The following is a 72,089-nucleotide window of genomic DNA, read 5'->3' as shown; positions in this document are numbered from 1 at the left end:
CCTTGTCAGCATCTAAGTGCAGCCATGAAACGGTGGGGTCAGACAATATGGACTAAAACACAAACAATCCAGCAACGACATGCAGCACTGCATAGCCTACACTATCTCCACCTTTGCTCAAATCATAGCTGCACATGAGTGATGGTTGAGCCCACGGACCGTATCTCCAAACTGGTAATGGGCCACACATCACCATAAAGTATAAAAGACACTAGTGGTCACACCTTTGCTATTAGTAAGGAAAAAGCAGGGGAGAAGGTGGGGGGAGGAACAAATATACTGTAATCACTACACAAGCCAAAAGCAGCTCATATTTGAAAAATGACTGGACAACCTGGAACTTGAGGGACACACGGGTTATGTGGGAGGCTGTGCAGCATGCTCCAAAAAGTTTGGAGTCACTGTGCGATATCCTTTCTTTGACACTGCATGCCCAAGATATTTAATTTAGGTTTGGATTTCTCATTCACACCAAGCTCCCAAGGAGCCATATCCATCGATAATGCTGTGGTTTATCTCTGATTGGTTAAAAGACTCCATCTTAAGCAAGTCCATCTTAGTTATATGTGCCACCATTAACTCCCATCTGGATTGTAACAGTGCATTTTATTTGAACATGAAGCAATCAGACCTTCAGAGACACCTACTAGCTGATTACAGTGAACAAATCATATTACTTTCTCCACTGACTCCACAAAATATTGAATTAAGCTCAAGATTGCAGCGTTTATATCCAAAGTACTCCCTGGACCTTGGAAAGTTCTGTCACAATGAAGCCTTACAGGATAAGAAAAAAAGTTATTTGTCTAAGAAAGTTGTGATCTAGTCTGTTGCTCTACAGTCCCACAGAGCATCCCACCACCTCCTCCAAGGTGCATTTTATGTCTACGCAAAAATTTAAAATTCTACAAAAACCAAAGCTCATGAGGACTTACCTCTCTTCCCCAGGGGTAATCTGCGCAAACAAAACCAAGGTGATAAATGTTACTCATGGCACTTCATTATTTTGATGGCAGTAAAAGTGCCACTACAGTGGACACATTCTAGGCGTTGCCATCTCTGATAAAAATTGTCATGTTCAGATTGACTAATAACCATAGAAATTATAATAATTTTCCTGCCTTTGCTGCATATTATTCAGCTACTCTTTTCCTGACTATTATTGCAATTCTAGCTATGGCATTGACCAGAGAAAGTATATGCAGAGTAATCCCTTCCTCCCATAATGAAATAAAAAGACAATATATACTGTGACTAACTTGCTTCTATCAGAAATCATAATTCTTCAGGCAGACACATGAAAGGCAGATTTTGCCCAGTTTACCTCTGCTCAGGAAGGACTCACTTCTCCCCTTCCTCTGCCAGACCACTCCTGAGGTTTATTACTAACCGAAAGATTATATCTGTAATAATATTATTTTTCTACAAGGTAGTGCCCACCAGGAATAACAGATTAAATGGTGTCTATCTTAGACAATTGTTAACACGCACCACATGAATTCTTTCCTGCCAGCTTCAATGATCCTGCCTGAGTGTTTACAGACCCTGTTCCACAGAAGCGTTTACTTGCTTTGCAAGCTTTTTGCATATAGGAAACTGGGCGGGGGGGGAGAAAAAAAAATAAAAGAGACAGAGAAAAAATAATTTGCCTCAAACAGAAGGATGAATAAAGACATACAAATTTTAATCTCTCTAAGGGATTGGTACCAGTTGTGAACAGTGACTTTTGACAGATATCAGGGATTTGCAGGATCCCCTCGCTCAAAACAGACTGTACGCTCTCCTCTTGTATTTTGACCACCTCTAGGACAGTGATAGCTCCGAAGGCTGGGTGTCAAATTGTTGAGTGATGAGGGTCAAGGCAGAACTCTCTGAGCATCGCTCTGATGGGGAGGACTGTGAGAGGTGGCCCTGACACTCCTCAGGGCACAGGAGCCATTAACGGCTCTTCACAAGGAGCCAGGGCAGCGGAAGAGCAAACACTGCTCCTGAAACCAAATACATCAATGTCAGTGTCGTCCTTGCTAGCTCAGATGCATAGCTTTCAGCTGGCATATTTATTATTAATTATTATTAAATTTATTTATTTAAGTGTGCTTTGCATAGATAGACACATTGTCAGTCACCAAGGACATAATATCTAAATTAGCTAGGACAAACAAACGTAAGATGAAACAACACTGTAGCAAAGAGCATGTGAGGGGATTACTAATGAAGCGTGAGAGAGAAGTAATTGTTTGAAGTGGTGGGTTATTTAAGTGAGCTTTTAATGAAGAACCCATGGATTTTAAAACCAGCCAATATGATCATTACGATAGTCTAGGCCAACCATTTTATACAATGCAAAAAGCAGGCTGTAATGTCAAAATGGATACTCACTGAAATATTCCAACCTAGGTCTTGAATGCATCTCACCAGTGAGATTCAATTCCAAATCTTACTGCCTGTTTCACTGATCTTTTGCTTCCTAATGAATGGCTAAAAAAAAAATAAATAAAAAATCAGGAAATGATGACAAAGCGGTTTTCCTGATATAGGAGAAGAAGGGATGCAGATAGTGAAGCACAGCAAGAAGAAGGGAGAAGGCAAAGGAACAGAGGAAGAAGAGGATGGTGCAAATGAGCCACTCAGAGGGAATCAGAGTATGCACACTCAGGTGAGAAACACACAGGGTGTTCCTAGGGTGCACAGCCTTACAGGATTCTAGTGAGCTTACTATTAAAAGGGCTAGAGGTAGAAAGCCAGTTGTAGAATTAATAATATATGTTTAGAGCAGCTGAAAAGGATAATAACTGTATCAGCAAAACACCACTAGATAAAGAAAGGAGGAATGAGCAGGGCATGAAGGCCAAATGAGATCTAAAATGTCTTTGGCTTTTTAATAAAGAAAGGCTTTTTATCTGAGGTCTTTTTCATTTCTTTTGTCCAGATAGAACAGACCAGCAATTTATATCATTTATTAGATAAACCAGAATCCATTCTTCAGTGGGTGACTAGAATATGTGTTTGAATTCTTCCAAAAACGATAAAACAGTAAAAGAGGAAAGTACACACTCTCAAGCTTTGAGGGTCAGCTACTTCACCCTGGAGCATCGTGTAGACATACCTTGCAAAAATAACTGACAAAGAAATTACAGAATAAGAGACTTTCCAAAGGTCATTTTCTTGGATCTATTACCTCTTAAGTGCATTCTTAAAAGACTTCTTACCATCTTGATCCTGCTGTCCCCCTTGGTGGCCATCTCAAATTGGGAACACTCAATTTTCTTTCTGTAATACTAAAGCACAGCTTTAGTATAGGTTCCCTAAAGCCCAAAATGGCTCACATAACACCAGAGTTTCTGGTTGCTTTATGTCAGAGCCTGCAGATGTTTGAGAGTGCATGTGAGCTAAGTCTGGCCTGTGAAGGAGTAAGTCCAGCTTAACAGTTTTCTTAGGCTTCAGAGAAGGAGCATTTAGGAACATAAACTAAAGATGGAAGCCACAGGGCAAATATTTTCAGTGTCTGCTACTCTTAGTGTGCTATTCCTCTGCTTTCAGAAGTATGATGTCTTGTATGGCTTCAATTCAATCTCTGCAGTGCATTTTTATAACAAAGAAATACTGTTATCGGGATCCAGTGTCATGGGAAACAAGATTCCCAGTTTATAGGGGATACGCACACCTCCCTTTCCTGCTTGTAGCTACGTAGCTCATTTTTCCCCCTGCAAAGATGACTTGTGGCACAGACAGCAAATTCTGACATGGAAAAATGGTGTCGGAGAAGTGTTTAATCTCTTTCCACCTGTTTTTTATGAACTCTAAGTCCTAGAAACCAGAACCATACCCATGTTACTAAATATCCCTACCAGCAATCCTATGTGTGTACTACTGGCAAACCACTTCGGTGTGATTCCTTTAAGTGAATTTCTCCCATCCTATAGTCTCAAGAGCCTGTCTAGGCCACATGCTTATTCTTCTTTGTTAGATCTCATTCAAACACATTTGAGACAACATCTCCAGGTCCAGAACACCGTCCCAGGGTATTGCATAAATTTTTCTCTCACATAGAATTAATATTCTTAATTATCACAATCAAGAAAAACTGGAAATCTAAACTCACAAAAAATGTGATTTTAAGCATGCACATTTGCAGGAAAGTCCCAGGATTCAGGGGACACCTTTTAATGGGGGAAACCAGTTGGAAAAAAGAAGCCTTTATCAGCAGTAATAGATGGAGATTGTCCAAAAGGGGAGCCAAAAGCTGAAGATGCATGGTTCTGTTCAGTCATTTTCCAGGTAGGGTGTAGAGGCATTTAACAAACTTTATGTTTGAGAAGATACAATCATAGAGAAATTTTCTGCTTGGGATCTGATGCCTAAAGGGTTCCCATTTGTAGAGTGTACAGAATGTCTGAGTAGAAGTATCTCATGTAGCTCTTCCTATCCTGTTCTCATGTTACCTCTGGCACAATAATACAACCACAATATTGACAACAGAACCTACTGATTGGCTTTACAAGCATTACTTGCCAGGGGACTAGTGGCCCTTCAGCTCCTCTTTTAACCCCCATCTGCTGTTCCCATGCTTCTCACTTCCTTGCCTCGGTGTTGGGAAGTCACACGTTCCTAAAGAGTATCTTCTGTCCCGTTTTCAACCCAGCAGGACCAGCTCTGTACTCTGACATAGAGGCCATGAGGCTCTGGACCTTGGCAAACAAGGCTGCTTGTGGACACAAGACATTCACTCTGACTTCGTAAAGTATTTTATGGTGCCACATGGATGCACCCCCTTAACTCGGGACCTGCCTGAAGTCTCTGTCACTTGCCTGAGGCACATTGTAGTCCCTGGCCTGCCAAGAACCTGGAGTGGGATGCTATTTGAAAGGAAGGTTTGAAAGATAATAGCCACGCTCAGCTCTCAAATGTATTTCTTCCACTCATGAAGAATATATAGAAACCCTATAGAAAACTAAATAACTAATTTTTTAAAAAGCTATTAAATATCAGTAAATAAGGCATACATCACTGTTTTCTAATACCAGTTTTTTTAAAAAACCAGTCCCCTGCTTTTAACTATAGATTGTGCCTGATGCTTCATATCTCATACAACCAGCATCCATGGAGTAACTGCTTTTTCAGGGTATCTATGGTGCATCCATGTATGTGAGGTGAATAGAAACAGACCACACACAGGAAGATAACAGATGTAAAAGCTAGATCATAAAAATAGGAGTTCACATTTCAGGAACCGAGCAGCCCCAAACCTACATGAGTACATGCTCAGCTTTGAGCACAAGCATTACTCAGTGGGTCCTAGAGGCTACATTGATAACGGTGAATAAAATGGACCGGGGCCTGTCCTCTGGTCTTGAGACAAATAATCACTGCACAGGACATATCAATATAGCTTAACTCTCTTCCCCATAAAGCACAGGCTACGATTAGACCCAGATAATCTCTGTCTAGGGGAGTACTTGGTGTCCTGGGCCAAAGCCCTGCCAAGGACTACCCTCACCTTTCATCAGCATGCAAAACGCTTGACTAGTGCCCAGGCCTCTACCCTAGCCTCAGTCCACTTTCTGAAATGAGCTATAAACTACAGTAGTGTAGCAGTATAGACAAAACCATGGAAGTTATGCAAGTGCTCAAATGCGAGAGTGGGTGCACAAACACATGGAGCTGGTCACAATAGATCTTACAGAGCTCCACAAGCAACTGGACTAACCCCATGTACTGCCACAGAGGCTGATTTGAGCAATTATGTTTTGTTTCTGTGCTTGACAGTGGTTAGGTCTGGTTTCAGGGGTAAAACTGCATACTCCTGAGTTTTTAATGCTTTTAATTTATTTTCATTTCTGTAATTGATTGTAGGTGCCTCTTTACTTTCATGTAACTAAAGGAAAAAAAATCTAAATAAACTTACAAGAGCTATTGTTTTAGTTCGAAAAACAAAGGAGTCTGAAATAGACTGATTAGATTTTAAAAATGCAATAAAAAGAGAAAAAGTCCAAACAGCAAGAATGGAGTTGTTCTGACAATCACAACTTGCAATGAAATCCATTTCTAATGAGACAAAAAGTTAGGAAAAGAAAGCATACCAAAAATTCTTAAGACCATTCTGCTAAGAAATTTGATTCTAACACTGAAACTGACAAAAATCTGTCTTTAAAACATCTGCAGAAGGGTTACAGAAATAAATCAGCTATAGACAAAAAAGAGTTCTATAGTCAGTACCACAGTACCACCTTGTGGGGAAATAACAATAATCTCAGTATTGACTTCCACTGCACAGTTTCAGGAAATACCATCACATAAACATAAAATTCTAAGACAAATGAAACAGACTCAGGCACCAGCAATTTCTGCGATGCATGATTTCTCCCAGTGTCAAATCACTTTTTTTGAAGAATCCATGTTCCAGTCAAAATCTTTCAGAAGCCTAATGTAAAAACTTCCTGGAAGAAAAATGTCTCCTTTTACATTTGCTTGCATTCCTTTCTTGACTCCTATTTGCTGCAAATTTATTTCTCTAGCTACACTGAATCAAGAGAACAATTGCAGCAGGCATGTCAAATTCCACCCCCACAAAATGCTTCATAAAGTTAAAGGCTATGACATAAACAAACTAATGCCAGGATCTTTGAAATTACTCTTTTTATTGCTCTTCTGTAACTGATGTAGAGATTAGAGACAGTAATATTCCTGAGTACATTTGAAGAAATAAGGTTATCAAATCCCCAGATGCCCAAAGGGAACTATCACCTGCTTTTCTCCATTTCTTTCACATCATGAAAGAAATTTGTATGATTAAGTAATTGCTAGCTGTCAGAAGAAACAGTCGCCCAGTCGTCATATTTTAAGAACCCTATTAAATGTAATTTTCACACTTTCGAATATAACTTCTTAGAAGCATCTCTGAATTTAATGCCCCTAATAAAGCAGAGAAACTAGTTCTTTCTTTCCTAAGTCGTTTGTTGGCCAAACCAAAAGGCAAGCTTCCCTCTGAATTTTACCAATGGGCAGCACTCTTAACATCAGCTCTTCCTGACATTTCATTTTGGGGTATTCTTTGCTGGAGACCAACAATCAGGCCAAATTAGGATAAACTGTGCCAAAGCATGTATAACAATCTTTAATATAATGTTGTCTTGGGGAGAGTGTGAGTATTCTTTTGAGGGATCTCATGGTGGGGTTTTTTAATTATTTTTTTTCCAATATAAAAATAAAGTTTAAACTTGACTGCCTTCACGCTATGGAAAACCTCCCATTAATGGAAACAGTGCAGGATCAAACCCATAAGAACCAGAATAAAACTATATTCAGGTTTACTCTTCACACAAAGGTAGGCTGTGAATTTAGACATCTAGAGTTTGGGGGCTGATCCACCTGCAGCTATTTTCTACTGAGACTGACAGTGGCTTTAGCTGGCCGAAGGTCAGATCCTGATGGTGGGATTCCTCTCACCTCACTTTAAGTAACGAAAAATTAGGCAATCAGTCCAGTTGTGCATACATACCTATCTAGTGCCATCTCAGATTCCCCAAGATACACATCCCAGGCCTTCAGCTGGTGGCCTATGTCATATTTACCAGCCCCAAGAGGAGGTCTCAGAAGTCTTTGGGGGCCTCCAAAGTCACTAGATGGCTAGGAGTGGAAAGCTGAAACAAGCCCTAGGTGTCTAATCAAAGTTTGTCACATAGGCTCCATCTACAGTCAGGAGAGAAAGAGACATCTCCAAACATACATGTCCTAGCATACATGTCTACAACAGATGGTAAGAAATATCTTCTGAAGATGCCTGCCTCTTCTTATTGACCAAAGAAGGCCCTTGAAAAACAGATGTTTAACTTTCGGGTGATCACATTCTGCTGAGATTAATCCAAAACCTGATGTACAACAGATTATAGACTTTCTCCCTATTTTTGCATCCTGATAATACACTCCAAGTTGCACAGTGTACAATTTGGATAATGTGATCTGAACTATAATGTACACATTATGCCACAAGCTTCAGAATAAGGATACCGGTCAGCTCAGGTCCCATCATTAGCAGTGGCACCAGCAGCAGCAACTGCAGCCCGACTGCCAAGGAGTGCTCACACACAAGATCAATGGCTCTGCACTCACCTGCTCTTTTAGGATCCCGCGCTCCGTGGATGCACTTTCCCTCTGTGCTCCTTTTCCAACACAGGACTGCAGCTCTGGCCGCCAGCGCCTCTCTTGTCCAAATATGCATTTCAGCTGGCAGAAAGCCTCCTCTGTGCCTCCCTCACCCTGCGCTCTCCACCTCCCCAAACCAATACCTCAAAGTCATGACCTCCCGCAAATCCTCCAAGTTCAATCTCCACATCCCTAGTCTCCACCAGGGTGGATCTGTCACACAGTACAGGAGTAGATGTTGTTCTAGAAAATGCAGAGCTATGGGTGCTGCCATCATCAGGCACACTTACCTTGGAGTGCCTGCTGTGCCACTAGCTGTATATGCCCCAGAATCTGGGAAGTCAAGTGAATCTCAGAGAAAAAAATATGCAAGCCTTGAAGTTACTGTTTCCAGATGGCTGTGAACCTAGGCACCAGATAGGTTTGGAGTTTTCAGCCACAGTCATGAGATCTACATGTTCATTTTTTTTTGCAAAAGTTTGCATTCCTTCTTCTTCACATGTAGGGGCCAAGTGGCACAGATTCAGATTCCTAAGAGGGTACAGGCCTCCAGGTCTCATCAAGGTAAATGAATTAGACAATTAAATGCCTTTGAGAATCCAATCTACCAGACCCCAGAAGGAAGTGATGTGGGCAGTGGTTATCTCTTTGCATTTCAGTGCAGACTCTCCCTAGATGCACGAGCAGACTGGCTGCAGAGCACCATGCAGCCACAGCAGTGGTGAAGGGGCTTTGCAGCTGCACCTTTACTCCTCTGACACACAACACAGTATGAGCTTCAAAGCTTGGCAAATTAGCCACTGATCTGAAACATTTGCATGCTGTGTTATTTTCTGCTTTTTAATTGCTCCTCTTTAATGTCCTGGTTTCAGGCTTTTGCAAGAAAATCAAACCAAATTCTGTGCTGGATTGAACAACAGGAGACAGAAGAGAAGCAAATATCGCTGTTATGAGTCCTTCTTATCTAATATTATAACAATGCATTCTTTAGGCTCCTTCCCTTGCTCCAGTAAACAGTGGATCCCATGTGGTGGAAGAGCATCAAGGGGAATGACGGCGAGCACCTCCCATGTACAACATTCATTGTCTTTGGAGCTGGATTCTCCACTAGAAGGTGGCATCTGTAGGTTAAAATTATCTCAAATTTTAAAGAAATTGAGCCCTATTGTAGGGAGTACATTTATGAAGTACTAGGCATAAAAAAAGAATAATGATTTTACATTCAGCAGCTTGACCTTCACTGAGAAGAAATTCTCTCAAGTGTTATTAACATCTAACCTACTGGTCTGATACCAAGAGATAGATATATTTGTGCTCATTGAATTATTATATGCTTAGATACTAGAATTTGTTTAGGTTATGCCAAAAAAAAATGCCTTAGGAAGCTAATTGGCTCAGCACTTGTATTACATTGATCTGGCTGCTGAAGGAATGGCTACAGTAATTGCCTGAGGAACCACTCGGTTACTGACAGTGGTTAAGTACCACCTATCTGGAAGTTTCTAGAAACGACAGGAAAATTTCTGATGATTTGCCACACAGAACCAGGCTGGAGCTGCAGGCCTGTGTTTGGCACTGATGCCATCAGCTCTTGCGAACTGCACAGGAATCAGGCTGTCTTCTGCCCATATGTTTCTAGCCTGCTAGCATATTTCCTAGAAATATAGACCAGCCCATGTTGGAAGGGACCTTGAAAGGTCATCTGGTCTAACCTTGTGTGGGAAAGGGAGGCTAAATGAGATTATCTAGCACTCTGTCCAGTCAAGTCTTGAAAACCTCCAGCGATGGGGTCTCTACCACGCCCCTGGGGAGGTTGTTCCAGTCAACTGTTGTTTTCACTGTAAAAAAATTCTTTCTTGTATCAATACGAAACCTCTCCTGGTAAAACTTGTACCCATTGCCCCTTGTCTTCTACATGTGGCTCTTTATGAAGAGAGGGACTCCATCCTCTTTGTAGCTACCCTTTAAATACTGGAATACTGTGATGAGGTCCTCTCCTGAGCACTCACTTCTCCAGGGAGAAAAGACCTAACTGCTTCAGACTTTCCCCATACGGCAGGTCCTCCATTTGACTTACAGCTCTACATGTTCCTTGTTTCTGTCAGTTCTAGCTGATGTGAAACCAGAAAGTAAATACACGGAGTATCAATTCCTGTTTCTCATTTAAAGAGAATAATAGATCTTCTAGAATGAAAAGATTTTGAAGACAAATTCCTTACTCACAGAAGCCTCAGTGTACATGCACTCAGGCTACGTTAGTCTTTAACTTTATTATGGGATGAAAGTCATGAGCAGCCTCCCCTCCTACCTCCGGCGCAGTGCTCCAGTGCTTTGTGGTACTCCACCCACTTGTGTGTCTTGCGTAAAACACACAAGGCCATCATCTCTCTTTTCTAATATTGCTTAAAAATCATACCTGCAAGAATTCCTTCCACTTGCTTCATGCTTCAAGAGTATGAAGCTTTAAAAGATGAAAAAGGGACTGATATTCCTTCTCCAAGAAATAAATAAAAGTTCCCCCTCCCTCCAAACTTCACCTCATACTTCGGAACAAGGCCTTAGAAACTTCTATAATTTCTACTTCATCTTAAGAACGTACCAGTTCATTTCCATGTATACTCAGCTAAAGAAAGACCATGATAAGAATTCATTATATCTTTTACACTTTTAATAGCACTTCTTTGGCCAACATGATTGGAAGAGACCTTCTTAGGCAATGAATACAGCACTCTGCTCTCATACATAGTTACGACACATAAATGACTTCACTCATCAGGCAACATGCAGTGAAGTGACTTTTGCCCTGACAGCAAGAAACCTTTTTCACATTTCCGATCTGCATCCATAACAGGATTCTTCTGCCAAAAGAAGTTTACTTTGGCATGAACATCACTTTTCCATCAGTACTGTTTACTTCCCCAATAGCTTTATCTTCCCAATCTCTTTAAAATGAGGCAACATATATCCTCTCTGTTTTGCAGGATTAAACATGCCAAGTTGTTTTCTTTTCCCTTCTGTGGTAAGCCCCCTCTTATCTTGACCATCTTTGTAGCTTTTCTCTGCAACTAGTTAGGTCTCTACTCATTTTTTCTTGGAAAGCAGATAGCCAACACTGTAGAGTTGTTCAGATGAGGTCTGCATAACCTTGGATGCATCATACAGGATATATAAGCTTGTACTTTTTCTGGGCACATTATCTACAAGATGCATTGTCCTCCTAAAACCAGTTAAAACATGCAAGGTGAATTCTTCTTCATCTCTTCCCAGTAAGCCTACTATAGGACAACAAGATATTATGAGTTCTCAAATTAATTCATGAACTTGCACTCAAATATTTTACATATTAGTCACTTCATTTCTCTTGTCCTTGGAGTCATCTAATTCTTCCCATTTAATATTCTTATCCTCCTCTCCATTAACTATGCTGTCTAAACTTGTGTCACCAGAATGCCTGTCAGTCTCTTATCAACATCATTAAAGAAATTATTAACAAGGTTGCTCTCAAAATTGAATCTTATAAAAAAAAAAATCTATTAGTAACTTCATTCCAATGCTTCCTTTTTGATAGTCCTCACTGTCTTCTGACTACTCCCCTACCCTCCTTACACACTTTTCAGTTCTTTTAATGATTCTTATCATGCCCAGCTTAATTACTAATTTCCCACAAGGCAATATATCAAATACAATCAAGATAGTTCTATCCATTCCCTTTGCCTAAAAATATCACAGAATTTATAAAAAATGATCTTTTGTTAATCTGAGATAATCTACCTTTGATTAAAAAGATGTGACATTTCATTCCATTTACCTCTATGCTCTTTATTATTCTCTCCTTCACATTTTATTTTAAAGCCTACTGAAAGCAGACCAACACATACTTAGATGCCTGGATCCATTTTTGCACCTTTCTAAAATACCTTTGCCACTTTCATCATTACCTGGTAACATTTCTGCCTTTCTGTAACACATCTTCTATCAGAAATTTTATGTACCATGTCTTTCAGACTCCCCAGTCACAGATTAGCCATTCTATTGCCACCTGTCTCTCCTTCTTCTCTGTGTGCTAAATTTTTTAGTATCTTTTTTCCCACTAGCCACTTAGTCAGCCAACCCCAGCTGCTGAGAGCTGCAACAGGGGAAACGCATCAGTTTGGTTTCATGACTGCATCTAGATCATCTCTCACCTTTACTTTGCCCTTACTGGACAGTGGCTGCATTACACCTCTTTCCAAGCTCCCTTGGTGGTTTAGGCTGCTGGAAAACTTTGAGAGATCTAACGTGCCTCAGATTAGGAGGCAAAATAAGTTTCAGAAACAATAGTGACCATGTGAGTTCCTGTAACCTTCACACAAGAGAAGTTCTTTTTCCTTTTACCAAAGTTAATACAGTTCCTTGCATACAGTTGTATTTGGTATTTGGAAAAGCAGCTCACACATTTGTTCGGCAAGGCTTTTTTTCTTTTTAATATATGCATTTTACTACAAATGATAAGGGACACCACAATTGAAGGAATTCATAGCTTTTTAGAAGACTTTATATGATGTGGGGAAGACTTCCCAGAAAGGGAAAAAGTAATAACAAAACGTGAGGCGCATTGGGGTTGCTATCTCAGTGTACTTGACAGAAGACACCCTTGTGCTGCTTTGCAAGAGTTTGCAAACCACTAATGCAAGACAGAATTGGTAAAATCATTGAGACTCATAGTGAAATCTGACACACAAAATGTTGCAAACTGCTCTTGGGAAACCTTAACACTAGAGCCAAAGCAGCTACGTGAGAAGAGTGGATTAGGCAACAACTCTGCAATGCCGACCAACAGAAATCTTTCAGGGTAATCACGGTGATTTGTCCTCAGGAGATCTTTTCCTTGTACCTGTGCTGGAACAAGATGTGGGCTTCTCTGGGGTCCCTCCTGGCCGGGATCTGAATGTGTTTCACGGTGTGCCCCATACTACTGATCACCAGGGACGTGCTCTAGCCTCACACTTGCAAGGCAAAGCACAAGACAGTTCATCCACCAGCTCTTGTCATTCAGTCATCCAGGCCAACTCCTCTCCTTTGAATTCCTTCAGGTTTCCTATGAATACAGTGCATCCAGACACTTTCTGACACAGGTGAGATGAGGCTGATGACTCACAATCAGTTCTACAGCTGGTGTCAAGGTCTTCAACCACACAGGGTTCCTATGAACTGAAATGACATAACTTCATATTTACAAAACAATATTCAACAAAAAAAAATAAAGTCAGTCTGAACCTGCTCTATGACAGGAGCTACAAACAACTCCAGGGCAGTTATCTCAGGTTTCAGCTTTTGTACGCGCTCTGACCATGGTATCCTGAGACTCCTAACAATCTCTACATGGTCACCTTTCCAGCAGCGTAACCTCTTTCCCATGCTAGAGACAGGTGATTGAGATCCAAAGCATGGGCTCTCCAGGTTCTAGGTTTTACTTCTGAACACAAGAGCAGCTTTTCTCCAAGATAAACACAGCCTGTGGTGGATGCAGATTTTCTTTTCCTTCACCCTTCAAATATGTTTGTTGAATAAATATACAAATATTCTATTTTGGGGGTGTTATACCCAGTCTCCAACACAGCTAATTAAGACTGTGTCAGTCAGAAAACAAAAGGAAGTAACATCAAAATTACCACGTCCTTAAAACTCCACCTAATCTTCATAACAGTGACATTTTGATAATGATGATGACTCTGCCTTCATAAAGAGAGAGCTCATTATTTTTGAAATACGTATTTCTACATCAATTTCTGAAAGGAAATGAACCTTACAAGCAACTATAATTGGAATGCTCTCTTCTGCACTCTTAATTCTCACCAACAAAAAAATAAAGGTAACAGAAAAATCCCACCACTAAAATAAAAGAAACTGCAACTATCACTCGCCTGGTATATATCCTCAAGAGAGGTCTGTGAAACATAACAAAAAGCCAAATATTCAGTTACTTCTACTAGAGATCACCAACTGCCACCTAAAGTACCGCCACCCATCTGGCCATCTCTCCAAAAAGCACTGATGTAGTTCACCTTCCCCAACGTATAACATGTGTGTCCAAAAAAATTAAAAAGTTTAAAGTTCAGAATTCTGCCTGACACCACACTTGAGATTGCAACTAGGTATCAGGACCATCAGTGACAGATTTTCAAACATCTTTTTTGTTCATTCACTCCTGCTCCTCAGCTTCAGTTGACTTTATGTGTTGGCTTTATGTGTTGGTTGTCTTGAATCCCAGTCTTAAAAGAGTTTAGAGAACTGAAGTAATTTATCTACGAATTTATCTGAGAAGTCTGGTTTTGATATGATCTGCAGTTTCTCAATAACTCAGAAATACATATTCTTCATCTTCCAAAAACCAACATATGGCACACTCAGCAGCTGAGACAGTGGCAGCTGCTTATACAAGTGTGATACGCTTTCCTTTAAGGAGTCATCAGGTTCAGCTACAAACTTTCTGACTCCATGTCACAGTATGATCAAGATGTGCACTAACGGTGGCTTTGATGAAAACAAAACTCAAATACACCTCTAAGTACAAGTGGGTTCTAGAACGAATCATCCAGTGACTATGTATCTGGAGACCACCAGGGTCAATATGAACATCAAAACATATATATAACCTCTGAGAAACTTAGGTCTCTGAAAAATCCCATTGCTGGACAAAGCAGATATTAGCCAGATTTTGCAGTACCTGGAACCTTCCCATGTCTAACAGAAGCCTCCTTGGATCTTTCTAGACCAAATCATATCAGAAAATCAAAAGCAACAGGAACTCGACACATTCAGGATATGAGTCTGCTCCCCACGCACACAGAAATCGCTTGAATGATGTAGTCACACTGACCCAACCTGTTCTGGAGACTTGTTTCATCTCACATGCAACACAGTCAACCAGTACAGGCACCATGACTGCTTGTCTGGGATTTCCAGACAGCTACAAATCTGGAAACCCTGGAAAAATTACTAAAGCTGACTGTATAGAGAAAGGCAAGAGGGGAGTAAACAACCCAAATGACAGTCTGTCACATGGTGCAGTAGCTGTTGCATAGGTGCTCTCACTTTAGTTTTTCTAACAACGGCTGAGCCATTGTGACAGCAGGTCACTGCCCATCTTCATCCCTGATCTTCACTTTCCTAGTTAATTACTTAAGCAGCTTTTGCAGCCTAGCTCTGTAAACCAGCTCTCTTATTTAAGAGAATTCACTGTGAAGCACAGCAATTCATTAGCATTTTAGCAGAAGAAGATCGAGGAAAGCTTACTACATCTACTAAAATTACATACTATTAATAGTATTGTACAATAACATAACTTTTTATATATAGCACCGAGGCTAAACATAGCGAAATGAAGCACAGCTGTCTCAGTGAAACACAGCAGCTACACCCACTCATCCCCGCATGGATTTCACACCACGGGTCACCCTGAAGACTCGGTCAGGGAGATTTACCACCAAAACACTACCGTGTTGTTCCAGCCCCACGTGGAAGCAGCCACTAGCTGCTGGAAGAGTGGGATGAGATTCCCATGAGCTGAGGACTGGAGAGGGAGCAGTTAAGGTCTACATTCATTCCAGAGTCCTATCCCTTTATTGCTATGTGTTTACATCGTTCGCTTAATTGCTCTCCACTCCCCAGCTACCCTCCTACACACATGCTTCCCCCTGAGAAAAAGCCGCTGAAGAGCACAAGCCCCGCAACGCTGCACTTCTGCCTTCAGAGCGAATGCAACGCGTCCCCAGAGGCATGGCCCCCACACCGATAACACTTCCCCTTAGGAAATACATATATATATATACACATATACACACACACATATATATATAAGGAAACGGAACATTCGGCACTCGAGGCGCGCTGCCCCGCACTCGCACGGCGGCACCGCGGCGGGCGGCTGCCTCAGCCCCGGCCGGCGCCCTCTGTCCCGCCGGCCTCCTGCAGAGCAGAGACACCGTGCGGCCCCGGGCAGCGGCCGAGGCCCTGGGGTACGCGGGACCGGGCAGCTGCCCGCGGCCCGGGGAGGCCCCCCTGCCTCTGCCCCTCCGGCTCCGGCAGAGACTTGCCGCCAAGGCAGCGACGTCCCTCCCGCCCCAGTAACAGCCAGCGCTGCCCGCCACTGTCGCGCTTCCCCAGCGGCCACCAGCCGCCAGCCCGCTCCTGCCGACCGCGGCGGCGGGTGGAGGAAGCGGGGCCGAGGCCGTGGCTGCTCCCCCTGGCGGAGGCGGGTGGCGGGGCGGGGCGGCGGTGGGCGGGCCGTGGCAGGGGCCGTGGCCCCGCCGCGGCCGCCTGAGGTGGAGCCGCTGCCGGCGCGTTTCCCCTTCCCGCCCCCTCCGTCGGCGCTCCCTCCTCCGCCTGCCTGGCCGGGGCAGCAGGAAGCGGCTCTGATGTCAGCGGCGGCGGCCGCGGCGCGGCTCTGAGCGGCTCCCCCACCCTCGCCGCGGCCCCCTGCCCCGCCGGTGCTGCCGGAGGCGGCCAGCTTAGGCCCCGGGGTGCCCCCTTCCTTCCGCGGGGGACGCGCGGCCGAGGAGGTTCCCAGGCTCCGCAGAGGCCGCGGCCTAGGGCAGTCCGCGCGGCTCTCCGCGGGGGTGCGGGAAGGCGCGGGATGCGGAGCGGCGGCGCTGCCGCCGGCGAGGCCTCCGCCCGTCGCCACTGAGGCCCGCGGCCGCCGCGGATGCGGCCTCGCCCCGCGCGGAGGCCCAGGCGGCGCCTCGGCCAGGCCCTCCCCGACCTGCGCCCCCGAGGAGGGCGGGAGCCGCCGCCGCGCCCCGCGTAGCCCCGGCCGCGGCTCAGGCCCTCGGCTGCCCGGCGCCGAGCTCTCCGCTCCCGGCCTGCCCTGGTCTCTACTCCCCCAGGTGAAAGAGGAGGGATGTCCGCTGCCGCCTCCGCTGAAATGATTGAAACCCCCCCGGTCCTCAACTTCGAAGAAATCGACTACAAAGAGATCGAGGTGGAAGAGGTGAGTGAGGGCCCCGCCGCCGGGCGGCCTCCCCCGCACACCCCCGGGCGCGGCCTGCCGGCGGGCCGCAGGGGCCAGCGTGGCCCCCGCCGTGGCGCCTGCTGCGGCGCTGCCCCCGACGGCCCCCGGGGTTGCTCTGTCCGGCGCCGTCCCCCGCTGGCGGAGGGGGTCCTGGAGGCTTCCCGGGTGCCTGGGGGTGCCGGGACACCCCCCGTACCTACCCGGGGGTTCCCTTCCCCTCTGGATGCTGCAGCGGTTGGCACCGGAGAACAAAGGCGGTGTGGCCGGGAGCGGAGGTGCCAGCTCGCTTACACCAAACCTGGCACTAAGCGCTCCACTGTGGAGCGGTGTAGACTTATTCAGGACTTAAAAATTGAAGTTTCACCCCACCCATTTTGCCACCCACTTTAGTATGGGTGGCAAACACAGTTGTCCAATGTTGTCACAAGAGGGAACTGTTAATTCTGAGGTTTCTTTCAGTCTCTATTTCTGTATGCCCTGGTCTCCTTCTGCCACCTAACTGAACCATTGCGTATATAATTGTCATAGCAATGTTAATTGTATGCTAAATTTCCAGCTCTGTCAGCTGTAAGGATGTACATATCTGTTATTATTATTTTTTCTTAACAGGGGCTAGTGATGTTGCATTCATGGGTCTGTAACATTTCATTTGTGATTTGTGTATGTTACCCAGGAAGTGACATTTAGTTATCATGCAACATAATTGAAAATAAGTATTTCTACTTTTTCTGTAGAAAGTTTCATAGTAAAATTATTTGCTTGAATTCTTTGAGGCTGAAATGGGTGACGGAACACTGGAACAGGCTGCCCAGGGAGGTTGTGGATTCTCCTTCTCTGGAGACATTCAAAACCCACCTGGACACCTTCCTGTGTAACCTCACCTAGGTGTTCCTGCTCTGGCAGGGGGATTGGACTAGATGATCTTTCGAGGTCCCTTCCAATCCCTAACATTCTGTGATTCTGTGAAAGTACAGAATTTCATATGTACTTTCCATCTGTCTGGATTTCCTGTGAAAGTAGGATAGGTGTGATCTAGGATAGTTTACTAAAGGGCTCAGTAGTATGTGGATAACACAATGTTATTTAACTCTCAGAATCAGACAAAAATATTGCTGCTGTTGGATTTTTTTTTTCTTCCTCCCTTGCTAAGGTCTCTACAGGAACGAAGTTGCTTCACACAGGTCCATACAGAATTTGATGAGGCCAGCTTGTAGAGTCTGGACCTAACAGACTGCTGAAACAGTCTTTGTGTTTTTATTCATAGATTAACATATTCCAGTAATACCTTCTTTTTCTTAAAAAGTTCATATGGAAGTGGATTTAATTTTGTGTAGTAGCTTTTATAGATATGACAACCAGTGTTTCACATTTTAACAGGTTTGATAGATACTGGCTTGTTCATAATTATGATTATGCTGGGCTCATGTAGCATGGGAGAGTTCACAGAACATAAAATCTACAATATTTCCACAGAACACTGGGGCACTTTCTGCTGTATTCAGATAGTGTTGTGGTAACTTTGGCTTTTACCATAGCAGACACTGGAAATTCTCACAAGACAATATCTTCCAAAAGACTGTATTTTCCCCTTTCTATGAATAAGGCAAGCATGATGATTTTTGACGCCGTAAGTCTAATCGTTCCTCTTCCCTTTATGCATTTAACTGAAGTGAGAAAATTTTATGACGTTTGGGAACTGCAAGTATTCTCGCATTTGATAATATGTGGACATCTTTGCAACACCTACTACTGGACATGCTTTGGGAGAAATGGCTTTTCTCACCCAAAGAAGAAAATCAAAGTTGATAGGAATGTATCCATCATAAAAAGGTGCCCTGTGATGGCTCACAGAAGTCAGTAGCGCTTCTAATATGTTACATCTAGCTCTTCAAATTAATAAAATGCTATACAGATCTTTAATCTTCACAACACCCTTGGGAAGGCTGTTAGCAAGGATTATATTGCCCTTTTGCCTGTAGGAAATGTGGAGCTGCATAGTATGTAATTCGTGTAACTAGAATTCATCATTCTAAGGCTTAGCGTTCAGAGTTTGTCTGTGCTCTACGTACTTGCCTAACACCTGCAGAGACAGAACTATATGCACGAAAATGTATGTAGAGATTATACCTAAGCAGTAATTTGTGCTCTATTTAATGTGATTGTCGCATTATCCTCAAAGTAGTATCTCTGTTGGAGATGACAAAACTCATGTGATATAAACAGGGGAGCTCTGTTAAAAGTGTCCTCTTCATGAGAAAATCCGATGACAGCTGGTGTAGCATTTGGGGTTACGCTCTGTGTACCCGTCCTACTAGAAATTCTTGTAGACAATGAGGAAACCATAGTGCTGAGCACAGTCTAAATGTCACTGCATAGAGAAAGAAATAAGAGAGGTGAATTAGAAACTGTACTTAGACCTTGCTTTTCTCAACTGTGGATGTTGACCTCTTACTCATGATGCAGTCCCAGCACAAATAGTCAACTTTGCAGTCATAACATTACATATATCCTTACTGAGGATTTCCTGTGCTCTCACTTCAGTTTTCAAGGATTTTTAAATGGCTGTAAAGGCACAAAATGGTCAAATTTTAATATGCTTGGTTTCAAAACAGAGTATCAACAGATCTGCAATGGAAACTCAAATGAGTGCTTATATAATCATAGCTTTGCTGTTGTATTATCAAGGCTGTCTTGTCAGCAGATAGCAGTCCCACTCTGCCACTGGTTTATTAATAGATAGATATTGAAGTTCTGGAATACTTGCAGGCCCTGAGTCCTTGCTAATAAATGTGAGATCTATAAGTGGGCTTTCATTTAGGTTTGGCTCAACTCTACTGGATAATATCAAGAGTATACCTTTTTTTTTTTTTTTTTTTTTTTTTTTTAGCTATCATGCCCATGACTATAATCTAACTGTACTGTAATGTTACTTCCTACCAGTCGAACATGTCTCCAACTTCAAGCTGCATTTTCGTTATTTAAAGTGCTTGGATTCAAGTAAAATACAGAGATAATTACTATGAATGAATTGAAGTCAAATCAAAATTGATGTGGCACAGTGTGAGTATCTTCAGAACTACCACAGGTAAAACAATGCGAAACTTGGGTTGAACGTAAATGTTGCCTCCTTTACCATGCAAATTATTGACTATGATACTTCCCCTTCTTAAGTTTCCAGATATTAGATAGACAAATCATTAGAAAGTGAATAAATAAAACTATAGTATTTATCTGAAAATTTAATATAACTGAAATCAAGGTAACAGTAAAAAGCCTGAGAGCCCTACTTCAAAATCTCCTCTTTAAATTTAGCCTAAATACTGCTGTTTCTTCTTAGAGAAGAAACATGCCACATCTAAGCAGTGAACAGACTTTGCTTTTGAATTTTTCTGGTAACCTGCTCCCTGGCACTCTTTGCTGAAAATCCCCCAGCCCTTCCTCCATCACGTAACTCGATAACAGTCCCATACCTGACCAAAACACCAACATCTTCCTCATAGGATGTGTATGTGCCTTGGATTGCACAGCTAAAGGATGCATGTCTGGTCATGCATGATGTGGCCCTGCCCAGTCACTGGCTGATGTTGTCACGTTGAAAACCATTGCCATATTTGTGTAGTTGCAAGTTACTTTTGAACAGTCTAAGAGCGTAAATTATTTGAAAACTGTTGTTCAACTCTCAGCTGATACACTGTATTATACACTGAAGTTTATTTTCAAGAATCTATGTGGGCAACATAGTAGTAAATTCTAAGGAGATTTAGGGTAATGTTTTCTTTTAAGATGAACAGGTAAGCTTTCTAAATATTTATTTTAGAAAACCTACTTAAGGTGCCAGCAACTAAGGAGCCGCAATTTATGGCATGTTCACCTACCTTAGACATTTTTGAAACAGTTGAATAATTTTATTAATTGCCTGAGAAGTGTGCTGAGTACTGCATGTTTTCCTTGCAATCATGGTGCAGAGCAGTTCAGAGACAAGAGAATGAGAAATACAGCATGACAACTGGGTTTTACTCCCCTATATATTAGTTAACTTTTTGAAAGTTAATGAGATGTGGTAACCGATTATGTCCATTACACTACATGGTAAAGCAGATTTATGTAAACCACCATTGTACATGGAACTGTTAGTACCTCCATGTATAAGACTTCGTAGTTTTTATGTCTTGGAGGATTGTGTCCAGTTGTGGAATACCTGTTCTAAAATCGTGCAAAATTGGAAGGTGTTTGGATGAGAACTGCAGGTGTGACTTAAGATCTGAACAATATTCTTTGAGATCTGATGTGAGTACGAAAGGCTTGGTTCTCAAGAGCTGAGGGTGGTAGTTAGGAATCCGTTTGAAGTCAGTCGCATCTTCAATTTCTCAGCCTTTTTCAGAAAGTAAGCCTTCAAGGTGCAAAATTTGGCATCCAGAAGCTAAGGTGAAAAATCAGTACGTGGTAAAAACATAAGCCAGAATTTCTGTGATTTTACTCTAAATACATTTCTGATTTAATTCAAATTACTATTTTAATTTGTTTAGTTATGCCAGTGGAAGACTATCTTCATTCATCCACATAAGAAAATAGCTGAAGTATCAGCTGGAGTGTGAATTTATAGCAGAAGTTACATAACGCTGATTTCATGTGGATGAAATTTAGTGTGCAGTAAGTGTTAGAAAATGGCCAATAAACTAATTAAACTGTTAATGTAAGCCTTTACGCTTATTTCTACACATGCAGATTTATTCAATGAATCAATTTGTGTCCTGTAAAATAAACTTAAATTTTACTCTCAGAAAGAATACATGGGAAAAACCTCACAGGCTCTTCTATTCCAGTGAAGAAAGCAAGATGTGTATTTATGAGATAATAATAAAGTTCCATATCTAATGCAGCAGCTAAGGTCACAACTGCATGACAGTGTAAGCACTATGAGAAATTGGGTTGGAGGGAAGGCCTTTCCTAGGAAAAAACTAAAATGACAGAACACGCTTCACATATCCCTTATTTATCCCAGCCAGTATATTCTAGCAGTACCTTACTGACTGCAGAATGGTGGTTTTTCCAAAGACCAGTAATTTTAGACTGCACAGCCCAGCAAGCCCAACTCATGTTGGAGTCTTTCACCTTGAGTGCCTCATTAACCCAGCATTTTGTGCCTGAAACTAGAATCTCTTGTCTGGGCTGCTGTAATAGAACAAACTGATTCATGTTAGACCATCAGACAAATGTTTTGTTAATGGTTTTAAATTACTGGTCATTAAAGAGTTCTGAAGAGTTCACTTCTTGAGACATATCTATAAAAGGCTATCAGGATGTGAAAAGCTGGAGTGAAAGTATAACCTGATAAACTGTTATCTTTGCTTGAGATGCATGCATTTCTTAGAATGACTGAGCTATCGAAATGCAAAAAGGATTGGTTGTGTCTTTAGAGTAAAAGAAGAATTTCTGGAAATGTGCATAATTTTAGGAACATATATGATGGTACTTTGATTCTTCATGAATTTGTTCTGGGGAAGTTGAGAATGATTTCTTAAAACAGAACTAAATTCAGACAGCTGAGTCCCTAAGTAATAGCTGTTCAATGTTGTGCAGCTCTAACAGATGATGTCCTAAATATGGACCAACTGCATTATTTTCTGGCAAGCTGAAGTTATGTATATTTATTGAGAATATAAATTGATTTTTAATAACCAAATTTTAATTAAGAAATATTTTTTCTTATGGTGTTTTGTGTAACTTTAATTGAAAACCGAAACTTGGAAACTAAATCTAAACTAAATTACTTAGTTTACTTAAAATTAGTTTGATTCTGTACAGGTTTTGAGGGAGGGGGAGGGGAGAGGGAGGTTTGGGGATTTTTTTCACTGCCCTATGAATCCCAGAAAGAGAAAATAACATTTAGAATTGCATTGAGCACTAATACAAATAAACTTAACCTATCAAAGAATGTAGCTGTAAGAATTGGCAGATCTGAAGTACTTTTGAAAAGTGCTGCTAGGGTATTTGCCACAGTCATTTGAGGCATGGGGCTGATTTGCTTCAATCTGCTTAATAAAGTGTAGCACACACACAGAGGAACCAAAGTTGGCGTTTGAGACTGGTTGAATGAATGATAGAAAATGTAGGCATATATTTTTAAGGGCTGTAAACTGCTGTCTGTGTGGAAGCATGGGCTTTGTTTTTGTGTTGTTTGTTTTTTGAGGTTTTTTTAATTGCTTGTCTTGCTTCCCAAAATCATAAACAAACATGTCATGTAGATACTGCAAATTATGAAGACAGTTCTCCAAAGAATACTGCATCTGCTACCCAGGGAGCTATTATGTTTTATTGCTGTCTTATATATCCAGCAAGGTTTTTTTAGAAAGAAAGCACTAAGTATCCAGCATGCAGAGCTAACTAATGTGGAAATCTCATGGGTAGAGATGAAAATTTTATCTTTATATTTTTGAGTGAATGAAAAAAATCTGTGCAGTTACTGCAAAGCTGAAATTAATTCTTCTGTAGTTTTGACATTTGATAGGGGAATAAGGTATATCTGAATAAACAGAGATGCATTTTTCTTGTTTTACTTTGGGGGGGAAAAACTATTGGTCATATCTCTTATGAGAAAATGCATCCTCGAGAGCTTAACATATCTGCAGTCTCTATTTCCTGCATGATTTCTGGTCTACATACTTACCAGTCAGTATAGTCTACATACTTACAAGTCAGTATCATGTATCTTTGTTTATGTAGAGCATCTGATACTATTTGTACACAGAGGCAATGTTTGTTCCAGGGCTCTTGTATGGTTCATATTCTTTAAATAAGACTCTAAATACATTATCTGGAAAACATGCAGATGCCACTGTCTTTTGCCGTGTCATTTTGTCACACAGTAAAACAGTTTTTTACTAGTCGGAATTTTATATACACATTTATTCTTCTCCCTGTACTTCTTAATCTTTAAAGCTCTTTAGGCATTTCTGCGAGTTTAAAATGTGTCTGTGCTGTGTACTAACTGCGTGATACTCCACAAACTTATTTCTGTTTTGTGGTAAAGTAGAAGCCCTGGTGTTCTATTTCTAAACATGTCATCTGCCCTATATTTCCCTTTTTTCTCCTAGAAGATATTTAGATGGCCAAAATCTTGTGGCCAAAAGAATGTGTTTATTTTTAGATCATTTTCCAAACATGCAGTGCTACAGATCAACTGCTGTTTATTGATTTGTTGTGTCAATAATTCCATTAACTGTGCTTCATATAATTCAGAATATGCACTACTGCCCAAACATATGGTGTGGCACCAACAGCAGGGGACAAGAAGGAATGAGCGTGAAGAAACTAAAGTTCAGGCAGTGCCTCCCTCCTGTGCTATTAAGTTACTTAGTTCCAGCACACGGTGCTGAAAGAAACTACGTAGTGTTTAAACCATTCTGACAAATTCTAAGACTCACTACTTTAAAGAATAATTTCAGTGAAAACTTAAGAAAATGAAATGTAAGTAGAATCCACCATGAAACCTCCGTTCTGTCAATTATAAAGGATGTTTTTACAATGAGTAAGATACTTTTTTCCAGATTAAGTAGGAAAGACATACTGGGCTTTCACATATGGTAAACTTCAAGTTTGTATCAGATCCGTTGTTGTTTCTGATGGTTGCTGCTTTCGTAAGCTGTCCAAGAGGCTGAGCTGCTCTTCTCTGTTTTCCCTGTATCCTAGGTAAATATCCAGTGCATTCGTGTCCTCTTCTCAAGTTCAACCCTCTGCCTAAGCAGGCACCAAGTCACCGATAAACTGTTATGAAACCTTGACTGCATAGTCATTTATCAAACTCTCTTCACCAGCCATCAAATTTGTATATCTGATGGTCTCTCACAGCTTTCTGTTACATAATTAAGATTTAGATTGCCTGGTAAAACTCTTCCTGTTGGTGCCTGCCACCGATTTTTAGATTTTTTTTTTTTATAGTCATCTTAAAGTGCATCTGTTTCTTAGAATTCATTCTACTTTTCAAGTAGAGCCCAAGTATTGTGACATTCACGGCACAATGTAAAATGTCACATTGGTGGTGCACTCATTCATCTTGGTTTCTCCATTGAATAGAAATGTTATTTTAAAGTATGGAAAAATGGAAAAATGATGGTTTCTCTAGTATGTGAACTGGAAATACACGTGCCAATTCTTGGTATTAAACTTGCAAATAGTCATGGATTTGTCTTCAGGGGAACAGTATGCAATTGGAATGAAATGCAAGAGACAGTTGGGTTTTCTTTTTTTTCATTATACATGTAATTTTATTTTTATAGACATGCGAAAAATATATTTAATATGTAAAAATATATGTAGTATATATTGCATATATATGCCCTCTAAAGGGACCTGGACAAGCTTGAGAAGTGGGCCCATGAGAAACTCATGAGGTTCAACAAGGCCAAGTGCAAGGTCCTGCACCTGGGCTGGGGCAATTCCCAGTATCAATATGGGCTGGGGGATGAAGGGATTGAGAGCAGCCCTGCCAAGATGGACTTGGGGGTACTGGTGGGTGAAAGATTGGACATGAACCAGCAGTGTGCCCTTGCAGCCCAGAAGGCCAATCATATCTTGGGCTGCATCAAAAGGAACGTGGCCAGCAGGTCGAGACAGGTGATTCTGCCCCTCTGCTCTGCTCTGGTGAGGCCCCACCTGGAGTCCTGCAACCGTCTCTGGAGCCCTCGGTACAGGAAAGACATGGACCTGTTGGAGAGGGGCCAGAGGAGGCCACAAAAATCGTCAGAGGGCTGAAACACCTCTGCTGTGAAGACAGGCTGTGAGGGAGTTGGGGTGTTCAGCCTGGAGAAGAGAAGGCTCTGGGGAGACCTTATTGTGGCCTTTCAGTACTTAAAAGGGGTGATAAGAAACATGGGGACAGATTTTTTAGCAGGGCCTGTTGCAACAGGACAAAGGGTAATGGTTTTAAATTACAATGAGAGATTCAGGCTAGACATGAAGAATTTTTTTACAAGGAGGTTGGTGAAACACTGGCACAGGTTGCCCAGCGAGGTGGTAGATGACCCATCCCTGGAGACATTTCAAGGCCAGGCTGGACGTGGCTCTGAGCAACCTGATCTAGTTGAAGATGTCCCTGCTCATTGCAGCGGGGTTGGACTAGATGACGTTTGAAGGTCCCTTCCAACCCAAACTATTCTACGATAGTCATAATTTTAAAATTATACCTGTAATACATATAATATATTTGTACATATGGACATATACAAGTCTTTTCAGCAAGGAAAGATAAGAGTATCCAAAAAAAATAAGCACAATCCACCAGAAACTGTTGTAAATTATTAAATCAAATTGCTTCATGTTATCAGATGTATCCGAGATGTATCTTTTAACTGACCTATGTGCACTGTTTTCAAATAGCAACTTCTTTTCCATGTCACTGGATTAAATGTAACAGCCATGGTCAAAAAACATGGAAGAATGTGAGAAAAGGTGCATTGAGAAAAGGAGCATTCTAAAAGGAGTCTCAGTCTTGTGCCATAAGGCAAATTTTATCCACCTAGGAAAAATGATACGCACACCTCCTTTTCCCGAAGTGGAAGGAAGAGTTCTTCCCAGTTACTTGACCAGTTTGGGTTCTTCCATATCATAAGGGAGCACCAGACCTTGAATTGCTGCTGCCAGTGCAGTTCATCCTGCCAGAGTTGCTCTGTGACATCCTTCTCTCCTTAACTATCTGTCCTTAGTACTTCTCAGGTGGGAAAAGGCTGCTCTCTGAGTTACATGACAGTGGACAATTTCCATGTGCTCAGTAAATCAGTAGTTGTGTGACATGCAGACTTATGGCACACACACAGACTAATGAGATTTTCCTTAAGCTGGTGATCTGGTCGTGCACCATGCAAGGTGGGTAGAGGGGCTGTTATAGACAACTCTGTTGTGCCAGTAGAAGAGGGGGGGGGCTGCCAACCCCAAGAAGTTGGGCAATTTTATTCAAAATGTGGTCTGAGAGAGAAGAGGAAATACCAAGGGAGACTATTTGGGACTTTTAGGTCTTCTGGTGACTCACTGTTTCCAGTTTGTTTATATGTACTATTTTCGTAGGCTGCTTGACTATCATTCATATAGTTTGGTGTTTCCAGTCTCAGTTGTGGACTGCAAGAAAATAGCTGATGTGCGATATATGAAGAGTCAAGGCCCTATACAGTAGCTGTGGGAGGAGGTTACAATCCAGAGGTCCCTTTTCAGTGTCTGTGAACCACTGTTGTGGAGAGTGAGAAGCCAGGAGACCCTGAAAGGCTAAGAGCATGCTTTAATATAAAAGAGAAAAATACTTCTTTGTGTCTGTTAAGGAAACCAGAAGAGGAGAATGCCATCGATCACCATTCTTGGGCAGTCATCTCTCACAGCCATATGTAACCTTACAAAAATATTGAGCATACTTCTCCTTTCCTCATCTTTCTTAATGCAAAATCTTGATTTTTTTTTTTTGTTTATATTTTTTCCCTCTTCAGATTGTGCCTTTGATTGCAGACTTTCTCATATTCAACATTAATGTTTAACAGGTCTCGAGCTGTGCACCTGCAGCCTTATCTACCCCATTCTCAGGGGAAATCAACTTCACTATTTATTTATTTATTTATTCAGAAAGCATGTAGGGAGAACCTAACCCAAGCATGGTTTGCATACATGATAGTCAGTTTGCTTTGACATGGAGCCCTGACAAGTACAGTCTGGTGCTTGTACATTCCTGGCTACTGAGTTGCCTTCTCCAGATCAGCTCTCTTAATTTACATTCCGGATTATTACTACACTGGGGGGCATCTCAAAAAAAAGAGGTAAATTTATTAAAATCATTTCCTCAAAGTATGAGCATTCAGGCAGCAGGCCGTTCACATTGTTTCAGCGCTGGGAATGTGTGGTTATATACTGATCTACAAATCACATTTTTATTTTAAGAAACCATCCCAGTAAGGAGTGAATTCACTAGTGAACTTATAATTAATTATATTGTATCTCTATATTTGAATTTTGAATATTCCTTCCTGCCTTTCCTCCCCTAGTCTCCCCCCACCCCCCGCAAGAATATTTTCCTTTTTTATTGGATAAAGTCATAAATAACTGTGACTTTCTAGCGAAGAGCTTTGTAATTTTGGAAAGTGTGGGTTTCTATCCAAAATAATATTTGTGTTGTGTGCTTTACCCATTTAAGGAAGAGAGTAAAATTAAATTCTGCCATAATAAACTGCTGTGGTAATCACATTTGTAAATGCTTCCAGTCCATTCTCTCCCTACTCCTCTTCCTTTCCCTTCTCATCCACCTCCCAAAAAAGTGTTTATTTCATTAGAACCATCTGTGTTATTCCTTAGGGTACATTACTTGAAATCAAGGACTAAGAACATGAGCACAGAATGCCATTAAAGCCAACAGTGAAGAAAAGCTGCTAGGGCCAAATACAGAATGTGAGACCAGCCCACTTAGCTCCTAGCCCATTTCTTGCCCTCCACCTCATCCTTCTCATCTGCCCTGCCTTGCATTTTTTGGAGTTGGAGGCACTCCTGTCCCTTAGCTTCTGTGCCTTTGTGTACCTTCCATTCCCTCCTCTTCTTTCCACCTTGCTTTGGGGCATATGTGTAACAGCTTGCTTGTCTGTGGTTTCCTGTAGCAGCTGGAGTCACTGTTTTGGTGACCCTCTAGTTTCAGCTTTACATTGCAAATGCATGTTTTGTTGTTATTTCTGTATGTTGCCATTTTTCCCCTGAAGAACACAACTAAAAGAAGTGAAATTTTCATTTACCATAGTTTATAGCTCACCAGTAACTGAACATGATCTCATAGAAAAAGGACGTTTTTCTCTATCTTGCTTTCATTTTCATGCTTTGTTTCAAAGAACTTCTCCAAATAATAATGGTGTTAGAGCTTCTTTACAGCTAATGTTAAAGGACTTGTGAATAATATAGTCTGCAGAAGCTGCCACGACTACTTCTGTGAAGTTACAGTGAAGACTTATGACTCTTGTCTAGTTTTGTATATTTTTAGGCAATGTTAATTCCAAATAAACTAGAAAGCAGACTTCAACAAATAGAGAAAGCATAGTTTATACAGACACTGTGTTTATTTAGAGGACTCTCAGGAGAGTTTACCGTTCTCACGGTATTGAGGCATCTGTACGAAGATGAAAGAATAACTTGGAGCACATTGAACACCTCATCCAGACTTCAGCATAGGCCTGTGCAGTAGTTTGCATATGCATGTACATTTCAGAAGTTTGTATTTCTGTTACTAGTAAGCATAAATGAATACAACAGACAGATACCATTTCACTGGTCATATCTGGAGGCATTCAAAACCCGCCTGGATGCATCCCTGTGCGATCTACTCTAGGTGAACCTGCTTTAGCAGGTGGGTTGGACTAGATGATCTTCAGAGTTCCCTTCCAACCCCAACCAGTCTGTGATTCTGTGATCTATAAAAATAAATTTGCCATCATTCCTCTAATTTTCTTCTGAGCAAATCTTGTTTGAAATAATTAAGATCACATTTTTCCAAAATACTGTTACTGCGTGTTAATATGTTTTGTATGTGTGTTTTCCAATTCTTCTATAAATGATCTCTGGAGGAAGCTTAGCTAAGCACCTCTTGTGCTTTGATGGCATAATATTAAATTGCTTCTGTAAAATTCGATTCTTTGTGTCTTCAGTTTTCTAAGTTGAATTTCTTTTCTGTTTGCGAAGTCCTGCCCAGCGAATTAATCCACTTCAAGTTTTAACTCAGGTGTTTTGTATTGTCTTGTTTTAGGTTGTTGGAAGAGGAGCCTTTGGTGTGGTCTGCAAGGCAAAATGGCGAGCTAAAGACGTAGCCATTAAACAAATAGAAAGTGAATCTGAAAGAAAAGCCTTCATTGTAGAGGTACAGTAAGTTTTCTGGAAAACATGGGGTTTGGTAGAGATTGTTCATGAGTGCATTTAGTGTACTAACAGCTGTGTCTGTATTATGAGGTAAACCTGTGGTACCCAGTACAGGCCTGGACTCCTTGTCATGTGGAACAGAACGCCTGTCAGAGCACACAGTAGCGCCGTTAGTTTACTTCCCATGAAAACTGGAAGGCAAGAGGGGAGAGGGGAGGGCACACAGGTTGGGGAAATACCAGTTCCTGGATTCTGTCCTGATGTGCAGTCAGTGTGCAGCCAAAACACCCATTGGAATCCCGGAGCTGATTAACACTCCAGGGGCTACAGCGTAGGTTCTTCACACCATCAGATCCGTGCTTGAAAAAGTTCCTTAGTTTTTTCAGCAGTTCAAATAATTTCATTCTTTTTTTCTTACATGTAAGTTTATTAATAACGTGTAAATCGCTTAAGGGCAATCACTCCATTCAGTGTCTACTTCTTCAGAAAGATCTTGAGTAGTTCAGAAACATGGATAAACTTCCCAAGATACACAACATTTTATAGAATCAAAAGTTAGCCATGTAATTTAAGTGAGATACATTGTGACACGCTGCTTAGTATTTAGTCAGTAGGAATCTAGGATGTTCAAGATATGTTAAAAATAAATCCTTTTAATTTTGGAACTAAAAATGTAACACACTGAAGGGTTAAAGGAAGCATATTTGTATTATAATAGGCCTCTCTATATAAATATCTGTATGTTGTTTATTACTGTGGAAAGTTCTTAATGGTACTACTTTGAGTCTAATTTAATTCTGAGTACATCTGATCAGTCTCTTTAGAATGTTTGTGTTTGAAAGAGGTCTTAGAAGATAATCCCAGAAATACTTCAGTGGTTACTGAGTTTCAGGAAACCTTACACAGTGCAAGCATCATTTGTAATACTCCATTCTGGTTTTTTAGAACTTCTGAAGTTTATAGAAAAACTAACATTAGCTCCCTAGATGATGAACAGCATAAGCTGCCTCAGAAGTCTGTGTAAAGGGAAAAAAAAATCCTTTTTTACTTCTACTACCTCCCAGTAAAGAAAAATTTCAGTGCAAAATACTCTGATCGTCAGTTAATATAATCAGCAGTAGGTTCTTGGAACTACGTTACATTAATATTAAACCAGCCGGCTTCTTTTATAGGGTTGTGAGTGGTTTGGCTTGTTTTTTGGGGTTTTTTTAGAACAGTAATTTTCTATATTGTGAATAAAGCCATTATGATTCAGATTGTTTATGTAGTCAGACAATGGGGATGCCAAAACTGGAGGCTCTAGGAAGAGCACCGGACCTGTAGAGGTCATAGTTGCACAGTGCTTATGACTTGAGTGATTTTTACACCACCATGAAAAAAAATACTTTCTTTAAATTTAATTTCATTAAAATTTATTTTAAATACAACTCTGGTTAGACACAAACCTAATTACATAAATTAAAATGCACACAGGGACATCAGTCTTATCATTCCTAAAGTCACCACCTAGCATTACGCAGATGTATAAAACTGTAATTGCTGTTGTGGTGTATGAATTATAGATGTGAAAAGAAAGCATGAGCCTTTTTTTCCTATGATTTGAAATAAAGTGTGATTTGTTTTGCAGCTTCGACAACTGTCACGAGTAAACCATCCCAATATTGTCAAGTTATATGGAGCCTGTCTAAACCCAGTAAGTTACAGCTTTATCAGTACGACAAAAGGTGACTAGCTTAACATGTGCAAGCACCAATGCACAAAATGTGTATTTTATATACAAAAATGTATATTTTATATTCATTTTGTATGTTTTAGCCATAATAAGGAAGTATACAGATATGTAGGTTGGTTCTTATTTTCAGCTTTTGGGGGTTTTTTTGTTTGTTTTGGGGGTGGTTTTGTTTTTTTTGGTTTTCCCTTATGAGAAATAAATTCAAGAAGACCACAAAGCTATTTCTAAATGCTGATTATATATATAATATATATATATATAAAAAATATATAATATATATATATATGCTGAGTGGCATCTGGTGCATTATGTATATAGTGTCATTCACATCTAGGGTCCTATTAATTGCAAATCAGAAGTATGAAAAGAAAATACATTAGCAACACATGATTCACAGCTTGTAAATCAGTTCCTATTCTCATATGCAATTTTCTGGATTTACTTGCTTTCTGCCACAGCTGCGAACAGTCCCACAAATTCTCAAATCAGAAAAGCAAGTACCATTGACAGGACAGACATATCCTTAGCTAATTCCAATATGGGCTGTTCAATTGGTTAAAATAATGCTGCATCCCTTTTTTCTTCATACTAGTGAAATTATTTTGACGTGGTATTTTAATTTTTTTATAAGTCACTGGAAAAAAAAAGTAAAGGCAAGTGAATTGCAGTTTGAAGACAGCATTTGCTTTTCAAGATTGTAGGGGGAGGTAGGTCATTCTCTTCTTTACTAACTTACAGAGGGAACTAAGTATAAAACTGATTTTTGGTGTTTATTCTTAAAAATGTACCATTCAAATTGAGTCTTCATAGATAGATTTTCCATTAGCTTAGCTATAGAGACTTTGCAGTTCCTCTCAAAGAACTTTCCTTTCAGTTTACAAAAGCTATTTTTGGCCCCTACATTTAAAACATCCCTATTTTTTTGTCCCCTCCCCTGCAAAGGTGTGTCTTGTTATGGAGTATGCTGAAGGAGGTTCCCTATACAATGGTGAGTATCATTTCAACACACTGTCTTTCTGGAGGTAAAGTGTTAGGGAAAATACGATCTAAAATGTAACTATAGATCTACAACTATCTGAAAGGAGGTTGTAGGATGGAGGGTGTTGGTCTCTTCTCCCAAGTAGCAAGTGACAGGACAAGAGGAAATGGCCTCAAGTTGCACCTGGGGAGGTTTAGATTGGATATTAGGAAACATTTCTTCACGGAAAGGTTTGTCAGGCATTGGAACGGGCTGCCCAGGGAAGTGGTAGAGTCACCATCCCTGGAGGTGTTCAAAAGACGTGTAGATGAGGTTCTAAGTGACATGGTTTAGTGCCAGAGTTAAGTAAATGGTTGGATTCCATGATCTTGTGAGTCTTTTCCAACCAAAATGGTTCTATGATTTGAAGTTGTTTCATACGTATCTCCATGCTTTGAGATACTCAAAGCCACCTGGACAAAAATAATTTTAAGGAGAAAGGAGTGCACTTTTAAAAACCACTTTTCAGTCGACTGGTTTGTTTCTTTATATGTTTCTTATATTTTATACCAGTCATCTAAGGTTTTCTAGTGGAACATCTGAAAAGATTCTTCCTTAACTTGTAAATTCCCTGAACGTTTTAAGGATCTATTCCCTAACAATTTGTTTAACATAGACCTTACTAGAGATAGCTGAGAACAAGCAACACCTTTCATATTGAATTTTAACACTTAAAATTATGAAAAGCATACTAAAAATTGGAAAATATTTTGACATTTCCATTATTGTGACAGTCTGCAGAAGGATATTTTCAGTTGCAGTGATGAGGCATTGATAATTACTTAGATGCCACAGAGCTTTCTGACTGGTATGTTGTTAACTCCTTTGTATCTGTTGTAATATGCAATAAAGTTCTTTTTAGTTTGTGCCTTTGTTTTGCAGTGCTGCATGGTGCTGAACCTCTGCCTCATTATACTGCTGCACATGCCATGAGTTGGTGTTTACAGTGTTCCCAAGGAGTGGCATATCTCCACAGTATGAAACCAAAGGCTCTAATTCACAGAGACCTGAAACCACCAAAGTAGGTTTATGGCTCATAATTCTATGTGTTCTTACAATGGGAGTTTAACATCATTTACAAAAATTTCATTTTTTTGAAAGAAATGCCTTTAATTGATACTAACTTTATTGGGTGTACTGTATTCTAAACAAAAGCCGTGCATTTGAAACTAGAGTTACAGAATGATGGTGCGTATTGCAGGAAATGGACTGTGCTCAGTTACTTTCCATTGAACTGGAGCTGCTCCTGCCCTGCCTCATGGAAGAGGATTTTTATAGGGATTGGATTTCTAATCAGAGGCATTTAAAATGCCTTGATTTTACAGTGGGTTGTGATGTTGAATAGGAGAACATTAGGTGGGGTGCTTGTTTGGTTGCTTGGTTTTAACAGCATATTTAATGTGGTGTATTAGAGCTCTTTCCCCACATGACCATCTCTATCCCCTCCTTCTGCCGGTTCCGCTACCACTGCTGGAATCTCCCATCACTTTCCACTGAAACAAAAGTGAATAGTTTTCTGCCCGGTCAATTTCTTGATCTCGCTCATTTTACAGCTTCAGATGTGGCTTCACAGATGAGGTAGAAACAGAGATTTGGGGATCAGCAGGGGGATTTTGGTGGGAGCCTGCAGTTACTACCAGATAAAATTACAACTTGAAGCCACGCTTTAAATCTTGAATTCTTTATTGTATCCCCAGTGTTGATTTAGAGAGCTGTTAACATGTCACTTTAAATGCTTTCATTTAAATAAATAGCTACATTGACTGACATTAATGGCAGTCTTCTTTGGTAAAATTGTTACAGCACTTGTTTTTCAGACTCTGCTTAGTGGTTTACTATGGCTAAAGACATTTATTTAAAATCTGGCATGTAGATATATTAATGTGTTACAATATATATTTGATTATTTTAAAATATATGTTCAGATTAGGCACAAATGACCTTACTTATTTCTCAAATTATAAAACTAAAGCACTGAGAAGCAAAGCCTCAGATACTCAACTATATTAAAATGACAGTTGTTGGGATAAAAATATCAGTGATTTATTACCAGACTGTTTCATCCTACAATTTTAATTTGGTTTTGATTGGTTTTGTTCTTGGTTTTGTTTTTGTTTTTTTCTTTTGACAGCTTGCTCTTGGTAGCTGGGGGGACAGTTCTAAAAATCTGTGATTTTGGTACAGCCTGTGATATTCAAACACACATGACCAACAATAAGGGAAGTGCTGCTTGGATGGCACCTGAAGTTTTTGAAGGTAACAATAATTTACAGTGTCAATATTATGTGATCTTTCTAGAGATGCAACTGCAAATGAATTTGATATAGGAAGTAAGAGCATCCTGTAATCTTACTTTATTTCAATCAGTGTGCTGAAGTTTGAGGTGAAAAAGTCTTGGTGGAAGTCTGACTTTTATTTAAAAATCTGTATGATTGTATATTGCCAAATGGTATTGCAGAGTTTTGAACAGCAGCACTGAATTGACTCTCTCATTTTAGTATCAGACAGTTAATTACATGAAGATGTGGAACCTTTATTTGTGTCACTGCTGAGATTTACATAAGGAGTACCTTTAAACAGCTGCTGCTTCTTATTTTATAAGCAAGTAAAACACAGCCAGAGGGCTATTTCCCCATGATTGTTCTGTTTCCAAGATCCTTGTATCATTTCAAACTGTTCTGACATTTAAATACACTGTCGTTACTTTCACTCCCTATTCCGATCAGCTTTTATCTTTAGAATCTCCCTGTTAGTGTCTCTAAATTGAACATAATTGCCTTCATTTTCAGTCCTCCACTTTCTTGTAACTACATTTTTGTCTGCTTTTTGTGTAATCTAGAGTTTTGATGTACTTCCTCTTTCCTATATACTGAGGAACTTGTTGTTAACAGTTATTTTACTTAGGTGGGAAAACAAGCTATTTATTGGAGCGTAGCTGGGGAGGACTGATACTTGATGATTGGATGTTTTTCAGATAAATAAGCCAGTCAATAATAGGTTGCAAATTGAACACCTTTTAGCCAGTCAGTAATTCAAATTATCATTGTGATTAGCAGAGTGGGTTGGAAAAGTTATCTTCTTGCTTTAGGAAGCAGATGTCCTGGTTTTGATCTGTTTGGCAAGTGCCTATGTGCAGCAGTTGCTTCCCAGATTCTGGATCGAAGTGGCCTCTTCTCTTTTATTGTCCTTGTTCCAGAGAGAAGCAGCAAATTATATGTGGTCATATGCATTTTTAGGAGGAGTTTCCTCTCACATACTACTTCTGGAGCTTTTGTTTTGAAGTTACCTTTTTTCCCCTGCATATTGCTTAGAGGACCTACCCAAGAGTGATCTGTTGCACTCTGGTGCCTAAAAATTTCCCAGTGTGTCCCTTTATATTGAGGCACCTATTCTATTTCTTTAAGTCTAGCTAGAAATGCTTCTTTCCTTAACACTTGTTTACTATTAAATGAAATTGTATCAGTAAGAGATATTTTTTTCTTCTAGAAATAATCAATTGGACAATCAATGTTAAAGCTAAAGATTTTTTTACTCAAAAAAATCTTAATCTAAAACAGATTTTGAAAGAAGTATATTGTAGTAGGAGTTTACAGTGCATATCCTGATTCCTCTGATGTAGGTATTCAGCAAAGCAGAACAAAGAAATCTCTTATTGCAAATTTGTTGTTGGACAGTGACAAAAGCCTTCTCTTTACAGTTGGTTTTATATACTTTTATCTGGAAGCATTTATTGATAATGACACAAATCTTTATATGAGTATCAAGGAAAGAAAGGAATAGAGTAGCTTCTATGATGCAGTATACCAAATTAGTCTTGAAACAGTCATTAAACTACTAAAATTATCATGTCAAATGTCAAAATTGTTAAAAATTTATTTGCTTAGGCTACTGCATCAGAATTCAACAATGGAATAAATGCTAATATTATTTGACTACTGTTCTAGTATTAACATTTTTAAATTAGAACAATGAAGGCACAAGAAGGATCTAGTGTTGATATCAGAGTGCTTATGGAAGTAAGTGCTCTAATATTAAGATTTTCCCCCCATTTTAAACATTAGGGCACCAAAAGCCTTGTACAGACCAAACCATCTAAATGAAATAATCATTTAGATCAGGATAAAGCAAAAGAGAACGAGTGCTCTAATCTCAGAACTCCCTTTAGAAGAAACAATTTTAAAATTGCTTTGGGATAATTGGATAAATCGAGGAATGATTGTGTCAATCTGTTATCCTACCTTGATCTGGTACATAATGAAACAAAAACTCTCTGCTTTTGGACCCTCAGTTTTCAGAATTAGTCTAAGACTTCTCAGCCACAAAACAGAATTTCCTTGCTCAAACAGGAGAAGAACACTTCTTCCATGTCATACGCTATGTGTCACACAAGTGCTGTGGCTGCATAGCTGAGAGAGACTGTTTTGCTTGCCTTAGCAATCTGCAATTATTTGCAGATACTTTTTTTCCAGGCACCTTTGAAAATAGACTGACCAATAAAGCTGACTTTGTTATTCCCCTTCGGTAATTTTTGAACTCGTTAGCCGTGTTCAGCTACTTTGATAGAGGCATAAAGAGTTTTGGAGAAGCCACACTCTTAGAGAGTTTTGTAAAATCAGTAGCTGAGAGAAATCCACATTAGTACCTCGCACTTTGAGGGGACTTGCGGTTTGTGCTGCAGCCTGGCTCTCCTGTCTGCCTTGCACACTGCCTCAGGCTGCAAGAACTGGCGTGAGAACGCGCTGCTTTCCCTGCACAGTTCCTCGGAGGTCTGAGGGCAGAGGAAGATCACTCGTAGGGAGAGTGGAGACTGTTGTGACTGGATGTGATATGATGAGTATCCGCGTGAAAATAAGCTTCTTTAATTGCTCTGTTTATGAAATGATTTATCTCAGTGACGTTTTCTGATTACATGTTAACAAAATAATCTCTTGGCCATTTGATGCCAATTTTGATACTTGTTCAAAGACAGATAAGCAAATCTCTATCATTTATGTTCACACATTTATTCTCATGTCATTAGCCATTCACATTTATTTTTAGTATTTCCATGAGTTATGGTTACAGAGCATACATTCTTTATTTGCAGTCTCTGAACATTTTTATTCATTATTCTCTATCACCTACGTGTCTTCTGCACATTTAACAGGAGTCTCAGAAATACTGAATTTGCGGTCAAAGAACTTTTAAGTAATGACATGACGAAAAGAGTAAGAATAATAGGGAGGAAATAAGATGGTGAGGAATTGAGGAATCTGATAATTTGTTCTTATAGTAACTTACTAGTTCTGCTAAAGACCTCTAGTTAATAAAGAGGAATGGATACGACAGAAATGTTAATGGCTGGCATATTGTGACTAACATGGAAGAAGTGAGTTGAAGAAAATTTAGAGGAAGTAAGCGTAGTGAATTAAATCCTGAATGCAGGAGATCTTTGCAACTTTATAAATTGCATTTTATATTATTTAAGAAAACTGACACATTCCAGGATGCCTCCAAGTGAAAGAATTGATTTCCAGAGAGAGGCATTCTTAACAATCTTACTGTTAAATGATTTCAGTCTTAAGTTAGCGTAAATCGGCCAGCTTTATAAAACTGGTTTTTCTCAGCAAAACAAATGTGAAGTGAAAGGAAGCATTTAGAGCTATTTATCAGCTCAAACTGTACTTCTTTTTAATGCATTATATAGAAAAGAAACAAATGATGTCGATGGCTTTCTTCCAGGTAGCAATTACAGTGAAAAATGTGACGTTTTCAGTTGGGGTATTATTCTCTGGGAGGTAATCACGCGTAGGAAACCTTTTGATGAGATTGGTGGTCCAGCTTTCCGTATAATGTGGGCAGTTCACAATGGTGAGTTGAAAATACTTTATTGCATTTGAAGTTGTGTATTTGACCTATAAATTTACTAAACACACTTAACTGTGCAGCTTTAAATTACTAATTCTTCCATTTTATGCTTCATTAAATATGCATTTTTGTCATAAAGACAATATATAGACACTGCCACTTTTGTGTCAGTGTGGGGTTTGTGTTATTTGGCTGCTAAAGTGCTTGCATCTCCTGCTACGTGTAACTAGCATATCAACAAACAAGGGAAAAGAGCCACGTTCTTTTTGTTATGACACTGCATTCTAAAAGTGATCTGAATCGGGTGTTACAAAACACCCTGCAACCTCTCTGTCTGGATGAATGACAATTTTATTAGCCAAGTTGTTTGTTGGGGTTTGTGGGGGTTTGTCTTGTTTTGTTTTGTTTTCCTTTAACTGGGCATCTATAGTAAATGTGTGGGTTTAAGTAACTTGACCTGTCTTTAGAAATGCCAGAAACTGTCAGACTCCTGCCAGGACCATTGGGCATTAAACATATTACTTTGTTTTTCATCTGGTTTTTTGTTGTTGTTCTACTGTTTGAATTGTTTTACCTGTATATCTAGGTACCTGCAGTCATGGAGCAGGACTCTACTGTGCTAGGTACTATACAGGACAGATTCTCAGGAGCTTAGAAGATAAACAGGAGGCAGTGGCTAAGTTCAAACAGACAAAACAAAGCAGTGGTAAAACATTGGTCAGAATCATAGACTGTAGTATCTTCATGCTAGTGGTGTAGCATTTTTAACAGTGTGTGTTTTAGTTACCATGCCAAAGCAGAGTTTTAAGAAGAATAAAGTAGTGATAGTGAAGTAGTTCAGTGAATTACTGCAAAGAGTTTCTGCCATTTGTGAAAGACAACACCAAAGAAAGCACAAACTTGTTTGGAAGATGTAATTAACAAATAATCAATGAAGGCTGGCGCTCTGCCTGAGTGTCATTGCTTCCATACTAAATGATAGAAGCATAAGGTGAGCACAGGCATCCTGTTTGATGAAGAAAGAAAGGGATAGACAGTGACAGGATTATATATTATAGTCTTAATAATGCACGAAGACAGATGTTTGCAAATGGTATTTTTGAATGAAGAAAGAGATTCCCATGTCCGTTTTTCAACGACACGAGTCATTGAGATTGGGAGTGATGAGTGCCTTGCATAAAAGCATTAACTGTAAAAGTGCAAAACTAATAGTCATGTATCAGAAAGCCTCAGTAAGGTGCAAAAGTGGGAAGACAAATTCCCTATCTGTCCCTATTTTTGCTTTAAGAACTTGTCTCTTTTTCTCTTCTTCCTTTTCCCCCTTTGCTGCTTTTCCTTTTTAGGAAGGAAGTGTTAGTGTGTTTCATCACACTTGAAACCATTGTGACACTCCTACTTCATGTATTGTTATAGTTAATACATTTTTAAATATTTGCTGCTTTCTATGCAAAATGTCAGTGCATCTCACGTATCAAACACAATTGCATGTCTGTTAATTGTACTTACTGTTGAAATAGTAAGAAGAGTAGAAACTTGAACAAAAAGACAGCTAAATAGTTATGCAACAGTTGAAGTAAAATACATAATTAAAAACGTGTATAAGCCATGGAAGTGTCACATGAAATTGGTACTTCCAGTGCTTAGTAATTTTTCAGGAAGTTCTTAAGAGCAATATCAGCCCTCAAAAATACTTTTTTCCTTTTTTTTCTTTTCTTGTGAGTGCAGTGTTGGAACTGAAGACTGTCACTGCTTGCTTCCTAGTTTGGTCTAGAGCTTTATTCTTCAGAAAGTGGTAACATATTCATTAGCCATTGTATTAAAGGAAAAGTTTAATTTTCTTTCTACTTGTTTGTATGTAATTGTAACTTATATGTAGTGCAGAGGAACATTTTTGGTCATTTTTGTGTTTGTAAGAGAGAAAATTAAGTACATGCTAGTTCTTTCAGATGACACCTAGCACTACCTTTTTCCTGCATTTATTTAGCAAAATACAAGAAATAGATCAGTCGATGTCAGTTGTCTTTTAGTCTGTTTAACAAATTAAGGGTTTTTTCTAATTCCAATTGTAGGTACTCGGCCACCACTGATCAAAAACTTACCTAAACCAATTGAGAGTCTAATGACCCGTTGTTGGTCCAAGGATCCCTCGCAACGACCATCCATGGAGGAAATTGTTAAAATAATGACACACTTGATGCGGGTATATACATTTATTTTAGTATCTTAACAATTTCTTAACCTATTAAGTTGGGAAATTGAATTATAAAATGTATGCCTTTTATCACACTCCAAAGATGACCTTGCATGTTTTCTCTCTCTTTCTCTCTCTCTTTGATATGAATTATCAAATTACTGTGGTAAAGAAAGGAAATCATTCCTCTCCTTATGGATGAGGTACACTAACTCATAACACATTTAGGGAAATTAATAAAAATGATCACAGGTGTATTTTAGTGTATCACTAAAATAATTGCATTTACTACTCAAATATATTATTATAAACATAATATATAATTTATATTTTTAAATTATGAGGTACTATTTCAATAATTTTAAAGCAATTGTTAATTACTTTTTTATCAAACCATTGCTGTTTTTTCACAGTACTTTCCAGGAGCTGATGAACCTCTGCAGTATCCTTGCCAGTATTCAGATGAAGGCCAAAGCAACTCTGCCACTAGTACAGGTACACTTGTATAAATAAAAGAACGGCAACATGAAATTATGCAGATAGATTATAAAGTACATTCTCACGTGGATTTTGAACTCAAATTGGGAAAGGTAGCCTTTCCAAAACCTTAAACATTGGCAGCAGTCTATTTTTTTTGTTTGTTAAGATCTTGTACCACTTCATATTTCGTTTTCTCAGCCAAATGGTTTTGCTGAAGTGAACCTTTAATGAAGAACAAGCGTATAATAAAAGCTGTCTCTGAATGACCAGGTTTAAGGTCTCCTCCTTTTTTCCCCAAGAAGGTTGCTAGCAATTGACACTCTTTCATTCATATTTAATGTTTAGGAGTTGAGCATTTTAATTTTTTTTACTATTCTTGAAAGCTGCACCCACTTTTATTTATGATGCCTGCAATTTCAACTTGCAGTTGTTCCATGTCAAGATGCAGCAAATGCAGTAATTTAAATGAAGTGCAAGGAAATCACTAGAAAGGTGAATGGAACAAAATGTGGACTGGGCTTTCAGGTAGTCTAGCCTTCAGATAAATCATTTTAATAACAGAAAATAAAGATTGTTTGGTCTTCTAATTTTTTAGAGTACAGTTTTCCCACTTCAGTTGTTTTAAATCTTAGGTGTCTTCACCTTCCACTGCTTGGCTGGTTTGTTTTCTGTCTCCAAACAAATTGCTGTTACTTTGGATAAAGTTTTCCTGGCTACTTTGCAACTTAGTGACCTGTATACTACAAGATCTTTCCAGCTGTAGCATTGTACCAACTTTACTAGCTGTTCTTCACCCCTCAGCACATGATTTTAAGATATTTATCACTTTAAACTGTGAATATATATTGTCTGTTACTTTTTAGGTATTTCTCCTCCTCTGTGGTTTATGATGGACTTTGTCATTAATTGTGAATGAGGTTGCTGGTTGTGTTATTAATATAACATGTACCTCAACAATTTCAGAGCAAGCTGAAGATTGACTTCCTCATAGTACTTAGTCATATATTCTGTCTTTTTCACTCCTTTTTACATTAATGGATCTGTTGTGATCTTGCAGCTTGCTTTTCATTAGAAGTTTTCAAAAGAGTTGCTTTAAAGCAAAGCTAGGCTTCTGAGAATGCTCAAGTGAAGAGATGCACTTTAGTATTTTTAATGGAAATTCTCTAATTTTTTTTCCTTGTTATTGATTTCTAGGTTCATTCATGGACATCACTTCTACAAATACAAGTAACAAGAGTGACGCTAACATGGAACCAAGTGATTTCCAAGGAGCTTCTACCAATGACACTATAAAACGTTTAGAGTCAAAATTGGCACAGCAAATGAAAAATACAGCAAAGCAGCCGGTAAGCCAACATAAGCAATTTTGAACCATTATAATGAAATGATCAAAAGTGTTGTAACTACTACAAAACATTAGTGTCTTCTTTCAAAAACAGTACAGAATTGGAGCCAGTTAGTTATAGGAAAAGGACATGAAAGGGGATAGAAAAATATTGAATGATTCCAAAAATGTAAACTGGAAGGCTCTAATAAGATCTCCAATTAAATAAGACAAATGTTCATTTTATTTAAAAGTATTCATAAAGTAAAAAACAAATAAATAAACAGGTAAGATTTGCTGCCTTAATTTAGAACCAAAATATTAGCATGACACGAAAGGATGAAACATTTACATGAATTTTTAAAATACCGTGGTTTATTTCAAGTAGGATGAAAAAAATACAAATATTCTCTTGTGACAATATTGGCCTAATTCTACTCATTTTTCATCTGGTAAAGTTAGATTGTTTTGATAGTTGCAGATATTTGCTTCTTGTATGCCAATAATAGCTAAATTATTACCATTTTTGAATTATAAATTTTAAATGTTGTCAGTTTTAAGATGCACATTGTAAAAATATGTTTTAACCTACATACTGTGTGTATCATGGAGGGGCTCCTGCAGAATTTTTTTCTTTTTTAAAAATGTGACTGTTGAAATAGGGCGATCCTGGCCGTTTGAGTTTACCCCCCTCTCGTGGGAGCAGCGTGGAGAGCTTGTCAGATGTTCGTGCACGACCACAGCCAGCCCTTGTTTCGGGAGAAGCCAAGAGGATGAGTGCTGACATGTCTGAAATAGAAGCAAGAATAGCATCCATCACAGGTAAAATTAAAGCATGTTTGGGAGTTAGACTAAAGAATTGGAAGGAAGATGTAAAACATGCATAGTCTTGCAGAAGGTTAATGCCATCAGCCTTATGAAAATAATTTAACTTTTCATGTAGTCTTTATTAATTGTGCGGGAAAGTGGCTTCATTCACTGTTGTACACTCAACAAAGTTGAGTATTTTATTTGAGTACTTTTAAGGTTGCAGAAGAGATCGCTTTTGTTGAATGAGACTTTTAAATATGAGTACTATTTCAAATGCACAACTTTCTCCTTTGCATCTGAAATAATGTTGTTATTCCATCTCCGATAGCATAATTATTTCTAAAATAACATTTCCTTCAAGGTTATTCCTACGATATTTTGAAATTAAGAGGTGGGTTTAAACTTCAGCATGTTCCCAAATACATTTTAAAATCCACTTTGACAGGTTGCAGAAACTTACTTAGATTTTTATTTATCAGATAATTAAAGCGTTGGTATATTTTGTTTAAAACAAACAAAAAGCTACAGCTGTTTTGCCAGGTTTGCTTCAGGTAGCTATAAACTGTTGTGTCTATACATAGAATCCTTAAGTGAATTGGAATTTATGTGTAAGTATAAATATATGATTTTACGGTGAAAGCAATCTTCATTCTTCCCAGAAGAGCAAATTAATAAAAATGTGTATACTTGGTAAACATTTTCTTGTCTCTTTTCTTCATCAAAGATATTGTTTGTTAATCTATGCGAACTTAAGGTTTTAAGTTTCATATGTGAAACTTTCGTTATGGTGTATAACCACAGATTTATATAATCAGACAAAATTACTTTGGTTAGTCCAAAGTTTACTGTTTTTCTACCGATCTGAAAATTAGGGTAGTCGAGTAACTGCAATTAATAATGAAATATGCATCATATTCTGGCTTTCTTGTGCACCATGGCTATTTCATTTTTGTTCTCCATTGTATTATGATTACTCCAGGATTTTGTTTTACTAAATACTGAAGTTACTCATAATATTTATCTTGCCCTAAACACTTTTTACTTTTGTGTTCCTCTTTCAAAGCCTTATTTCAAGATTTGTCTTTTGTATTGTCAGTCTTTGACTGGATGGTTGTGTAGCACATCTCACCCTGAATATCTCTAAAGGTTTCCTAACACAGAAGACAGCCGTGTACTTACCTGATAATAACAACGTACTGGTTTTATTTTAAAATACGTCAGGACTCACTTTGGTCACTGATACTCTAAAGTCAATGTAAATTTTTTACATTAGTGGAGATAACCCGGACCTCCTTTGTGTGAGTTTTTAATTTTCCTGATTTGTACATTGCTCTGAACACTAATTATTATTTCAAAATATTCTAAGACTTTTTTTAATGACTGGAGGGTCTCTTTTTCTTGAAACGAAAGTATATATTGAACATACTAGTTACTTTTTTTAAGAAATCACTTCAGGCAATAGTGGACTACTAGAAATGAGATCAAACGCATCTGACTGTAACTCTTTCAAAAAGAGCTGAAACAGCACTGTATTTGTTTTGCTTTGGTTTTTTACTCTTTTTAACTGTGTGACAGAAATAATATGCTGTGAACCTGAAAAAAAATTTGTGGCTGGGTGAGAACTGGGCTGTTGTTAAGAGCAAATCAGGTCAATAATTATTTAATTTTCTTGTTCCATCTGTTGCAAGATTAAGTGTAAGTCACATAATGCACATCACCATTACTTTTTAAGTTTGAGATAGATATGCTGCAGTGTTCTACCTTTGAGAGATGTATTCAGACTTTTCTCTGGATGGGAACTATTTATCTTAAACTAAACAAGTACTAAAATAAAAATAAAAAATGTATTATTAGATTTTATTCCAAAGTATATAATGTTTCTTGAACATCATTCAAAAATTAAGAGGTTGGTAGTGATATCCAGTTTGTAAAACAAAATATCTTCACTAATAGGACAAAAGGATGAAAGGCAGGAATGATTGTCAAGTGTAGTAAGAGTAAGGATTTTCTCAGAGACAAATGAGGTTTCTTTTAAAAGGAGGTGATTCAAAGAAATGGAAGTACCCAACTGTTAATCTTGTTTATAAAATAGTTTGTACCCCACACTAAAGAGAAAATGTTGTGGAAGTTCAGGCAATCAGGAATTTATTCTGAATATACAGGTGATCTGAAATAATTTCATTTGTTCTCTGTTTCGATAATTACATTTGATTTTTCCCTTCCTTGTTGCCATGCTGCTTTCTGTGTTTGACTTTTGTGTTGCTAACTATAACTAATTACACAGTGTCGTAATGACGGCTAGTTCTGCATTTTTTGCTTTTTAACAGTTGCTTTACTATGTGTAAGCATGAGTGGAAGGCAATGCAGTTTATTCTGCATGAGACATTTTTGCATGAACTATAGTTAACCAAGTTTATGAAAAATGCCATATTAGGAGTTTAATAATTTTGCTATTGCCATTTTAGTGTTTTGCATGTGTATTGTATATGTGTATTTTTTCAGCCTATTCCAAGCCTAAACGAGGCCATCGTAAAACTGCTTCATTTGGCAACATTCTGGATGTCCCTGAGATCATCATACCAGGTATCGCAGACCAGGTGAACGGGTCAGTTGGTTAAGATGCCGGAATAATGATCAGACTGCTAAAAATACTTCTTGCTCCAGTTGCTCTAGGACAGAACTAGAAATTATCCCAATAATTTTTTCATAATGTCTCTGTAAAGAGCAGTGTGGTATTTCAGTATAAACTTACATTTATCAGTAAATAATTCGATCTTCTAGTTCAAATTTACTTCTCTTGATAAAGGAATTTTTCCTTTATGATCTTAAGAGTCTTCTGATAGAGGAAAACTATATATGTAGTTGTCTATTACAATACCTCATTTGGTGAAAGTGGACTTAAGTTGAAGAATTCCTGTCTAGGTAATTATCTTGGTCTAATCTTTGTTGTGTTTGAGCACCCATTTTTAATCTAATATTAGTAGAAAAGAAACCCAAACACTTGAATACATTATGCACAAAACTTCAAATCCATGTGATACCTGTGATTAAAAACAATTAACACTTAATCTGTGTGATTCTTATATCTGACTATGCTTTTCTAGAGCTAAAATGTGTCTGCATGAGGTATTTCTGTTGTGTTTAAGTTAATGCAAGCTAAAATTATTGTTATAGAAGAGTCTTCTGACAGGAAGAAAATCAGTAATCAGGCACCATAGCTGGTAATTTCAGCTGGGACTTTAATGAATAATTCTCATCTATCCCAAGCCTATATTTAGTTAGCAGCATATTGTTTCCCATTCCTTTTTTTGCAGTCAGAGTGGATTTCTCTGTTTTAAAGTTGAAGGCGAAAGATTATTCTATACAAAAGTTTATTTCAAATAACTGTACTGAAGTTTACATATAAAAACACAGAATGTCAAAAAGTAGATTCCAAAGAACAATAGCACTACCCATGAAAAGAAAACCTGTTTGCCATTGAGGCAAACAAATTGGCAAGGAAGTTTTCTACTGTAGCTTTGCACAGACCCGGCCAGCCATGACATAAATGAAATCCTTAGAAATCCTCACGGAAAGAGAAAGTAAAGAGATGCGTCAAGTTTCGCAGTGTCAACATGTGATGAGAGCCTGGTAAACAAGCTCTAGAAACTGAGAGCCTCTACTGTCTGCATGTAGCAGCACTGAGGCATCCAACAAACCTCTAAACTTTTAGAGAACTCTTAAAAAGTCAGTGAAATAAAAGGCCATGGGGTTTTTCCAAAATAAATTGTACCAGTCTATTGGTTTCATTTGCTTAGGTAGAGGAAGTCAATTAGATATTTTTCAGCTGGACTATTTTAATTGAACTTGACAGGATGGGAATTCCAAGGTGAATTTGGAATAGATACGAGAGAAATAGCAACCTGTAGAAATGAAAGAAGGTGTAGGATTGAGTAAGCATATTAATGAATTTTCTCAAAATTTACTCATAAGGTATTTAGGTCTTAAGTGAGCGACAATGAAATTCACTGTTAATGCTTTAGCAGAAGTGACTATTCATAAAAAGGAGGATTAGTGTATCACATAGGATGAGTTTTGTTGTGACTGGGGAGGTAAAAATAGAAATAGGGTAAAATCCAGGGTCATACACTGTGGGTCATACACCAGCAACAATTTGCTTTAATAAAATGACTGTAAAGGAGCATAGCAGGTGCATGCAGATTAATCTCAGGTAGTATAAGCCACAAATGCAAAGCAGTTGTGAAAAACCATGTGAAATCTTAAGGTTCATTTCCATGAAGGATAAGGAGGCACTAACACTATTTTACAAGTCGTTGTTGAGGTTTAATCAGGAATTCAGCTTACTATTCTGGGCAGCCATAGAAAAGAAACATACATGAGCTCTGAAATAACAGCAAGAGCAGCTACTTGGATGGTATTTAGTCTATAAAGAAGAATCTATAAGCGTGGCCTTTTTAGCCCACAAGATGAAAGAAAGCTGAGAAATTAATAATTACTTTCTATAGGTGAATCTGCAGCTGAAGCCTAAAAGACAGTATTTGCACAATGGAAAAAGGATGTAAGTTGCCTGCGCTTAAGCCTGGGCTTTAGTAGGTTTTCTGGTCACCAGAACAGCTTTCCCATAAGAATCATAGGGCCAGAAAAAAGAGATTAATCATTACATGACAGGGATGTGATCATCTGCCCAGTAAACTAATTATCTGTATAATTAAAGCAGTTATTCAAAAGTACCTTGCTTAGTTATTCTTTTAAAGACAACATAACATGGCCTATTTCTCACCTCTTTCCTTACTGTCTCAGCACGTGGATTTCAGTCCCGGCCTCTTAACACACTTTCCCCTTCTAGTTATACTTCCGAAATACCCAAACTGGCACCTCAGTCTCCATCCCACCCCATTACATTCCTTAGCATTTCTGCCACGTACCTGGCTTCTCCGAACTTCCCTAGGCACGTCCGTCTGTCTGCAGGGCGAGCAACCCCTGTGTCCTGCGACCCACCGTGTGCTGCTGCCGGCGGTTCTGCTGAGCACATGGTGAGGCAGCTGCTGCCCAGCGAGGGGAGGCAGCGGGCAGGCAGCGGGCAGGAGTGTTACCGTGAGTCAGCTGCTTTGGGGCAGGGCTATTTTAAAAGTATGAGTCCTACATCTGCTATCACTGGGGTGTTTTGTCATGCGTTGCCTCGGCTGCTTTTCGTCCATGAACTGATTATGCTACCGAGGTCGTAAAACACAAGTTTTTATCAAATGAAGGTAAAATGTTGGCGGAAATGGAAGGTTTTAATATATATTTGCTCTTTTGCCTAAATATGTTTAAATAAGGGCGAATAGATCTTTCATTTAAGATGTTATTTTGTGTGACGAGCTTGCAAAACTTAGAAACTGAAAAATGGATCGACTAATTCCTTTTTGGTGTAACAACTTGGCAAATTAGTTTTCAGTGGTGGTATCCTGCAACCAGATATCCAAGTATCCATTTTTTCTTCTCAAATTTACAGTATATACTATATATATAGTATATATATAGTAAGTGTCAACATTTTATGAAAAATAAAAACATTTTATGAAAAATAAAAACATTTTATGAAAAACAAAAACTCTAGCAAGTACAAAAGGCTTAAGTAGTTACGTGTTTAAAGAATAAAAAAAAATCTAAGTATATTGTGTAATATGATGAAGAAAAATAATCAGAACACCTTTTTGATACAAACCAGTCAAGCAGCATCTAGCAAATATACCTTCAAGTATAGCCTTTTCTTCACTGACAACATTAGACATCCCATGTATATAGCATGTGTGCATTTGGCTTTGTAATTTTGTCATCTGAAACTGTGCCACAGCGTTCAGATTTTTATAGCATTTACACTGCATAAATGATTACTCAAGAGAGACACATTTTGTTGAGTGTCTTCAGAAAGTGGATAGGAATTAGATGCTATAGGTCTGTAATTTTTCCATCTACTTCTAAAACCAGTATAAGCCAGAAATCCCACTCTTGTCTCCTCAGATCACTTCATTCTTCTGGAATTCAGATCAATGTTTTAACTTCTTTAAAATGTCCTCTACCACTGTTACATCCACTGATCATCCAGTATCGTGAGGGAGGTTTGGGTCTTGTAGGTGTGTAAGGAAGAGAGAATACTGTGTGCAAATAAGAGACTGTAAAAGGAGACGTAAGTATCTGCTAAAGGGCAGGGAGAAAAGTACATAGCTGATCTGGATGTCTGAGGGGCTGATCAAAAGCCTTAATAAGTTCTATAATTTGATTTTGCTGGAGTATTTGAGGCAGCACATGATGGAAGTTTTCTGTACCTTTTGAATTTCAGTTTAGAAAATAAACAAAAATATGAGAATTGGGGTTTTTTGAGACCAGGAAGTATATTTGTGATGTTTGATTTTTAATCTTAAAATCGCATAAGCCATTGAAATCCTGACGTAGTACATCAAGCTACTGCATATTAACTTATTTGCTTTTATACAAATCTTAAGTTTTTATAATGAGAAAAAAATAATTCTAAATGGAGGTAGAGGTAAGAACAAGATCAAAACTGTAAGAGGAGAGCATAGAGAAGTAGCACTGACAATTTCAAATAAAGATTATATGTCGTATATTACATTTTTCAATTGAAATTTTTCTTGAATCTGGAGCAATAAGTATTTGTTGATTCGTAGTCTGTTTCAGCTTTGTCCAAGCTATTTGCCAGATGTCTGCAGTAGTTACACTAATTAAAATGGCATTGCCTAGTAGAGCTTGCTCTTCCCTCATGCTACTAACTTGAAGATATTTCATTTAAAGGTGTCTTTTATTACAACACAACACTTTTGGCCCCTCCTTCTGCCCCCAAGGCATTTTCTTTTCTTTCTGGCACCCCACCCTGATTATTTTAACATTTTGGCAGCCATGTTCTAATATTTCAGCAACACATGTGCTGGGTTCTTTAAATTCACAAATGTTGCTAATCTGAAATTAGAATTTCAGATATTTTTGCAAGCCTATTTCAGCTGAGCTAATTTTAGAACAGTGTTGTTGAATGAAATGTGCACATAATTTTGTATCGGCTGTGGGTGGATCGCCCATATCTTGAGATGAGCTGTGGCAGCCAGATGAAGTGTCCACAGTACAGAATTCTATTAAATGAATAATCTTGTTTGTTAAATGATTAGGTATTGAAAAAGTTCACTGCACGTGAACAAGTTCAGAAATTTTGACATAGATTTGTCGTTCACACAATCTCTAATATCAAAGTATTAATATAGCCATTGTTGCTTAGGTAAGTATATACTTCCCCTGAACTTCAGAAACCAAAGATCAAGATCGCAATTCAGATTCATGTGTAGTCAGAGTAAAGAATATATTCCCGTTCTAGAATCCTTCTTGATTTTCTTATATGCTTGTTTCTCGTAGTACTTTCTATAAATGTTAGACTATAAGATGTCATGATAAATGGTAAAATGACACTGAGAATTTTTTATTGCTGTTTTGTGGTAATGTGTTCGTACATGTAATAATACCCTCATCTAAAAATTTAAAGTATGATACCATTAAATGTATTGATTCAACATAAAATAGGCTTACGTTTTTGTAGTAACTGTTGCAAATCAAAACACCTGTCAAGATAGGCCATGGAGTTATGTGGAGGAGATGATGCTGAATGAGAAGTATCTAAAAGGTTAAAAATGCGATGCCTGGGAGGGAGCTGGGCTGGCGGGTGCTGCGGGTGAGGGGCTGCGGCTGCGGCTGCAGGACGTGTTTCAGATGCTCCCCTCCAGTAGCAAAGTTACGTAATGCGGAGCTAAGACCAAGAATTTTGAGCATTGTCAGCTGTTACTCGGGACAATTTGGTGTTTCCTTTTGGACAGCTGACCTGCTCTCAAAAGGCAATATAAACAATCAGTGTAATAAAAATCAAAGTAGCCAGGGAGATTCCGTTGCATAATCTCCTTTTATTTTTAAGGAGACTTCGTTTCCTGGAAATGCCTTTGATTGCGTGTCAGTGTTAAAATTTAAACTGTTTTATGTAGCTGTCAGTGGTGGATAATTGCTAACAGGTGGAAGGAGAGGAGGAAAAGATTACAGCATTGTGTTCAGTAGGTTGATGGTGAGATGTGATTTAGCTGAACAGTCCCCTTTTCACACTTCTCAGAGCATGAGAACAGGACATAGTTCCATCCATCTGAAGGAGACAAAGCCCAGAAGGAAGCACTTTCACTTCTAAATTTTCGTGCGGAGAGCGGCACGCGGGCAGAAGTCCTTGCTGTGTTCCTTGAGTGCGCCAAAGAGCAACAGGTTAAAGCTGGCAGCCTGTTATCTTCGCCGTCTAGCTTTTAGAAATCCCCATAACGTAACGCACTTGAAATAGATGTCGTCATCAGCTCCTGCCCCGAGTACTAAGCCTGATCAAATACATGTGACAGAAGATGGTGGAGTAGAGTGCAGCAGCGATTCATGTGGTAGGAGTGGTTATTGTATTAGGGTGTACTTTTTGTTGACAGGCCAGCATGTTTTGAGTTAAAATTCTGCAGCTGTCTCTCTCTCCCCCTCTCTCACTTTCTCTCTGTGGATTTGTACAAATTCCAAGCTCCTTTGCAACAGTCGCACCCTTCTTATTTTGTTCTGAATAGATTTCACTGGTTTGTTTTTGTTTTGTTTTTTTCCCAGCAGGAAACGGACAGCAGAGGCGCAGATCCATTCAAGATCTTAGTGTTGCTGGAACAGAGTCCAGTCAGGTAACATCTTTCTCGTCTCTTTATCTTTCAGTAAAGTGAACATTGAATCTGTACAGGGAAACTTGGTCTGGAAATCTTCACCTTTGATGCTTTTGTAGAAATGATGTGGAAGCTTGGCAGGCTGTGGTGGCATCTGTATTGCATTTAAATTAGATTCCTTGAGGGTAGACAGTCTATGAATGAGCTCTAGGTGATAAGCGTTTTGTATATAGCTCATGCAGCATTTGTCACTTTCATGTACACATAGTTGTTGTGTACCATTTAATTTGGCTGGGGGCAGATGTCATACAGGAAATCCTTTTCATCCCTCTACACGTAGAAGACAATTGTAATTACTACTTCTGATTGTCCGAAGGAGTTATACATACATTAGGCTCACGTTTTGCATAAAAATAAAAAGCATGTGCCACAGTATTATAAATGTCTTTATTAGTAATCTCTGAATCCTGGATAGTAACTTAGGTAATATCACTCCATTTCTTGTGAAAGGTTTACAGGAGGGTGCTATCACAAAGTTTTGTTTAAAATGAAGGCTGTCTCAATAAGGTATTTTATAATAACATGGCTTTTTATCTGGTATTGTAAGTGCCATGGTAACAGATGCAGTGGTATGCTACATAAAATTTAAAAACTAAGAATATCTTAAACAAGAAAAGTACAGCTAATGCTACATTTGGATGTGTTTCTTTTGTGGTTTTAATTGCTTCATTGTCTTTTTCAATAATTCATGGAGGCTATTTGGTTGTTACTGTGAACTTGCAATTCTGAAATCTCTACTGTTATTTGGATGTGGGAAAACAGTTTAGCATATTCATCAGATTAAACAGGTTTCCATATTAAACAACTTACTGCAATAATCTAAAATAGATGGTAATTTCAGGGGTGTGTATTTATCAGGGAGGTCAACATTAGATCCTCCTTCAATTCCATGGCATGTGATAAGCCATAGAAACTTCACAAATTCCCCAGGTATTACTAACAGAATTTATTCTGGATATCTATCAGAAATTATTAGAATGCCTCTTAAATATATCCCAATATCATCAGAGATGGTAGGTTTTCTTCAGAAAGAAATGAATCTACAAAATTTGGTAAAGGAATAGATTAGCCTGTTCGTTAATTGTGGAACTAAAATTATGCAAGACTTGGGAAGAATTGTGACAGTACATCAGTATCAAATTGCACTGACTGATGTGTAAATATATTTAATTATAGCTTTTGTATTTAAAAGTTTTCATTCTGCTCATTTTGAGGAATTGTAAATATTTGAAAACATAGAATTTCAGCATCTTCTTCATATCTTAGTAACTATTATAAAACCTTTCTTTGAAAGCTGTGCTACTGCTTGTATGGATGTTGTAGCTAAATTGTCTTTTTGATCGGGGGTGGGGGAGACAGAAAAGGGGTTTTTTTGTTTACCTCCCCAATTTCTGATGAGGATCTACAGAAATACCAGAACTGCATTTTACTTTCTTGCTTCAGATAGTGTACGTATTTGGAAATCCAAGTGGAAGAATTACAATTGTCTGCTTCTATCTTGCAGTTTTTAGAAAGGTTATGATAAAATCTGGAAAACATAATATTTTAACAGGCATGAAAAAGTCACTTTGGAAAAAATTTTTGCACTGTCCATATAAGCAAATAGTTAATCTTCATGCCCTTTTTGGTGTGAGAAAGAAAAGTCTACTGAAATTAACAATAACTTTTGACGTACATACTGTGTATTTTTTAAAAAAATCAATCTGAAAGCAGTGAAGAAAACAAGCACAGTGTAATTATGGCAAAAGACTTAAGATTACTCTTTATGGGTTTCTGTAGCTATGGACCTCACTGCCTTGAATTTTCGTTAAAAATCTTGGACTGCTGTCCATACAGGCAATCTACCAGCCAAAGCAGAAAAAACACCCATGACTCACATAGTTCTGGGCAGTTTATCATATCTCCCCATATGCATTATACCATATATAGGTGATGCTTCCTAATGTTGAAATCCCCATCCCCCTCCCTCTCTTCATTGCAAACATCCTTCTTCCCCACATTCCATTCTCCCCTACGCCTGCCCTGTGGCGCAGCCTTCGTCATCGAGCTGCCACAGCACCGCGTGCCTCCGCTCCCAGCCCTGGCGAGCCCCTATACCGCTCAAAATTGAAAGATTTATCACAGTCTTGCCTTTTTTTTTTTTAATTGTATCATTGGACACAGTAAAGCTGATCAAAAAATATTTTTGTTATACATGTTTTTCCTGATAACTGCCACTCTGTCAATAGCAAATGATTGTGCTATGACTATATTTTTTTCTAATTAGGAAGGTTTTTCCAGTTCAGAATGGATATTTTGTTAAGGTGGAGGAAAACACTGGAGTTGATAATAACGAATATACTAAAGTTTAGGGTGCTTACCAAAAAGGGTAGACCAAGACTCTTGTCTTCCTGCTTAAATGCTGGTCTGTTTTAATCCGACCTCCTTTTATGTTGTATGATTGTATGTATATTTTCTTTCTCTGTACTGTTAGAAGAATTTTTTGTGTAGTTTGTATGGCTGATTATTTTGTTGAGACACTTAAGGCATTTTTGGTATTGCTTTTACTGAGGTTATCAACAGCAGACAGTAATAGTGCTTTGTGGATGATTTTACTACTCAACTAACCTTTTTACATCAACAGTTTAAATTAGAAGATATACTAAGCTGAAGACTTTTCCATCATTGGATCAGTTGTTGAAGTGGTTCGGTGTTGAGAACGTGTGTTTAAGTCTGCTTTTTCTCAGATTTCTATGCCGCTTGGTGACCTTAAACTGGCCTTACTCCAAGTGACGTGAGAAGCACTGATGCAACTCTCCCTGTACCATCAAATGCTACATTTCCATCTGTTTCCATGCATATACTGGGATGCTCTACTCATTTTTCCATGTTTTTTGGTTTTTGGTTTTTTTGCACTGAACTGATTCTTCATTTCCTTGTACGTTTTAAAATAGTGTATTGTGCCATCTGTCCAGCACTGCTGCTCTTGCCTAAACACTTTTGTAACACAGAAACAGATGTGCAGACTCTGAACTGCAGCCATAAAAACTTTCAAGGGCTCTTTACACAGGATAGAATCTTTGTAGAATTTGATATTTTATACAGATAGACGGAGAAACATACTTGGCATAATCACTCAAGAACTTCAGGTTGTGATCAGGTGTCTAGTGAGGTATCCATGTCCTTGCCTATGTATATTTTATTGGATTGCTTGTTTTGGCACATCATCGTCCCTTTACAGTGCTATCATACTCTCATAATATCAAAACTACCTCTTTTTTTTTTTTTTAAACAACTGTTGCTGGGCCTTAGCGTTACTACAGTTGACTTCGAAGCAGAAAAAAAAAATATACTAAAGAAAACCATGTACTGTATTGAACAGTTGAGAAGCAAGGTCAGAATATACATGTTCACATGCATGCAGGCTAAGTGTGATAATTTGTGGGATCTGGTATTATGTAGGTGAATCATTCTGTCCATGAGACTGTGAAATTGGTCCTCCCCTCTCACAGCAAGATAAAATCCACAAATGAGGAGACAGGGCTAGTAACAATGACTTCTTTAAATTGGGTTGTCCATTTAAATTAAACTTGAGGGGGGCATTATTCCTTAGAGCACACCAGCTTTTCAGGCTGGTGGGTCTTTGAGAAATGGAGGCTGAGAAGGTGACAACACCATGTGGGTTTGGCCACCTGGCAAAGGCGATTTGAGAGTAACCCAGTAACAAGTCTGTTGAGCACACTGAGATACCTGGAGGAAGCAAGGATGAAGGGATCCCTGTGAAAGGGGAGCAGAAACTCATTGCTAAAGAGCAGTCACCGACTTACCTGTCAGAGGAGCTGGTGTCCAGGAGGCCTAAAGCATCTCACCCAGTGCACGCTCAGATGCTGTAATCTAGCAGATGTTCAGCTTGGGGAACTTCCCTTGTCATGCTTTTTACATACGCTTCAGATACAAATCCTTCATTTCTCCGTAGTAATTTTGTCCAAACAATGCTATCAAGGAAATGTTCGTTTTTTTCTGTCGATGGATCAAAACAATCTGGTACAGCATTGAGAAGTTACTGTACCTAGAGTACTTCTCAGGTGCCCTTTTCTATCGACTGTAGATATTCCGCACATCTCTTTCTGCTTAAAGGACTTACTGTGAAAAGCATTTGCTCTGTCTTTTGACCTTTCACATCAGCAGAGTGTGTTTATCATTCATATCTGAGGACACTGACAGTAAGCTCAGCAAGTTAAACCTTGCTTAATGTCAACAAAGGCTCCGACACTAAAGCTTTTTCAGAATGTCTGATGCTGTCATCCTGATAAAATAATCCATCGGATTATTTCTACAGTATTTTATTGTCCTGATCCTAGTTACTGCCATAAAACACTAAATGGTTAGTAAAAATGAGACTACTCCTGTTCATGCTGCTTGCGTGAAGGAATATAAGGCTCATGGATAAATGTTGGTCCCAGTTTGGCAATTCCTTTGTTCTTACAAAGTTTCGTGTTGTTCTCTGTTTATGAATATACCTCCTTTGATAGGGCGGAATGCAGTCTCATATGAGTTTTTTCAACATCTGAAGACTGAAATGATTTGTGAAAATTAGACAGCTTAAGCAAATATATAATTACCTGTAAAATAAATTTAATTTTTTAATTAATAATTATTTGCACTAAAGCCACCTACTCTTTTTGCAAACATTTTTCCATTGCTTAAGCAAGTAAGACTGAAATGTTCAGCATAGGAACAGTGTTAAATGCTGCAAAATAAGGTTTGCTTTTAAACAGTTTTTCAACTAATAATTGAGCTGTGTTTGACTTCCCTGTTTTACCCAGCAGACTTGAACTATTGTTCTTTTAAAGATGTTTCATTCTAGAAAGCATGGGCATTTACCATTATAGGTCTCATGTGTGCAATTTAACTGTGTGCTCTCCTAGCCTCTTAAACCAAAGCAATTACGGGAGAAACATAATGCAGTTGAAATAATGGATATTTCTGTGTGTAGAATCTTGTTACTCTGGATTATTACTTGACTGACAGAAATCCTGGCTTTTAAAAATTAAATTAAGATAGGATATTTGGAAATTAGGGTCATAAATAGTTTCCAGGTAATGTATATTTGAGTGCTTCTTTTGAAAAATAGGGACATTTAATTACTTCATGATAAATATACCACATTGAAAATGGTTGTGTACTTCATTTTTTCTGTGCAAAACTTCCTGGGGTTTATGGTCTTAAGTCCTGTAGTATGTTAATTTTATGTCAGTGAGGGACTATATGAAATACAAGAATATCTAGTGCAAATAATAATTCTGAAAAGGAAGTTCAGTAGAATAATGAAATCTTCATTATGTTTTTGCGCTTTGGTAAACAAAAGGATTGGAGGTGTCAAGCTGTATATATGAGAACCTCCTACAGAATTTCGGTTTAATTGTTAATTTGCTTTGTGAGAGATGTACTTACTTTCTAGTTGCTTTGCTTTAATTGATTGATCCTTTTTGATGAAGCACTGTTTTCGTGTTTTCTGAATATGAATCACATAACCTCTGAGTTAACATAAGAACCATAAGAAAACTAGATTAATACACCACAGGCCAGTGCAGTTACTAAGCTGCATTCCTTTAGTCGAATGTCATCCCATTCATTGATTAAATATTTGAAACAAACTTTATTTCTTCCTTATGTTATTTCACTGAAAGGTGGTGTGAAAATTACTAGACATACTGTCACACTTTTATATAAAGGTCCGGAATGCATTGTTAAGCGCTGCTTTTTATTATACTCAATAGTCAAGTTATGTCCATTGCTTTTTATATGGTAATGATAGAGCAGAAATGGGGATGAAATTATCACTGTAATGCATGTATAGTTTATCAGACTGTCTGGAGAGACATCAGGGTAAAAGATTGGGGAGGAGCATATTTGGAGGGATTATAGGTTCAGGTTTCTTCACATGTATTTTTCTTTTTGATAATGTTATTTAACATGAACTTTTGAAAAAAATCTTCTATTAACTTTTCTAGTCATTTTATTTTGTTTTATCATTTCAGGAGAGTAGAAACAGCAGTAGATCATCTAGTCCTAGTGTAAGAATGATCACTCCGTCGGGACCAACCTCTGAAAAGCCAGCTCGTAATCCATGGACACCTGATGATGCAGGTAATCCTTTGTTCATTAGTTAACTTTTTGCTTGTAAAAAATAGAAAATATTTATTTTATTATGGTGTGGGCTGTGTACCTAGACATTAACAAAATTAAGCAGTGAAAGTCACAGTCCATTTGAGTTCTGCTTAAGTTAAATCATTGTTACTGCTTTGTTTTGCACACTGGCTTAAATAACTTTTTGATATAGATTATATTCAGTTACATAAACTTGTAAGCATTTTGCTTGTAAGAAAGTGCTGTACAGATGCAGTGATAGCAGTATTTAATGCAGATCTTTCAGCACCAGTTTTTTGCTGTAGTGTGGTTTTGGGGAATTAGGGGAATGGACATTTTAGAGCATTTTAGTCTTGTGCATTTATATTATGAATGCACAGTCAAAGCTTTCATTGCTCTGACATGTGGAATGATGCTATGTAGGTGAGTATCAGCTGGAATACAATTGGTTTTTTATCTGTGTAATTTTGCTTATGCAGAATGTACATATGCACACAATCTTACTGTTTTCAAATGAACTAACGAGTGTCTGAAGAAGTGCTGTAATTATTTCTGTTGTAGCATCACTGTTCTTTTATTATGAAATAGAATTTAGATTGAATATAATTTAATAGTTGAATTCAATTTTAAAAGTCATCAGGAACTGAAATTTGCTGAGTATATGTCAGTGCAAAGGCAGTTTGCCCAAAGTCTTTGGCCTTAAATGCAGCACAGCACTAGAGCTAAAAGTCAGGTCCATTGTCTGGCCCACAGAAATCCTTCACCTTATACTCAGGTAAATACAGAATGTACCTCATGTATGTTTTGTCTTGTCAGGTTTATGCCGTCCATGAACAAAAAATTGTTTGGAGTTCTAAAGAAAGAAATAATTTTGGTTTTCTGCAAAAGAGGGTACATTTTTAAGTTAATGAGGCAAAATGAAAAAATGAGGATGCAGCTGAATCTGGTCAGTCACAGGAAAAGCTGCAGTTCAGTGACACAGTGCTGAAATTCTCAGGAATCTAATCTGAAGTATTTCGCATGTATTGATGTATTTGAAACATTGTAATAATTCCTTTGCTGTAGCAGCATTCTGTATATGGCAATAGTCTAAGGCAAGGAAGGGCTTTTTATATTGTTCTCATTTAAGGTACTGTGGTGATTAAGTCTCTGGTTTTAGGGTTGTTGGTTTTATTTTTCTTTTTTTTTTACCACCTTCCAGTTTCCTTACAAGCATACACTTAACCACTTTTTCTCCATTCCCACCCTCTTATTTCTGTTTCCTTTTGAAGCTGCTCTTGGAGATAGCATAGTCTTTGAGGGCAACACCTTAGTTTCTCTACCACGACTACTCTGTGGCAGGTGCTTTTGGGGTATGGGTAAGCAGCCCCTTTTTTTTCCCACCTACCCTCCTCCATATAATCCTCTAGTAGCAATAATGCAGCTATAAAATCAGTAGTTTCTCCATGTGTCTTTACTCCTGTGTCTCTTAAAGCTTAACAGTAACCTTGTGATCCCCAGATTGTGGGCTACCAAAAGATAGGATCTGTAGGCATTCAGAAATGTGTTAAATCTGGAATGAAAGCATTAGAGAAATTCAGAGTAACTGCAGTCTAAGAAGAGAGCAGCCTGGCCCAGGAGATAGGTTGGTTATTGGGTTACCTGCTACCCACGAAGTGTCTCTACAGAGCAGAGGAGATGCCCAAGTGCATGTTGTGAGAACATACTTAGAGACCTCACTGGGAGCAGGTTTCAAAACTGTGCAGGAGGTTGTGCTTATTTTGTTTTGGCAGAGCTGGTTTGCACAGCTTCTAATTTTAAAATCATTAGATGCATGGGCTGGCTGGCTGATCCTTCATAAACAAGAATGAAATGGCAACTTTTTTATAAATAGACAATGTGATTTCAAACTGTACAAAAATAGTATTTTTAAAATCTGTATGCTGCTACATGGCTTCTAGAAGTGTAGGATGATACCCTTAATCTTTATTTCTTGTTGGTGTGATAGGCCATAATTTGAAGTTCTTAATTTTATCAGAAAAACAAAATGGTTCATCTGCCTTGGGATTGGAACGCTGCTATTTCCATTTGCCTTTCCATATTCAATTGTGTATTGTGAAATGACTTATAATTCTTGGTTTTGCCCAATAAGAATAGAATTAACTCTGCAAATACATTAAAATTTTCTTGGTGTTGTTACAGAGACCAATGGGTCAGATAACTCCATCCCAATGGCGTATCTTACATTAGATCATCAGTTACAGGTAATAAATATATGCTTTGTTATTTTCTTTATCTTGCATTTCATTCTAATATGTGAGTTTTGGGCTGTAAAATATAGTGCTACATATTTACCTGTGTTTATATTCAGTCTAACTTTTGACTAAGGCTAAAAAAACATATTATGTAATCTGAGATTGGTTGACTCAGGTTTGATCAAGCTATTAAAAACAAGTCCTGGGAAACACGATCCCTAAAACCAAGTGTAAGTGGAGTTTGACTGTCAAAATAAGGCATTATTTGCTTGTCTGTTACTGGGTTAAATTGTTGAATTCACTTTATTTGTTGTGTGTGGGATTAAATGCTACTTTGATTTTTGTGACAGAGAGAATATCAGATTAATAACTGCAGCTTTGAGGTTTGAGTCAACTTTGACATCAGTGTAGTGACATTTTCCAGGGCATGGTTTAGCACTTATTTTTAAAACCTTACAGTTTTTTAAAAGACATTATAAATACACTGCAGAGACATTCTAGCACGCTTTATACTAACGTATCAGTTCATTAGTTTTTAACATGTCTGATTTATTTTCAGCCTCTAGCACCATGCCCAAACTCCAAAGAATCTATGGCTGTGTTTGAACAGCACTGCAAAATGGCACAAGAATATATGAAAGTTCAGACAGAAATTGCATTGCTGTTGCAGAGGAAGTAAGTGAAATGTGTTTAACCTTTTCCGTTCTTCTGTTATCTGTGACTATTATTTCTGGCTTCATGAAGTAACATTTCATAGAACATAATTATTTTCCAGCCTTAACCTCAAAAATACTGAGCTGCTCAGTACAGGTGAGATATCTAGAGCAGGTAATTGAAGGTTTTAATCAATATCTGGACAAGTCCTCCTTTAATGTGTGTGGCACATCTGTGTGTAACATACTAGTAATGTGTGCTTGTATCGTCTCAAGTAAAAGACCTGAACTGTTGAGGAGCCTTGGAATTCTGACACTGTCCAATAAAAGATTTTCGATTGTAACTTGTAGATAATCTTTTGGATAATGGATTATGGAACTGTGAGTAATATGTCAATGTTATTCATTTGTCAGTTAGTTTTTATCTCATGTCTGACTTTTGTCAGTCATCACATTTACAACAGTATTATCAATACACATCTTGTGTTTTTCTACCAGGGGTTTAGGACCTAACGCTTGAAAGCCGTTATGTACCACCTTATCCTCATGCACTAGAAATAAACACTTTCCTCTTACATTGTAACGGCACATATTGTTGGATTAGGGCCAAAGTTATTACTGATTCAGAACTTCAGTTCACAATACGTTCTGTTGTGTTCTGCGTCTCAGCATTTCTGTTTCCTGACGCTGGGGAGCAGGTCTGAGAGGCCACATACGCTCCTGCGCTACACCAGGGAACCAGCTTGTTACCCACTGCAGGCAACAGCTGTTAATTAGAGCTTGCCTTTGGTGTTTGTGGAATAGCTAATGAGAAAAATGTGTGTATAAACCTCTTGCACAGTAGAAATAGCATACAGAATGGAGGAAAAAAGCTACTGTAAGGTTGACTTCTGATCATCTATTCACTTCTGGCTTAGCATCCAGAAACCAATTCTTTTTCAAGTGAAACTAGAATTTTTAGACTTCATGAGGAGGTGCTGGAGCTAGTGTGAAGATATTAATTTTGGTTTTGTTTTTGTTGTCCCTAAGTGTCAATAGATTATATGGAAATGTGTTTCTGTTTTAAAACCATTAATGCTGTACCTTTAGATTCCTACTTCATCTTTTTTTTCTAGTAAGTCTGCATACACTTTTCTCCCAAACTGTTTTTTTCTTAGAACATAATTGCAGATGGATGTTAAAACAAAAAATAGTATTGTGTTTGATGATTTTAAGGTAGTTATTAGTTCAGCCTTTACAGAATGATTAAATTTTCTTTAACTGTAATTATAAACCATATGGCAACAATTAATTAACATGAACTTTCTCCTCTACTATTTTGTTGCTAAAATACTGCTGGCAGCTTGCCTTCTTGTCACCTTATAAACAAATAGAAAAACAAACTGCTACATCAGTTTTGCTGGATAATTTATAGCAAGTTCATCAGTGTGTTTGTTCCTCTAAAATTGTTGGTAAAAAACATATTGAACACTTATGGCATAAGTTAAGTGATGACAGTTATAAAAATTATTTGTTTGATTCTGCCTTTCCACTGCTTTAAGAAGTTCATGTCCATAAGAGAACAGCACTTCACTAAAAATTTACCAAAATTATTGCAATTTTGTCTCCTAAGTTGTCTTTTGAGTTTTTAAATGTACATATTGTTAAGCAAATTAGAGTTTAAAATATTTATGAAATTCTGTGTGGATCCTTAGATATTTTACTGTGACCTGTGGAGCTATGTCCAAAACACATTATATGAGGGACAGTTTTAGAGATCAAGGCTATGGCTTGCGGTTATTTTAAAGCTTAAATGTGAATTTGATTTGGAAGATAATTTTTCCCCAGAATACAGTAAAGAATAACATTTTTTGTTGTTGGCAACTTTTTTTTCTGCACAAAATATCACTAGCCATGAGTTCAGACAGATAATCAAATACTGATTTGAAACATACAAAGTCATATACACACAAATCAAAGTAGATTATAAATGACAATTTTCTTTTTTAATTTTAGACAAGAACTAATAGCAGAACTGGACCAGGATGAGAAAGACCAGCAAAACACATCCCGTCTGGTACAAGAACATAAAAAGCTGTTAGATGAAAACAAAAGTCTCTCAACTTACTATCAACAATGCAAAAAACAATTAGAGGTCATCAGAAATCAGCAACAGAAACGGCCAGGCACATCATGATTTCCTGGGACCTTTCCAATGAAAAATATGCACAGAAAAGACTGATTTTTTTTTTAATTTTATTTTATTGTTATTATTATCCCTTATTATGACAACTCATGAGTGTTAGCTTCTTGCTGTGATCTGTATTTGTCTACTACACTTAACATCATTTGATTTTCTTTTTCCTATGGTGGACATCCAGTTCAACAGGTTGATCGAATAAGGTGAGGAAACAGTGGCTGGAGTTAACCAATGGCCCTCAATTGAAAGCCAGAACAGTGGCTGTATGCATGCTCCTGGTGTGAAGGCTGGCCTAACAAGTGTTAAAGTGGCTGCTACATTGTAAGATCTTATTTTTAGGTTTTGGTGTTACCTCAATAAGAGCAAAACAAAAACTTTCCTGTTTAAGAATGGTTTTGTTCCAGTGTCTCATCTCAAACTGTTAATACGACAATTATTTTCAGGACTTAAACATGCACCAAGCTGCAGAAGTTATATTGGCTGACCAGAGTCATTCATGGTGCATTAGTGATGCCTTTTACCTATAGACATAGTGTATTTTTTCCACATGCAAAATGGTAGGCAAACTGATGCCAGCATCCTTGGTTCAGTGCTTGATAGCCCTGCATTTTGACTAATACATTTCTTGTAATCTTGCATTCATAAAATATTTGAAGTAGAAGGCTGTATTTTCTTTACTTTCTTGGGGGGAATGACCTGCACTTTCATTTAGTTGCTGGGCAGCAGTTCTGAAGGTAATTCACTGGGCAAAGTTGGTCCCTTATATAAAACAGAGAGAGAATCTAAAACATATGAAACTGTGTTTTAAACCTTTAAAGCTTTTGTCCTTTGGAAGGAAATTCAGAAAGCAGATTAATACAAAAGTTTAAATACTTGCTCCCTTCATACCACCTCTTTTTGGTTTTTTTTCCTTACAACTTACTTGCTGAAAAGCGTTTACCATAAATGTAAATAAGTTTGGTTTAGATAGGGAAGGAAGGGTTTGGGGAAATGAATTGATTTTAAACAGCGAATTATAAAATGGAGTTGAGTATGAAAATAGCGGAAGCTATTAAGAAAATGAAGGAAATGGCTTAAATCTCCATCAGGAATTTCAGTTATTCCACTCATTTGAACATGGTTCAAAGGAAGTCCATCACAGAATGCCTGCTGCCTTTGTGACCAAAGAATTGCATTTAATGAACTCAAGCAGAATATGTAATGATCAGTGTCATTATTTACCATTATTACATGGGAGAAAATAACTACTTGTTTACATTGCAGATTGATTATTTGGATTATGAAGTAACTTTCAACTGGTACAAAAATAAGGCACTTCTAAATATAATGAGAAATTATTCCTTACATAAGCTCTTGTTGTACTCAGTTTTGGGCAGGGTTTTAATAACATTCTTTTACAAAAGGAAAATAGAAAACTGAAGTTTAGCTGCCGAACCCTCAAAATAAAAGAGAACTAATCTGAAATTTGACTTATGCTAATTTCAAATGAGTAATTATTCATAAGAGCTAATGAGAAGAACTTGGAAAAACATTTAAGGGTGAAAACCTCACAGGGGTTTCTCTTTCCCTTCCTGCCTACCTAACAGCAAAGGTGACAAACCGTTTACTGAACAGTGTCATCCTGTCTTGAAAATAAATCTGTTGTTGGCAAACCTTTGGGAGTTACAAACCCCTCCCTCATTTTATTTGAATGAAGGAAGGGTTATCATTCCCAAAACCTTAGCAGATAATTTGATTAGTTAGCTGAAACTGATATTGGGATCAACTTAAGGGCACACATATTTATAGCAAAATGTAATTGGCAGAGAAAATAACTGTAGTATTAGGAATAGCACAAGTTATCCAAAGCATTGCTGTTCACATACATCTGTCCATCTACCAAAATGGACACACTCTGTGATCAGCAGCTTGCTTGGCATATGCTGAAGCATGAAGCAGAGCAGCATAAAATACTAATGCTCAACTTCAGATGCATGGTTGATAATTACATACACAAAATCATTTCCCAGGACAGTTTTTACACTTTGCCTTGTCGTCAAACAGATACACTTAAGGTAAATCAGTATTGTATATGAAAAGTTGCTTTATGGCGAAGTTTGAATAGTGATTGCAATGCTAACTTAATGGTACATGATACAAAAGCCTGTTCTAACAGTTGCTTCTGACTTTTCAGGGTTTACATTAAAAAGGGTCTCAGATTGTAAAATAAGTGCTGTGCTTCCATGCACCGTTGAACTCGACTCCATTCAATAGTTGGGTTATGTTGCTCTTGTAACTTACAAAGGGAATCTGGAGTTTGACCTTTTGCCTTCCAATTGTCCCTTTCTTCCAGCAAAAATTTTAGAAGTATTTGCGCAGATTTCTCAGTGCAGTGTTCTGTGTGGCAAAATCTGTGTTATCATTTAAAAGACACCTGTAAGGATAGAATATAGTGGTTTTGGATAAAAAGAGTTTAACAGCTTAACTTTTAGTGACCTTTATTATTTTCATAAGGCTCTTGTTTTAAAGTTGTTTACAAACGTATTTTTATTTTTCTGTTAAACTGTCTGGAGTGTTCGGGAATTTTTTCATGTACTCTTTTATCCAGTTAAAGCTATTCCTCTAATAATCGAGGTTAAACATCCAGTTTTGTCTGGGCACTGCCTTCTCAGAAAAGGTAACAGGCTCTGCTTTTTGTTACAGTATGTGTTCTGTAAGATATTGTGTAATTGAAAGTATGCCTCTGTATACTGTGCAGTTCTACCAAAAATGCTTTTTTTAGGCTTTTTGGTTTTTTTCTGATGAGAAGTTGAAGATTGTAATTCAAAACTTGTACATAAATTGGTGAATGATTTCATATGATTGAGGAATGAGCAGTGTGGCTTTCTGCTACAGGGTTTTATTGCGTTATGAGGAATCTAATGAATAAAAGCTGAGAGACTTCCACAAACATGTAGTAATACCCCGACACTTGCCAGGGCATCCTTGATCTCCGATGGAATCCCACATGGGGTGGGGGATAGTCATCATGCAGTTGTTCCCACCGCCAAAAGAAAATTCTTCTGCTATTAGCTCTTCCCTTCCTGCGTGCAGAAGTAGGATGTGGGATGAATAGTCCTGCTCATAACTGAACATGAGGACATTTTAAGAATGCCATATCTTTCACACAGGTGTTCCACAAAATGATGAGCGCTGGTCTTCTGTTGTTCAGCTCAGACAGATTCCATTCCCTGGAACTTCTCTGTTTTGCTCATAATGGATTGTACTGCCTAAGAGTTTCTGTTGCCATACCGCAGACAGAGACAACCCCTGAACTGTTCCCTGCCTATGAAGAACACAGAATCTTGCTTCAGATCTGGTCGAGCTGTTTTGAACAATGCGGCTGTTTCAGGTGGCCTGCTCAAACCTGCAGGAAAGTTTGAAAGGATATGGGCAAAAAAAAAGTGCGGCACACTCCACCTCTCAAAATGCAGATTTTCCTGTGGTGAACTGGTTGAAGAGGAGGATCTTATGAAAGTAAGCCTGCGTGCATGTAGACACACATGTATACACACTAACGTACTCGTGTATAGGCGTAGAGAGCTCCATATATCAAATCAGCATTGGTGTCTTTTTATTTCAAAAATCTGAGTTTTCTGTAGGCAGCTTTTATTTACTTTGATCGTGTCACTATATGAGCGGTGCTCTGAGCCTCTGAGGATTGAGTTCTATAGAAACAGATAAATACAGGTGTGCATATATGAGAGGGCATCGTTTTCTATGCCTGCGTAACCCTTTTCTACTTCTTGCAGGGACAATTCAGATCTCCCACCACACTTTGACAGATCTGCTGGAAATGTTTTGATTTTGAACCTACATCCTGACTCTGGTCGTGGAGGGGCACTTAATGAAAGAGCAAACCTGAAATTCAGACCAAATACTTTATTAATAAAATACTGTCTTAAAATATGTAGAGCCCTGCTAATCCTAGGGATTTAACCTAAACAAGCATTAATGAAAAAAAGGAATATAGCTGTGTGCTTTATACAAATAGCTAAAAATTAGAGATGCTACCAAGGATAAAATGTGCTTGTGTTTGGGTAGTTACGTGTGTGTTGTCGATCACTCCCTTCTAACGTGGATAACAGCAGCCCAGGTACTCTTATGCTTGGGAACTGTTGCCATTTATGGATAGAAAGAGAGCAGTTATAAGGAGTTAAGAGCACGTCCAGCCTTGTGAAGCAAAAGGCAAGGGGAGAGGCAGACCTGGAAGCGGGTGGGGTGGAGCCCCTGTCTCTCTGGCGTGAGACCACAGCTCTTTGCCAGTGCTGGGGGAAACGGGGTGACCCAGTGCACCCCAACGGTGGCTCCCCAGCAGTGCCCAGACTGCAGCTGCGGGTTTTGGCTTGCCTCGGACCTCGTCCTGGCCAGAAGCAGCGGGTACTCCCTGCAGAAACACAAATCCGCTAAGGCTGGTACGCAGACCGGTGGAAATGCAAGGGTCTTCCCTTTTCCCAGCCGTGCTTTTCCCTCCCACTGGTGTTGAAGAGGGGAGGCTGTGAAGCAGCTGCACGTAGGCTGCTCTCCTGTGGTATTCGGGCAGAGGACCAAGGAGTGACTTCTATTCATACAGGCTCAGCACGTAGGATGAACACAATTTTAGCTCATTGCAGAAAATTAGGAAAAAATCCCTAGTAGTAGGAGACTTGATCCTATGACGAGGTGGTGGACACAGCTAAAAGCTCTGTCTAGGTCTATTCCTCTCATTTTTTGTGAGGAGCAGCAAGGTGGACTTGAAGCGTTGGACCTTCTTTGAGAGACACGCAAAGCCAACACAGCTGTCCTGGTAGTTCCTGCTGTGTGAAAAGGGGGGTGGCCAAAAAGCCACCTAAGAAAAAGAGGAGAGCTGTTAGCACTGAGCCTTTTATGCAGTATAGCTGGTGTCAATACAATATACATTTAAGACTACTCAGACTCCTTTCCAAAAACAGGAAAAGTTACAAAGATTAGTCTAAGAGAGGGAATAAATTGTCCCATCATCTGAAGATGTCTATATTTGCCCAGCCACCAATGCAGAAGTGTTCCTGTGGACATCTTTGTTCTCCAGGGCCCCAGAGGACCCTGCCTGTGCCCGTCACCGGAGGACTCTCGAACAGCTGTCTCCAAAAAGTTAAACCTGGTACGTGCAAATCAGACTCTTATTAAAGTTTCTTACATCATCATTAGCAACGCGGCTAGGGCATAGCCGGGAATTGTTTGGGAGGTAGGAGGTGAAGCTAATTTAGCTCGTCCTCGGAGGGCTGCCTGGGGTCTGTGGGGCTGCAGGGCGCAGACAGCTTCTGTCGGGAACGTGCTGGGATAGGACCTGAGGGAGGTGGCGCACGGTGCCATTTTGGTCAGTGCAGCTGTGCTTTGCATCACAGCAAGTGCCACGGCTGAACGCTGGCAGGCCTGCTGGCCAGAGCCGTGCCACTGATTTTCATCAGGGCTCTCCAACCACCACTCCAGGTATCCTTGAGTGCTGTCACACAGGGAAGAGAAAAAAAAAAAAAAAAAAAAAAAAAAGGCTGGAGGTGCAAAGCAAAGTTTGAGGTTTAGGGTGACTTTTATATGCTCATCAGAAACACTAGGTACCAAGGGATGGCTGAGAAGGGATTTATTTTATTGGTTTAGGAGGAAAAAAAAATGTAAAAACCAAGGGTGAAGGTCACTGAGCATGCTGTATCCCACATCTCTGGATGAGGGAAACACCTGTAGCCCTGGCACAAGTCCTGCTGTGAGTGCACTGACAAAGGAACCGTGCGGTGAAACACGTGGTGTGGTGGGGGCTTTCTATTTGTTTCATGGTCGCTTTTCTGAGTGCTTTGGCTTGGAAGTGCAGACAATTAAAAAGTAATTTATAAATTAATATTTAGGAAATCTGAGGCTTAGATTGTTTTTTAAAAGAAAAGACCTGTCCATACGGGCAGTGTAATGCAAAATTATCTGTAGTAGCCCTCTGTCTGCCAGGTCCCAAAAGCCCTTTTTGCTTGCAGGGTGAATAAGCAGAATGTTTTACAAAAGTGCTTAAAACAAGTTTAGAAGCGCTGATTGTGTTCTGGTTCAGTGTCATGCTGTGTAATGGACAAGTATGTGGTAGCTCTAAAATATGCCTTAAATACAGAAACATTCAGGCAAGGCATTTATTCATCTGTGTTCAAACCACCGCAGCAGCACTCTTATGTTTTGAAGATTTTTGCAAGATCGTCGCAACAGATTTCTCCATGCTATCAGCTCCATCGTCTGCCCTGCGGTCCGGCCTGAGCATGCCAAGAGAAGAAAAGCAGCTGTCTCCACAAGCCAGTCAAAAACTGAATACAATATCAGTGTTACTGCAGTCAGTTGCAGAAAAATATTGCTGTACAGTATGGCAATGAATCACAATCTATGCTGTTCACTTATTAACTTGGCATAAATACAAATCCCTTAAGAATCAAATGATGAACACCAAGCACTCTGAGCTCTACTCAACTTTTATGATCCAATGCCTGGTATTTACTTGGACTAATGCTCCCCACGGTAGCTGCTCAGACCTAATTGTTGCTGTGTGAGCAATGATAATGCACTAATGCCGGTTCCTCTTTCTTTCAGGCACAGCAGAGTTCAAATATTTTCAATATGATTATGAGTAATCCGTGACCCTGGAGACCTTTTTTGTTTTGTTCTGAAGAGCTGAGTAAAAGGAAACTACAGGTTTCTTTTTATTTTCAAGAGCTGAGTGTGCTCGTCAGGGTTGCCAAGCCTACCCCAGTGTATCGGGGCAGCAGTGAGTGGAAGAAGTTCCTGTTGTTGTGAGCTTGAAGATACACAGAATTCTCTGTAACAAGGGTCAGGGTTCTAGAGGGATGATGCTATCTCTACTCAGTATATGATTATTCTTCCCATACTGACCATTATCTCAGAGCTCAGCCTAAGAGCATGTAACCGCAGGGGTGGTAGAAGTATTCACAAAGGCTTTCTTCCGCTTGCTTTAGCAAGGGAGCGGTGTGTTCCTCCACAGTAATTCAAGCCATGAGCTTGAATTTAGGCTCCTGAAGTGGACAATACAGAACATACATCTCTGCCTTGCAAGTCAGTGTCCCCATAGACTACACAGGTGGATCTGGGAGAGATTACTCTCAGATGCCTAAAGTCTAGCATTTGCAAATACCCCAAGAACTCCCCATTTGTCAGCATCTACCAACGAGGAGAAGCAGAGGTCATACCTACATCCATTTTGACCCATCTGTTGTGCTTACACTGCTGAACACATTCTAAAACTTAAAATCATTTAATAGCCAAATATATAATTGACCTGCAATTTTCACAGTAAGAGCACGTAGGATAACTTGCCCTGTTATTTGGACCAAGGCTGATGTTTGACATATAATAGCCAAGTTTATCTAATTGTCCCTAGAATTAGTACTATCAAGAGCAGCACAGGCCATGTGCACCCTTGGTGTGTCTGCAGGAGGACCTGTGATACAAGGAGAAGTCTTGTAGCCACCACAACTCTTCACCTCAAACAGCAAGAGGTGTTAAATCGTGGCCGTGGTTTTGCAAGGTGAATGCCTGTAATCTAGGCTAATGTGGCTGATTTGCTCTGTGTTTGCCACCCTGCAGACAAATTAATGGCATGAGTCATTGTCAACTCCTACTAAATAAACCAGTGACCTAGAGATGAAAGGCTCTATATCCAAATTGTTTGTATTAATTGCGCTGTGGGGCAAGGATAGATTTAATTTCAAGGACAGGAATATTAACCTCAATTCCTTTCCTTAATTGAGTGTGGAGAAACAAGAGACGTAAGCAAAAGAAGCAGAGAACAAGGACATGGGTCATTAACACTGTCATCTGGTCTCACAGGCAGCAGCATCTTGTGAAAAATGACATTGCAGCAGCCAGGAGGCAAAAGCTTATTTGGCAATGTACAGAGCATAGGTAAAAAGAAAATTTACAGCAGTGATTGAATTTTCACCAGTATTTAGATGCACAAGTCTCAGTACGGGCTTACAGTGGTAAACTGGAGCCCATCTGCCCACAATCCATAAGGCAAAAACCCAACAAAATGCTGCAAAACTGCCTCCATGAGTGATATTGGCCCCATTGGAAGCCTTTAAGGGAAAAAGATGTGGTCTTTAGGGCTATTTTTATTACAGTATAAGTTAGGGAACGACCTGTTAGAGAGCAGTGTAAGGGAAAGGGACCTGGGGGTCCTGGTGGACAGCAGGATGACCATGGGCCAGCACTGTGCCCTTGTGGCCAAGAAGGCCAATGGCATCCTGGGGTGGATTAGAAGTGGGGTGGTTAGTAGGTCAAGAGAAGTTCTCCTTCCCCTCTACTCTGCCCTGGTGAGACCTCATCTGGAATATTGTGTCCAGTTCTGGGCCCCTCAGTTCAAGAAGGACAGGGAACTGCTGGAGAGAGTCCAGCGCGGGGCCACAAAGATGATGAAGGGAGTGGAGCATCTCCCTTATGAGGAAAGGCTGAGGGAGCTGGGTCTCTTTAGCTTGGAGGAGACTGAGGGGTGACCTCATTAATGTTTACAAATATGTAAAGGGTGAATGTCACGAGGATGGAGCCAGGCTCTTCTCAGTGATAACCAATGACAGGACAAGGGGTAATGGGTTCAAACTGGAACACAAGAGGTTCCACTTAAATTTGAGAAGAAACTTCTTCTCAGTGAGGGTGACAGAGCCCTGGAACAGGCTGCCCAGGGAGGTTGTGGAGTCCCCTTCTCTGGAGACATTCAAAACCCG

General features: G+C 38.9%; 1 protein-coding gene across 7 annotated transcripts; it reads left to right on the top strand.

Moving 5' to 3' along the window:
* Window positions 1-16,471: 16,471 nt before the first annotated feature.
* MAP3K7 (mitogen-activated protein kinase kinase kinase 7) lies at window positions 16,472-66,195 on the top strand. 7 transcript variants are annotated; one of them, XM_065631119.1, is made up of 17 exons: window positions 16,472-17,110; window positions 29,886-29,996; window positions 31,623-31,688; window positions 32,670-32,715; window positions 33,628-33,766; window positions 34,877-35,001; window positions 38,467-38,595; window positions 40,662-40,792; window positions 41,197-41,278; window positions 42,458-42,609; window positions 43,250-43,409; window positions 45,900-45,980; window positions 52,056-52,120; window positions 58,180-58,288; window positions 60,470-60,531; window positions 61,082-61,197; window positions 63,171-66,195. In XM_065631119.1, the coding sequence occupies exons 1-17, from the start codon at window positions 17,021-17,023 to the stop codon at window positions 63,349-63,351; spliced, it is 1,845 nt and encodes a 614-aa protein (XP_065487191.1). In that variant the 5' UTR covers window positions 16,472-17,020; the 3' UTR covers window positions 63,352-66,195. The 7 variants fall into 7 exon arrangements, with proteins under 7 accessions (XP_065487191.1, XP_065487190.1, XP_065487194.1 ...); XM_065631118.1 differs by having other exon boundaries at window positions 52,053-52,120; XM_065631122.1 differs by lacking the exon at window positions 45,900-45,980 and having other exon boundaries at window positions 16,473-17,110.
* The last annotated feature ends 5,894 nt before the right edge of the window (window positions 66,196-72,089 follow it).

This window comes from Caloenas nicobarica, chromosome 3, assembly GCF_036013445.1.
Source record: "Caloenas nicobarica isolate bCalNic1 chromosome 3, bCalNic1.hap1, whole genome shotgun sequence".
Classification (NCBI taxonomy): domain Eukaryota; kingdom Metazoa; phylum Chordata; class Aves; order Columbiformes; family Columbidae; genus Caloenas; species Caloenas nicobarica.
Note: the sequence above shows the minus strand (reverse complement) of the source record. Positions and strands in the feature narration are given on the sequence as shown.

Bases quoted from the DNA above. Each gene is read 5' to 3' on its own strand.
- MAP3K7 (XM_065631118.1), top strand. From the start codon at position 17,021: ATGTCCGCTGCCGCCTCCGCTGAAATGATTGAAACCCCCCCGGTCCTC. The intron at 38,596-40,661 runs GTGAGTTGAAAA...TTCCAATTGTAG, and splicing joins AATGTGGGCAGTTCACAATG to GTACTCGGCCACCACTGATC. The intron at 58,289-60,469 runs GTAATCCTTTGT...GTGTTGTTACAG, and splicing joins ATGGACACCTGATGATGCAG to AGACCAATGGGTCAGATAAC.